Consider the following 68,817-nt stretch of genomic DNA (forward strand, 5'->3'; position numbering starts at 1 on the left):
TCCCAGACTTGGGGATGTTTAATGGGCTGGGAGATACTTCTGAAAAACAAAGCAGCAGCCTCATAAAGAAAAACCTCCTATAGAGGCATTTCAGTGAAGATTTCCCCATCCCTGGGCAGGGAGACAATGGTGGGAAGGAAGTCGGAGTCATTATCGTCATTGTTTCAAGGTTTAATCAGGCACTTGGGGATTAGCACCTCAGCACTGAGGGCACAGCTGGGTGGGAAAGGGCTTGGCTTTCTCCACCGCAGTAGAGAAAGGCTGTTTTGCTCACTGCTGAGCTGCTGTTTGAAGTGTTTTGCACTCTCCTTGTTGGGTCCTGCGGCAGGAGGCGTACTGGCAACTCCAGGCTCTGGGCAGCAAAGAAAGGCTGAGACTCGATGGGGAGGCTCCGCACCACAGATGGGGGTAGCCGAAGGGGCGGCGGGGGAGCCCATCAGCCAGGGCCCCTCCACCTCCCACTCCTGCCTACGTCAGAAGGAATCGGCAAGAGGGTGTATTTCCGGAGAACCTGTTTTCCAGATCTCCTGGCATCCTTCCACCGCTCTCAGTGCATGCGTCATCATTTTATGAGGCTGCATCGTTCCCCGGGAGCCCCCTTCCTCTCCCCTTTCTCTCTCGCACACAGAGATTTTATTTATTTGTTTATAACACTTCGCCTATCCCCAGGATGCCTTTCATCTGCAAGCACTTAACCGTTTCGGTGACAGAAGGGAGGACAGCAGCTCAGGGAGGCAGGGCAGAGCCGTCACCCCTTTGTTTCAGGCAGGATGGACCTGGGCAGTGCTGCTGGTCCCAGAGGTCACCCCGCTTCCCCAGCCCTGCTGCCTTTCTCCTCTCCGCTGCAGAAGCAGGCTCCTTGCACTTGGCTGGCCCCCAGAGAGCTGGAGGGCAGTTGGCGTGACTTCAAGTGCATCTCCTGTGTCCAACAGGACTCAGTTGTGCAGACGCGTGGCTGAGAAACAGACCTTTCCCAGTGAAGCACATCCCTTGGGGCCTACCCTGGAGGCCTGATCTCCCCTCCTGGGACTGGCCTCGCCATCAGCGGGGGGACAATGTCTCTGAAGGAGACAATGAGTCCAACCCAAGCAGCAGCTTGGCCACCCTCATGCTGTGGGTGTTGCCTCCAGACACCAACTGCTACCCTTGGCTCCTCTTTAAAGGGCTCTGAAAGACTTTTTGTTCACAGATTGAGTGCAGGGCTGTGAACTGATGCGACTAGCTCCTTCCACACTTGATGCTTTGAAAGGTGACTTAACTCTTCTGCCCTTTTGCCTCAGCTGTGCCCGTTTCCTTCCCCTGGCATCAGCCCACTGCATCCCAGTCCTACCGCAGCGCTTTCCCATCCACTCTGTCACCACCATCCCTTCTGCCACGATGCCTCATCCCCAGATGACGTTTCTGACTGCAGGAGAGACACACAGTCCAAACCAGGGCTGAGCTGTGCATGCAGACCCCAAACACAGGGAGCTCTGTGGGAGCAGGCTGGATGGAGATGTTTGAAAACACTCTCATATCCAAAGCAGAACATCGTTCCTGGGCATACGCAGGACAGGGAAAAACCTGTGTCTCGCCGTGTGCAACCTGAGGTGCAGTCAGTCTCAGGGAAGCACGAGCAGAGGTTCTGTGTGTGCCAGGAAGTTGTGGTATACACTGAACAGGAGCCACGGGGAAGTGTGGGCACATCCACAGGCCAAACACCAGGCTGTGGAAGACCAAGGGAAGTACCAGCCTCTCCTCCAGATACATACCCACACACCTCCAGGTGCAGCGTCCAGCCCCTGGTGCAGCTGGGTGTCTCTGCCCACAGGACATGGCAGGGAGCACCGTGTTGCTGACCAGGGAAAGCTGAGCCTGGAAGATGCATAGATGGGGAAAAGCCCAGCTAAAACTGCCACGTGCTTTGGAGAGGGGCAGAGGAGACCAGGTCCAGCTCTTGTCCAAGAGATGTGAGTGGGTGAGGGCAGGGTCAGACTTTGCACTCAGTATTGCCACTTCCAGGGGAGTTTTCAGCACCCAACATGTGTGTGTTGGAGGGGGGGAGCTAAATATCCCAGCCTGGCAAGTGTCAACAGCAATTAGTGTTTCACACTCGGCCTGAGAGGGGGATAAACATTCACGAGTAACCAAGCAGTGCTGGGCTGCCTGGGAAAGAGTGCCAGACAGGGAGGAGGGGAGGAAGCAGAACAATGCCTTCTAATGCCATTGCTTTGTTGAGAGAAGTTTGCAGCTTGGTGGGAAAGATGCTCCATCCCACACATTTTCTTGTCTCCCCCTTGTTGCTTTGCAGTTATTGATTGGGGAGGCCCCAGGCATTAGTGCTTAGCTCCATGCAAAGCTGCATCACTTCAGAGGGAAGCCGATCTGCATCAGCTGAGCTTAGCTAAACCGGTGCAAAAGTCTGTGGGAGCACTCTTACAGACGCACGAACCCTGCTGCTGCTGAGCAGGAATCAGGTAAGGCAGAACTGAGATGAGGCTATCTTGAATGGCGCTTTGCATCAGGTGCAAAAAACAGCCTCCCTTTTCTGTCCTGGGAGTGTGGCGCAGGTACAATTCCACCAGCATGGGAGGAGGTATATATGCAAGGGCAAACGCACATTGTCAGTAAGCCAATTTGCTGTCCTCCTTCTGGGTGAACTGATGCAAATTTTGCTTTCAAAGCTCTCCTGTTGCTTCTGACAGTGTCCATGGACCGTGGCTGACTTGGTCCTGCTTTGCACTTGTGTGATGAAGAGAAGACTAGATGCTTAGCATTTAGAGAAGTGGGACGTCAGGGTTCCACAGAACTGGCATTTTGCTACTATATTGGCCAGCCTTTTTATCAGGAGCTGACAGGACTGAGGTCCAGTTCCCAATCACACCAGCTGGCAGGGTCTTTCACAGTCCTAACTGCAGTAGGGTGCGTGCAAGTGTGGGGTCTGCGAATGCTTTTGAAAGCATTTTGCAGGCCACGTGGTAAAGCCCTATGGACCAGGTGTGGAGCAACGCAGGCCTAGGTGGTGGGGTTAGAAGGCAGCTCCCCAGTACTAAGGAGCTGCCACCATTCCCGGTCTGGAAATAAATATCTCTTCCTTCCAGCCTCCCCACTGCCACTGTTGCTGAGGTATTGCTCGCATTTCCTCCTGGCACTGGTGGATAAAAGCCCTGCTGTGCCAGATGCTGTCCAAGCACTGCTACAGGGGCAAGCCCCTGCCATCCATTTGGACAAATTGGGCAACAAAATGAATATTTATCCTTGTTTTAGCAGTGAGGAGCAGAGGCCCAGAGAAACTGAAGCTGAAATATGAGTGTCAGTGGCTAAGTGGCCAGATCTTACAGGAGAAGAGGGTCTGACTGACTCCATCCCCTAGTCCTGCCTAGGGTAGCTCCCAAAATCCCTAGGGGAGACTGAACCAGCATGTCTTCCTTCTTGGTGAATGGCAGAGGCTGACTGGCTCCATCTGCAAGAGCAGCACATCTGCTCCTGGACCAGGCTGTCTCTCTCAGGAGAGCGAAGGATCTCAGCGCTGAGAGGAGAGAGGCTGTAGGTATTGTAGCTGCTGGGGTCGGGCTGTGCTGTGCCAACACCGGCTCAGGTAAATGTCTCTCCTGAAAATCATCCCTGCCAAAGCTCCTGAAGCCCGTGGAAGGACAGTCCCTCTTTTCCTCCAGCCTTGAGCTGCACGGGGCAGCACCTGGCTCCACGCAGCGTCGCACAAAGGCACTTTGTGAACACGATTAAAAGGCAGACGTTCTCTTTCTGGAGCCTGGCAGCAGCAAGTCCTGTCTGCCCTCCTCCGGGCACCCTCCTCCCCCGGCTCCCCACCCGCGTCGCCAGCCTCCGTGATTAGAAGAGCTGCAATGCGTGCTCTCTCCTCCTCACGTGTGCACACACGCGCACAGGCGCACTGCAAAAGGGAGCTTCAAAAGAAGGATGCGTTCCTGGCTCTGAACCACAGCAGCTCCTCAGGGAGCCGCTAATCCCACCCAGGGCAAGCAGAGAGCACGACAGCTCCCGGTGACGCACCTTCTCCAGGGGAGCCGCGCAGAGGGACGTTAATGAGCTGCCTGCCTCCGGAGGCATTACCGCTGGCTCTGCGTGTCTGGCACTTGCAGCTGCGGCCTCCCGGGAGTTACAAACTGCAGGCAGGCTCCCTGACAGTTGTGCTCCTATCGGCAAAGGAGCTCTTCCTCCAGAGAAATAGTGGAGTCACATGGATCCCATTAGCCCTTTGCTTAACATGAAGCAGAACCAGAAACAACCACCAGCGCCACCCCCGACCCTGGCTCTGCCAGAGACACTGCACAGCAAAAATCTCCTTATGAAATCAGGCCGAAGCACCGCCGTGCCTGTCTCCAGAGCCCTGTGATCAAGGAGGGAAGGCAGGGGCCAGGAGAAAAATGTTGCTTGGGAAGGGGGAATCCACCTGGGGCAACTTGCTGCCATCAAGTGCTTGCTTTTTACTTTATGGATGGGAACTACCTGTAGTCCATGTTTCACAACGGCCAGTGCTGGGCTAGCCCCCTGGGTCCCTGGCAGGCAGTGCTCTCTGATGGCTTTGCTAATATCTGAGGAAGCTGAAAGAAAGCCACCAAGTGTTTTTTCTCCCCACCACACCCCCATTTGTGCAAATTCGCATGAGCACAAAAGCCTCCCAGCTTCTGTGTCTGGGGCTGAGAGCTGCAATGGGTGAGATTGCAAAATCTGGATGGTTGCACAGCCTGGCTAGCACGTGCCACGGTGAGCAGAGGCAGGCACAGGTTAGCATCCTTCAGTGGCGCCTCTTGACAGCCACGCTGCAGCCAGCACTGAGCCTTTGATACAGTGACCATGCAGGGTCTAACCAGGCCACCCCTTGGGAGGTGGCCCTGGCACAGCTCACGGTGCTCTGTGGCACGCTGAGCCCTGCGCGTGAACCAAAGCAGTTTGCCACTGTGGGCTCAGGGTGATTAACTGGAGTGTTAGGCAATTAACTTTTTCACACTTGCAGCCTCTAAACTCCCCCATAACTCAGAGGCGACAGACTCAGTGTTTATTTTCTGCTTAAAGAGAAGTCAGTTGAAGGTTCCAAAGGAAAACAACCATTCCCCAGATTTATAGGCAGACTTTAAGGCAGATAGTAGGACAAAGGAGCCAGTCAGCTTTAAAAGCTGAAGGCCAGGTCCTTGTCTGCAGAAGCTGGCATCAAGGAAGCAATTCTATCAGCACAGATCTGGTCCAGGCCTTGTATGAGTCATTTGCTTTCTTGAGTCACCATCTTTGTCCCTGCCTGGATGAAGCAGGAACTGCATGTAAAGGGCAGCGGTGCCAATTATAATGTGGCAGTCTCAGGGCATGGTTAAAACCAGGTTAGGTCTTGCTGTGTCCTGGAGCCCCATGAGCAAGGCACATCTGTCACAGATTGTCTTCTTACCTTTTTAAGTATTTGGGGGGCAGGGACCATAACTTGCAACGCGTCCAGTGGGAATCCTGCATCCATGCCCCCAGCTGGGAGAGGGCCTTTGATTTTGTCATTAGGCAGCACAGAGCCGGGAACTGCATGCGTCCTGCTGGAACGAGCCCTAGGACACCATCAGATCGCTCCATCTGCCTCTTGTTTGTAATGTAAACTCCTCTGCACCCCTTCCCTGCCGCAAGAGAATGCGCCAAAGCAGACGGATCAACATGGATCTGGACAGCAATGTTCCCAACGGGAAGAGAAAGCTCTGCTTCTGCTTCTGCCATGGGCCAGTGGCTACCCGGTGATGGGGACTGGGCAAGAAGGGAGGAGGGCTGAGGATGAATTTGCGTGCAGGTGTTACTCATCTTTGCAGCTATTTAATTTTTTTAGCAAGGAGATACTTTGTATGCTGCAACAGGCAGGTTTTTGCATAAAACTGGTGCTTGGTGACAGCCTGTATTTGCATTATGAGTGATGAGGGACACTGGGGACCAGCAAACTTGAACCAAAACCAGGGCTCTGGCTCACTACTAAGGGTCCTGATGCTAACAGATGATGAAAGGAATTTGCTCGGAACATTCATATTTTGGTTGGAACCAAGAGCATCTTCTCAATGTGCTGTAACAACCTCAGTTGCTACACAGTGGTTGTTTTTTATAGTAACATCTCCAAGGTCTCAGCCTCATTATCCCCATTTTAGAAATGAAGAAGTAAGCAAAGGGAGGTGCTGTTTTGAATAAGGTCTCCTGGGAGGCCAGCAGCACATCACAGCTTTCCTGAAGGTCCCAGCCCTGTGGCCTTCCCACCAGACACTGCTGGAATTGTCCTGTGAGCAACCCATCGCTCACAGGGCAGCTGACAGCTTCACAGCTCCACAGTAACTCCCTGACCCACAGCTGCTGCCTACAAGTTGACAGGAAAGCCCGTCTGCTATTAAGGTTAAAAATGTTGCCCACAGGGAGAGCAAAGTCTGACATTGCCTGCAGCATACTTCTCGCCTGGAGTTATTGCCTGTGGATTAGCAAAGGTCAGGGTTTAGTGCTCCAGCCCTTCCCAGTCTCTTCCTTTACTGCAGGTTAGGGCTACACTTGAAATTTTTGTTGATTTAGCCTGATTTGTAAGTGCATGGAAAAATCCCACCCAGTCTGGGGGAGCCATGGGAGCAGGATTCCTAGAGCAGATGTAATCATACTGGCAAATGGAAAATACCCCACCCCTTGGCCGCTCCAGCGTGTTAGGGAAATTCATAGGATCCCTATAGGCAAGAAAGCTCCTTATCAGCAAACACTGTGTTCTCCTGGTCCTGGCACCCTCTCTCTAGCAAAGCCTGATCCCAGCATACCCTCTACTCTTCCTCTTGCTTCCTTTAGTCTTTTCATCTCTTTTCTCACTCCCGCCCATTTTCATTTTGCCCTGACAACTTTTCTTTTTCCTTGCAGAATGTGGGAGGGATGAAAGCTGCAGATAATTAATAACCCCAGCACTTCTCAGCTCTGTCTTCCTGGGAGAACTCAGAGATTCCTACTCCCTCCACCTCTGCCTCCCACTGCAAATGCTCTCTCACTTCCAGTCATGTGCTGTCTGTTCCCATTGCCTGATAAATTGCAGCTGGCAGCTCTTGCTCCAAAAGACTTCACTTATTTTATGTGTGTCCTCGTGGGTAAGGATTCAGTTTAAACTAGGGATGGGGGATGGCGTAGCAGCTCTTCTGGAGATGGGCGTCCTTACAGTTTATCTGTAGGCAACCCCATTTGCAGAAGCAGGTTCTTGATGTGGGCCTCTGAGGGCTTTGCCGAGATCTTGGGTAAAGCCACGGTGAGGTAGTAGAGACTTGCCATCTCCCTAGTCCCGAGCCTGGCAGGAATTGCTTCTCCTTCTCCTGCCTCTTTCTCTCCCGTTCTGGTTTCCAGCAGCTCTGCGGGTCATTCAGGCTTAGGGCAAGGGCAACGGCTCTGCTTATTTGCTAGCTCCTGTTCTCTTTCTTGATTCCTCCTGTGCTCCCCTACTGTTGAGCTGGTTAGAAATAAGTACTTTGCCTTGAAAGAGAGATTACCTGGAAAGGCAAAAGGCAGGACCTAAAGAAAGAGGATGCTTAGGACAATGCCTCATAGGGGGAACAAATCATTGCTGCTGCAGAAACTACCTGAGCATACAGCAGGAAACACAAAAGAGAGAGCCCAAGGAGAAGCTGCTAACCTCTAATCACCTCCCAAGAGCTGCATGGTAACTTCAGTGCTGGATCCGTTTGTGTTCAAGAGGGAGCAGCCAGACTGGTGCCGAACTGCGCTTGCTCTGTCTCTGAAGCATGATTTCTCCTAACCATCAATTTTGCAGAAGCCTGGTGACCAGAAACCTTGCCTGTTTTGCAGAACCCTGGAGAATGCACTCAGGGACTGGGTCACTGCTCCTCCATGGTGTGGATGCCACTGCCTTCTGCAGCTGAGGCTGAGGCCATGGCTTTCATGCAACCATGCAGCTTCTCCTCCATGATTCCCTCCTGTGTAGCCAGATCAATTCGGCCATAGTGCAGAGTTTTGATGTTTTTAAGGTGAATGTTGCAGGGACGGAAAATGAGCCTCTGGCATTCCTGCGGGGTGGGGGATGCTGGGGAAGGTCCCTCCTTTGGTTCGGAAACATCCTGGGCCCACAAGGCTTGATCCACACAGCTGCAAGGCAAGCACCCTTTGCTCAGGGCCTGGGGGGAAGCTGTGTGTTCCCTGGGGCTGCGCTGGAGAGCAGGACTGCGAAGTTTCTGAGGGTGATGGTGTGAGCCTTTCAGGCTGCTGGACTGCTTGCTTTGCTACGTCCCCCCTCGCTAGGAGAGAGGCTGAGACCGGCTGGTTGCTCCCAGGAGGGGCACAGAGCTTGTGTGGTGCTGCCCGCCACTGCCCTCACTGGCCACAGCAGAATTAGGGCAGAAAGAGATGATCTGTCCCCCTTCCCATTGGTTCTGAAGCTCGGGATGGACATATCTCTACTCCAGATGTACGCGCTGTTTGTTTTATTTTGGGCGCTTCTCTCGCTCTCTGTCCCCTTTCCTCTTCCCATTCAAAGAACTCGGGGCCCTGTGGCTTTTTCCCATTTGTGGGCTTACTTTAATCTCTGTTACAGCGTTTTGTCTCCTTACCTCCTGCCTGGTGCCTGAGCCGTAAGACAAAGAGGTGTTTACACTCCTAGACTGCCCAGGCATTGAGGCCGGAGACAAGCAGCACAGCGGAGGGTGGATAGAATTGAACATTTCAACATTTTTTCCATCTGTCCCCAAAACCAATATTGACCCAAGACCCCTGTGTGGCTGCTTTAGTCAAAGTTTTACCAGACAAAGCAGCTCTTGGGAGCGCAGCCCCCGGAGCTCAGGTCTGAGGGGAGGTGAGGGCATGGCTGCTCCCCAGAGGGGACTGTCCCTTCAGACGGCGTGTCCCCTGCCCGGGCAGAGCCCATGGGGCACTTTGCCTCCCGGCATGAAGGAGCCGGTGCCACCAGGCCAGTGCTGAGCAGGGCCTCACGGGACGAGGGCTGGTGGCTTTTCTCCCCAGCCAGGGCCGATACGCCCTGCTTGCTGGAGATCCCCCTGCTCAGGGGCGCAAGGAGTTGAGGGGCTGGAGCCCTCCATACCGGGAGGCAGATTTTCAGCTCCAAATTACGTTCAGTTAAGGAGCGCTAATGGGGCTGGATTTGGCCTGAGCAATAAGGGAGCGGGGTCAGTACCGAACAATATCCTGTTGACATTGCTTCTGAGGAGCAATTCACTGTGCAAGAGGAGAAGGGGCCTTGCTGAGACGCTCCTCAGCACAAAAACCTCAAAGAAGGCTTTGGCCTCTCCTCCTGCCTCCCTGGGCTCCATTATCTGGCAGGGCAGCCATGAGGCGCGTCGGTAAGGAAGAGGTGGAGGGGAGCGAGAGGGGGAAGAGTGGCCATTTTCCCTCTGGCTTGTCTGCTGGTGATAGCACATCCTCTTGGGGAGGGGGGCTGGGGGGGCCTGGGGTTTGGATAACCTGCCTCATTAGTGGCTGTATGACATCATTATCTCACATTAGCGACACTCTTCCAGAGGTAATTGGGAAGCCTCTGGAATGGCCCCGTGACCTTTAATTAATGCAATGGGGCCTTTTCCTTGTGTGATTCCTCACTCTGCCTCAAGCAGCTGCTTCTTGTTAAGATGCCAGAACAGGGGAGCCCTGGTCCCATGCCGGGATTTTCTAAGCCTCTATCCCCCAGGGGAGAAATAAAAAGGTGTATGAACAGTCAGCTGCTGCCTGACTTGTTTCAGCCTCTGTTTTCACCAGCCCCTTGCCCGCCCTGGACTCTGGGCTGCTGCCTGGGCAATTACCTCCGGCTGCCCCACGCAGGGCCGATTAGCTCGGCCGAGGCTCCCTGTGGAGCAGGGCCCAAGGGGGCTCTTGCCCCACTAAAGGGTGGGGATGGGGGAGATGAGAGGCTGCGTGGCGCCGGCAGCGAGGCCCGATCCTTTTGCTTGCAAAGGGAAGAGGAAGAGCAGCTCTTTGCCTATCTCTGGGGAAAGGGCTTGGAGGAGGCTCGAGGCCTCCAGAGGCCCAAGAGCTGCGTGCAGTGGAGGGGGGGGCTGCTTTCAGGTCAGGTAATGGTCACAGCTGCGGACAGGACTAGCTTCAGATCGGGTGGATACAAGGTAGAAATGCCATATTTCTACAATCGTCCTGGCTATCAAAGCAAAAAGGAGTCCTACGCACTGCTGCAAGAGCGAAGGGGTAGACCCATGCTCCTCCCAAGCCTTTCATCTCACTCCAGCTGTAATTCTGGTGCCTGCTCCTGCCTTTGCAGTTGTTATTGTCTCTTCAGCTTGGTCTCAGCTGCTAAATCAATGGCCAGAGATTAGTCATTGGCAGCCCCAGGTAGCACAGAGATTTCCATTAGTGCTGTGCATCTGGGCTGTTATTATTATTAGCACTGTTATTACAACAGCGTCTGGAGGCTCTGGTCCAGAGAGGCACTTTGTTGTGCTTGGCACAGTGCAGAAAGGGAAAGGGTGCTGAACAGGCAAAGGAGCTATTGCATCCCTGTTTTACAGCCAGGGCACTGAAACACAAGTAGAGAGAGTGAGTCCCAAGCAAGGTCACGCAAAAAAAGCTGGGGTGACCTAAAATACACCCCAGACCTCATCTACTTTCTAGTGCATGGGTCCTGGAACTGTCTTCTCTGCCCTTGCCAGTAAAAAGCCTGACTGGAGCTGAAAAACATGGTCTTCCTTGTCACCCCAGGCAGGATTTGCTACCTTAAGTTCTTTTCAAAGAAGCACAAGAATTTTTGCAGCATGCAAAGGATCTCAATAGCTCAGAAACACCCAGTCCCCAGTCAGAACCCAAATAACTGGTATGCAAATACAAATGCAAGCTACACATCCACCCCACTCAGAAGGAATAGGGGGAAGAAATAGCTTGCCTTCAGTAAGAAGGGGAGGAAAAAATGTGCACTTCAAACAGGATTCCCAGATGTGGCATGGGGAGACAGGAAGATGAGAAGAAATCACTGCTGTGGAGGGGTTTTGCTGAAGCATTATTTCAAAGACTGGAACAATAACATTTCCTCAAAAGACAATAGCCTGATAGAGGGAGGTGGGTTTGTTTGGTTCTGCTCGGAGGCAGATTGATCCATGGCCAGCAAACTGTGTACAGTATGGGCGTACTTAGGGGCGGTAGTGGTCTTTGTGCTGGAAAACACGGAGCCCTGAACATGGGGGGGTGCAACCGGAGGTGAGTGCAGGAGTACATGCAGAGAAGCTCGTCCTAAGGAAGCTGCTCAGCGTTCATGAAGGCAGCACACTCATCCAGCAAAAGCTGCATGTGTGTGTAGGAGCTCCTAGACCTGGTTAAGGGGAGTAAGAGCATGTTAGGGTGGCCAGCACTGACCTGACTTGTGTTTGAACAGTCATAAGCAGGGAGCAAGTGAAGGTGAGAGCTGTGGGAAGACCTGTCCTCTCCGTAAGATGGTGCTGTGTTTGGATACGCTCGCTTGCATGTGCACAGCACAGTTAAATGGTCCCAAATAACTCCCTAATCACTGTTTATGCTTTGCAGCTAGGGCAGAGGAATCATGCCCAGATGTTTCTGTTCCCTGACTGCAGAACTACAATGGCATCCTACAGCTAAGATCAGAACTTGTGAAGGCCGGTTGAGCCGTCCCAGTCTAGTGGACAAGAGCAGCGTATTGGCCCCTGGAGCCAGCCAGGCTCTGATTTCTGATTTTGCCAGCAAAACTGGGACACCACTAATCGCTGGAACATCATGTCCCAGCCCTGTGCTTCTGCGTCTCGTGTCACCTCGTGCTTGGCTGTTCTCTCCATGTCCCGCACAACTTTTCTCCCTTGCACTGGGCTCCCCCGGCAGAATCAGCCCCCTTGCAGGCAGGCAGGAGCTCTAGGTGTTACCGGGATGTAAATAAAGCTCCTTCCTTTGTCCTGACTCAGGCTTTGCACTTGCTGCTCTGCCCTGGCTGCTGGGAGGCCTCCAAGCACACACACTGCCTTAGGCACTCAGATGGATAATCAAGAACTGTTGTGGTACTGGCCCAGCTCTAATCCTAATTTTGCTGCTGAAACCTCTTTAATAATCTTCAACCTGAGGAGATAAGGACCACTGGTTGTTATTCTCCTGGCTGTGATTCTCTGTGGGGCTTTTATATTCAAAATGTGGAAACAAATTAACTCCCTGGAAAGAGCTAATCAGAGGATTGGGGCTTTTAATTCACAAGCGACCGAAGGCAGCGTATTTCAAAAGCAGGTGAATGATGTAGTCGGGTCCTTGGGAGCCTTCAACTTGCAGAGAGCTTTAGCTTTTTTGACAGTGGCATTTGGACTCCTCAGGCTTTGGGGATCAGTCTGCACAGTGCAATGCTCTGCAGTGCTGCTTGTTGGCACAGCTCACTCCTCAACAGCTGGCACAAGTTCCACTGTCCCTTGCTGCAGTAAACAGTGCCGGCATGTCTGTGAGTGATTTGGAAGCTCTTGCCCGCGGACGGAGGGGAGTGCAGCTGTCCATAACAAACAAGTATTTTGGGATTCCCATTTTACAGCCCCAGCCTTCAGAGGGTTAATGTCATCAGTTCTCAAGGCTGATTTAATTCAAGCCAGACCGGAGTGCTGCACAAGGCAGCCTCCCCTGGAGCTGGAGCCTTTGCGCCAGGACTCTCCCGCCCGCCCTCGGGAGAGCGGGTGAGCAGAGCAGCCGTGTGCAAGGAGCTACCGGTGTCTGTTGTGCTTGCAACCTGACCTCTCCTTTGCTCTTTGAAGCTGCTGGCAGTGGGTGGGCTGAGATCAGTGGACTGGCCGATCTGCTGCGAGTTAGAATAACACAACCGCGATGCCCCGTTCAGCTGGGAATAGGATCTGTTTGGAAGGGGGTGGGCAGCGCAGGGGCGAAGAAACCGGGACCTTGAGGACTGACAGAGTCCTGCAGATGTGGAACAGCTTGCATTTGGGGCTGGGGTGGGAGGGGAGGCCCTTTCAACCCAAAACATAATTAATCAGCGACTTGGACAGAAAATGGAGCTGTGGCTGCAGGTCCAGCTACCGTTGCCCTTTCCAGGCCCACAGCCAGAATGGGGAGGCGAAAGCTTCGCCAAGTTGACACTTGATGAAAGTCTCAGGTCCTTCTCTCTTTCTGCCTCTCACTCAGGAGCTTGCTCCAGCGCCCAAGGGCCAGGGACAGCGTGCTGGCCAGCAGTGCCTTCCCCCCACTGTTCCAGCCCCAAGCAGCCTCTCCCCCTCATGTCATGATGTTGGGTGCAGGAGAAAAGAACACCAAAGAGGTGGCCCAAGACACCAGCTCATGCTGCTGTGAGTTTTGCTTCATGCCTTTACCACACGGGTCTGAGGACCGCCTCATCCTCAGCTGGGATTGCCCAAAATACCATTTTTTCACTAAGCACAGATACAATAGCTGGTTAAACCTTTAGCAGCAAGCTGAAAGTACCTGATACAATGGCATCTGTCTGGCAGAGAACCTGATCCCAGAAGTGAGAGGTGCAATCTCACCTTCTCCCATGCTGAGCTCGGGCAGCCCTCACTACTTTCAGTGCTACCTCCCCAGCAGGGGAGGGAGCTGAGGTGGAGCGTGCTGGGACAGGGGCAGCAGGAGCAGCAGGGTGGGGAAGGCACACAGAGGGGCCTTTGGTCCTTCCCTTGAGCCCCCGCAGCCTCCCAGAAGGCCAGGAGAGGAGCTGCCCCCCAGCTCAGCCTGCTGGTGGGACTGTGAAGGAGACGGGGCTGTGGGGAGGGGAGGCAGGTCCTGCTGTGGGTGGGGTAGGTGTAAGGGGTGGCTCAGCAATGCCCTGGGGTGCCTGCACCCCTCTCTTTTGCATATGAAGAAGAGCCCTGAAGGAAAGGTCTGAGCCAGCACTTGGGTGTGGTGCCAGCCTTGTGGGGTGAGGGAGGGCAGCCACTTCGGCGCTAGGATGGAGACGCAAATGGGTGTTTTTGCTGTCCAGAGGGCTCGGAGTGGCCCTGGCCCTGGGCCATGTTGTGACCCCAGGGTCAGGACACTACTGGTCTTACCCCAAAGCGCTTAGGACAGGTTGCTGACTGCAGAGATAGAGCTGCCTGCTGGCTTGGAGATTTGGACACCCACACGTGACAGCTGGTGACCTACCTGCGTGGATCACTGAACATCTAACCTTGCAGCACAAAGCAGGACAGGTTTGCTTTAAAGACTCCCAACATACACAAGTCAGCGTTAGCAAAGACTCTGCTCTTCCAAGCCTTACAGAATGCAGCTTTTTCCTTTCCCCTAGAGGCACCACACCAGCTGGATGGGATGCTCAGGACATCACCCCCCCTTTACAGCCTTCTATCCTGACTGCTCTAATACCATTACAGTCCTAATGTCCTGGACATCTAAACCCCCTTTTTAGGATTAGCATAGACCTGTGCGCATTGGGAGGAGGTTAAAAATCTAGGGAAAGTGCTAACTTTCTGGCTGTAAGTGACATCTAGTGGAAATGGCAGGAAAAATTAGTTCCACAGGTACAATCTTGATCTGTTGGATTCAGTGGTGAAACTGATTCCCGTGAGCTGGAACTTCAGCCCAGCAGCCTCTTTTCAGGACTTGTAAAAATATAGAATAGCTCTATCTGCCTGGGTATGACTTGCAGAGAGCTTGGCGTGCTTGATTTGTCTCACATCAGCGAGCAAGGTGAAAAGCGAGATGGCCGTGACATGCCAGTGGTCACCTGGCCTTACAGCTGCTGGTCCGGAGCCAGAAACACTACAGCCACAACAGACCGTGCCCTGGGCTGGTATTACTGTGCCGTACTTCACATTAAAGCAATGCAGTGGGTTAACTTTGGACTGCTAAGCTTCAGGGCGGTTCAGGTCTTTCCTTGCCCTCCAGCTGCCAGAAGCTGCTCCTGTGGCTCGCACGGCTCGTCCCGCCCGGCGCTCTGGCCACGCACCGCACTGGGGCAGGGCACGGTGGCCTCACAGCCCCTTGGCTATCCTGGCTGGCAGCACCCGGAGAGAGGCAAGGCTGGGGAGTTGCAGAACCTGCCCCTCAGGGACAGTGAGTCCAGGGTCATGGGTATTGCGCCCGTTTGTATCCTGTGGCTCTGAGGCAGCTGTGTGCCCTGTTTGCCCTGCCTCTTTCTTGGCATTGGAGGTGGCTGCCTGCTGCCACCCCTGTCCCGGCAGGCAGGGTCCAGCCAGCAGAATAGATGTGGCCTGAGGCTATTCTTGTGTAGAGCAAAGCCAAAGCTTGCAGGGAAACCTGAAACCCAGTGAGACTTGGATTAGCAACCCGAAACTCAGGCCAGGATACAAGCCTTTTGGAAGAGCTTGGCAGAGTTTCAAGCAAGTGTGGGCTTAGTTTCAAGTCAGCTAAGGCTGACCTTTGAGTGAGCCCGCTGCTGGCTGCTCGGGAAGCATGGGCCTGAATTTTAAGAGAGGCCGGGGAGTGAGTTTCAGGGGAAAAAAAAAAAACCAAAACCAAAACAGTTAAAGGGTTTAGGCAAAAACAATGCAGATCTTTTATGGTTTGGGGGTGATAATTCCTAGCCACTCACCTGCCCCCAAACCAGCAAAACCAGACTCGTGCAGCTCCACTGCATTCTGAGTTTCAATGCAGACTTAACCCCTTCCTCAGCACGGAGTAACCGTTACTTCCAGGCTTTCTCTGGGGTAGATCTAAGCTCCCTGATTGCTCTTTCCCTGTCACAAAGGAGGTCTCATGGCTGTTAATGGTGCAAGGTAGAAGCTGTACCTGAGCAGCTCAGCATTCCCTACTCCTGGACATGAAGGGCTGAGCTATCGATATGGCAGTTTGTACCTCCCAGGAATTTATGGAAGGGGAGAAAAGAATTAGACTTGGGAGAGATCACAATATGGAAAGGCTGGTGCTGTGAGAGAAGAAGACCAGAGTCCAGGGATCAGCCAGAGATGGGCAGACAAGGACATGCTATATCACTGACCGAGGCTGAAGGATGATGATCAAGCCAAAGTGGAAGAAGGCATGAGAAAATGGCCACAAATAGAGCTGTCTGTCCCAGGCAGTGGGAAGCAGCGAGGGCCAATGTAGTCTTGCTCCTGAAGCTGTGGACATATTTCCCTTCCCGTTACGTTCAGGTTTTTTCCCCATTGCTTTCCCTGCAAACTCATCACTCTCTTCGACCCCTAACACACAGCATGAGATGGGCCTAGATCAGGACAGGGAGGGCATGTTTGCAGTCAGACCCACATTTCTCTGCATTGTCTGTGTTGTCTCGGCAGTGAATTCAGCCAAACACACACCCCCCACCATGCTTGTGACGTTTTAGCGCAGATTGTAAAAGCTCTGTGAAGGTAGACTTTTCCCAGATGGATTTTCCTAATGGGAAACTGCTTATCTTAGAGTATTATTCTATACAGCTCTGATAGCTCCTTCCCCCCCGTCAGTCTGTTGAAGTCCTGTTAGACTGGGAATAATGAACACGGAGCCTGAAGCCACAGAAGGGGTCCGGTCTTTATGCCAAAGGAAGGGCCCTTCCATGGCACTCCCGGTTTTCTTGCCTAGCTCCCTTTTCCATGCCCTTGATTCTGGCTCTTTCTCCCACGCTGTGTCCTATGTCATCAGGCAGAGAGGGGCCTCATCCACTGCTTTATTTCAGGCCCTTCTCTAATTACACATTGACATTAGTTATTTATATAATGTCCTTAATACCAAAGCGTCAATACTGGAGGTGCTGGGAGGTGGTGGGGAGGCGTGTGCCTGCCTGCCCGCAGCTCGGCAGGTGGCGTCTGCCGGTCACGTTGGCCTGGAGGTGCTGGAGCAGCCCTTCAGCATCCCAGCATCTGCCATCAGCTCCTCTGAAGACGGATCCAGAGGGCCAGGTATCCCAGAGAGGCATAGGGTCACGCACCACACGCCAGAAGGAAATTGGAGACGATCTGTCCGCACTCCAACTGCTGGATGTCCTTCGCAGACGGCATAATGCCCCTTCTGCAGCCTGCGTGGCTCGGGGAAGCATGCCTTGCCCTTGAAGTCCATGCTGCACTTTTATGGGCCCCCCAGAGGAAGGCAGGGAAGCGCTAGCAGATGCGTAATTTCCCCAAGGACAGTGTGTGGGCTTTACCCTGGACAGCTAAATAAATACTTGGAGGTCTCCTGCTCCGAGACTTGTTTGTGTCTCTGAGGCCAGGGTGGAACATGTGGTGGGGTGTGTGCAGTTCCTGTTGGGTTTGGTGTGTGGCTGCTCCAGCATTGGTTTTAAATGTGACACTGATAACGCGGGCCGCCAGCCCGCTGCTGGCTTCCAGTTCCGTCTCGCTGCCTCTGTCTCTTTTATGTTCTCTGGTGCGGTTTGCAAGGCAGAGTTTAAAGGTTTCTCTGACTAACCCTGGCTGCTGGACTCAAAGGGAAGGAAGTCGACTGCAGCCAAGAAAAGGAAGCCTGTTGGTTTCCCTTCTGTGTCTGCGAGCGCGTGTGAGGGGGAGCGGGAGAAGGGTGTAGTCAGATCAGAAACGAGATAGGATGGAAAGATAGCAGACCTCTTTCCTTCCATATTTTCTCGGCTCGACAATCCCCTGTGTGCGTCAGCCCGGAGCATGAAGAAAGGAAGCATGTCCTGGTCAATATTTACCTGGAAGCGTGGGGCAATGTGCTTCAGCTCCAGCTGCTGGTGGGCTGCGTGCTTCTGGCTCGCTCCCTGGCAGTGCAGTGCGTGAAGGCAGCCACGACGGGGAGCTTCCTTCCCGCAGGATGGCCGGTGCTGGCAGGGCAGAGCAGGGCAGGGCAGGAGGCCCAGCTGCCCTCTCCCCTGTGGGGCAGGAGCTGGGTGCTAGCCCCAGCTCTCAGGAGCGTGCAGGGTGGCATGGCCATCACCCTGGCCCCACTGAGGACCCCCGAGGTGGATGCGGCACATGTGGGCCCCTCTTGGCTCCCACAGCATCTACATGGCTGGCCATCTCCAGTAGTTTGGGGTCTACAGCAGCCTGGAGACCAAAGGGGTGGCTGGAGCCTCAGGGCAGTGCTCGCCCCCCTCGGGGCAGCAGGGCCTGGAGCTGGGCTTGGGCTCACACTCGCAGGCTCCATGTTGCAGGCAGCTACTTCAGGGCATCTATTTCTGGCCCCTGGGACAGGGGAGGGCATGCAGTGGGAGGCAGGCTCCAGGACTCGCAGGAGCTGAGGGCTATTTCTAGCTCTGGTTGCTGACCCGCCAGGCCACCCTTGGCCAGCTGCTTCCCCTGTAACTCCCTCGTCCCAGGCTCCCTCTTCCACCCACACCAGACGCTCCTGGGCTGTGTGGGACAGCTGTTACGCACCATGCAAGGTTTATCACAAGACCATGACAGCAGCTGTGATCTTTTGATGTAAATCTGCAGTAGGCTGGCAATAAGTGCCCAGGGAGTGCTATCGATAGGCAAACGATGCCCCCGAGGCATGTTTTTGTCACCCTAGAAATGGCTAACCTACAGACTGAGCCGCAGAGGTAGGTATGTTGAAAAACCCGTCATTGCCATCCAGATGTCACGCTCCGCCTTGTGCTAAAGGCTGTGAGCCCTGTGGTATGGGCCTGGGCCCCTCCTCTGCTGGCCATCCCACGGAGCAATCCCAGGCAGAGGGAAGAAGTAAGCAGTGGCATCAGGAGTGGTCCCAGAGACCCCAGAGGCTGTGGGACTGAAACATTGGCTGGCACCCTCACATCTTCCCCACCAGCTTCTATATATGGACCTGCCCTCTCTGAACCCATCACACTCGGATCTCAAGTGACACACTGGGGCGGGAGGGGGGGTGTCTATTTTTAGCCCCTCAATGGATCAGTGCTGGAGCTGAGCTCTCTGCCCCCGTCAAGGGTACAGCATCATGTTGTGCTGGGAGGATTTTCCTGCGTGGCTCTTTGAATGGCTCCATCACCGGCTTAGGTTGTGGTACAGGTAGGATGCAGCTTTGTGATCTCTCTGCTTCTTCTCCTGCCGCTGGATCACCCCTGCTGGTTTTGGGCTCTGTTGCATCTCCCTCCCCAGAGCCACGGGTATGGAAGGGGCTGCTGTGGCTTGCTGAAGTGTCCTTGTTTGGACTGTGCTTCATGCTACCTTCATGCATGATGCCTTGGCAGCAGGAATGCTCGAGAGCGTACATGCTCCACTTTTTTGAATGGGTTATAGGCAAAAGGAGTAGGAAAGGGGGATGTGAGATGCGATGCTGCTGTGGAGAGACTCCCAAACCCTCTGTGCTGCTGTGCTCGGGGAGCAGAGGCAGAAGGGACCTGAGGGGGGTAGTAGCGGTCTCTCTCACTGCTGGCTGGGTTATGCTCTAGCACAGCGATACCTGTCCTGCTGAATCTGCCAGGGGCTGCTCTTGCCTCCCACCGATTTCAGCTGGAAACAAGTGAGGATGAGTGAATGCGGATGGCAGGGAAGCAGGGCAGGAACCCGGGGTGAAAGGGCTAGGGGCACACACCTCGGCTATGTCTGCTGATGCTGGTGCCCCCTCCTCATGCCCTGCTCTCTCCGGTCCCCTCCCCTTGCTTTGCTGCTGCAGACATGGATAACTTCGAGTACAGCATCCAGCTGAACGACAGGGACTGGGCTGAGTTCTTCTTGGCGTCGGAGGAATGCAACCTAGCGCCTGTCGCCCTGGCCACGGCCGAGGAGCAGTGCCTCAGTGACATTGAACAAGGGGACGGCGTGCCGGGGAGGGACTGCCGCGCCAGCACAAACGGGCAGATCGCAGCGAGGGTGGGCAGCAGGCCAGGGCCTGGCACTGGAAGCTCTGCCCCACGTGGGGTGCCTGGAGACGCCTCCCTGCGCTGGCCCGCCGGTGGGTACCTCGCCCTGCCGGAGCTTCTCTCGGGCAGCGAGGACGAAGCGGACCTGGGCTCGGTCGGCAGGTTTCTGTGCGAGAGCGACAAGCCCGGCTGCCCTTCCTACGCTCCAATGCCCAGCACGCAGGGGAGGCAGCCCCCCTGTCCCCCTGCAGCCCCCCTTGCCGGCCCGGCTGGTGGCACAGCCGAAAGCAGCCCAGCGCAGGACACAGCATGTGAAGCAGCACCACCGCAGCCAGCGTTGGCATCAGCATCGGAGAAAGGAGCGGCCAGCAGCAGTCAGGCCATGGAGCCTCCCAGGCACCCAGCTGGAACAAGCACCCCTGAAAAGGGAGGGGATGCAGGAGGGGAACAGCCCCGTGGCAGCCTGGTGGCGGCACAGCCGGGGGCTCCGGTGCAGGGCAGCTTGCCGGTACTGGCTACCTCCCCAGAGGGTTTGCCGAGGAAAAGTCCTAGCAGCGCTTCCCGCTTAGAGCCTGGGCTACGGGGACCCCTGCGCGACCACCCCCCGAGCCCAGCCCTGGAGTCTGCACCCAAAGCACCCGTCTGCCCGGCGCGAGAGGAGATGAGCGGGGAGAGAGCGGGTGCCGAGCCGAGCTCCCCAGCTGGATCCCCAGACGTCGTGAGGCCCAAGGTGCCAGGACAGATGAGAAAGAGCCGCAAGCAACGTGGAGCCAGTGCCACTGAGGGGGTCCAGGGGGACAGGGAGCCTGCGGGGGCTGTGGCACAGGGGACTGGCATACCCGCAAAGGCACCTTTAAGCTCGCCACTGTCCTCACGAAAGAGCAAAGTGAAGGAGAAGGCAGCCAAGCCAGCTCCTGGGAGGCTGGGGAGTGAGGAAGCAGGGGACGGCAAACGGCCGGTGCCTGGCCCTGGCGCAGACGAGGGTGACCCAGCCGTGAGCGCTCCCCTGAAGCAGAAGGTGAAGGAGCCGGGGGCACAGCCTCTGGGGAAGGTGAAGGCCATCAAGCATTCAAAGCCAGGGCAGGCTGGTGGCTTGGGCATATGTGACAATGTGCCGGCAATCTCTGCCATGGCTCCTTCGGGGGAGGCATGCCAGGAGACGCCGGGGAAGCCTCTCCATCCCAAGAGCATGGCAGCTTTTGGAGGGGATGATGCTGGGGGAGCTTGTGGGGAGCCTGTAGTTGAGACCCCCGTGGAGCTGAGTCCCCCTTGCTTCACAGCCGGGGCCTCTGCAAGGGCAGACACCCTGGATGTGACCTGGCCTGAGATGTACGACTATTTTTTCTGTGATTCCCAAGGGGAAGAAGAAGGAACGGGGAACTTGGTAGAAGGGGAGAGAACACCCTTAGAAAGGGAAATATCCTTGCCTGAACTGTATGAATATTTTTTTGATGAACCAGAAGAAAACAGGAAAAAAGTCAAGGGTAAAGACAGGAAGCGAAAGAAGTTCAGCAGCTTGGACCATGCTCAGCTGCAAAATGAGGATTCCAACCTGGTCCCAGTCAGAGACTCCCTGGTTATCTCGGGCCCTGAGGCATATGAATACTTCTTTCCAGATGGGCCTGGGGACAGGGTGGGCTGGAGAGGGATTTTCTCACTCACCCCAGCCTCCGAGGTGAAGAAAGCTGTGGGGACCTTGAAGTCCCTCCTGCAAAGGCCAATGCATCTCATCAGAGGCCAAGCCCCAGCCCCCCAGGCTCTTGTGCGGAGGCAATCTGGAGAGAAGCTCCCCGTTGTCCCACTGGCTCCGCTGGGAAGAGGCCAGGCGCGGCCGGAAGGTTTGGACATGGCCCTTGCGCTGACAGGTAAAGCACTGTTACCCCCTGCCCAACAGCCCTGGCTCGCTGCTGCACATAGAGATACGCCTCTGCCTTGGGTGGTCTCCCCTGCTCCCACTGCCCCTTGGGAAGCCTGGCAGCCAGCTCTGGCCCTGCTGCAGCCATCTCCCCTCCAGCTGCAGCAGCATTAAAGCCACTGTACAGGTGGGACCATTCTGGTGGGCTCTGCCAGGTGTAGCTGATCTGAAATCACAGCCTTCGCATGTTGCCTTGTCACACAGCAGCCCTGGGCTTTAGCAGGGATCTTTAGAAGTGTGGCTAAAGCCACCACCGTGACATGCTGTGTCGCATTGGCTCTCTCTCGTGATGCTCAGGCTGTCCCTAAACCAAGTGAGTGCTGCTGGCCAGGCGCTGCAGGGTAGCTCCCAGTGCTGCAGGAGGCATGGACAGGGAATCTGGGTATATTCTGCGCATAACTTGCTTTGCTCCCCGCAAACTCCAGTCCTGGGGCAGAGGTGGTCATGACAGCATGCATGCAACAGGCTGAAACTCGGTCTGGCCCAAGGTCCCTGTCCAAGCTGGTTCAGTTGTCCCCCTGAATGGATATAACTTACTGTGGATCTAATCTATTCTTTTGCATTCCGGCCAAGAAAAACTTACTGAAGTGGATAGCTGCATTAAACATGGCTGGTGTTATTGCAAGGTCTGGTAGAGATAGAAATCCCCCATCCCAGTGCCATCCAACTGCCTGCAGAACCAGTTACCTGTATTTCTGATGAGGGAATGGGAGGCAAAGCAGCAAAATCCTTCTGCACCAAAGAACTAATGCCCCTGAGATAAAGCGTTGGCTGCTGTCTTGTTATGGCTGGGCTGCTAAACGATCTAATATTGGTGGGGGAAAAGGTGTGCACGGAGTGGAACTTGTCGAAGGCTTCCAGCTGAAAGAAGGGAGGGGGGCTTTAAAACACACACTGATTTGATAAACACCCTCCAGAGACCTCAGAGGTTACCTGAACTTTGTTACTGGAGACAGGTAAGAGAAACCGGAATAAAGAGAGAGCAAGTCTGACCTACTAGGACAGCCCATGTATTAATCTTAAAGCTTGTATGATGCTTACAGCCACAGTTAATATTAAAACCAAACAATGAATGAGTCATCCCAAAGGGTGCCTCAAAATAGAGCTTCCAGTCTGTTTGCACAGAGGAAAAAACCCTTTGCCATGGTCATAATTAATCAATAAGCCCGCTTTAATTAAAATCCTGAGCAAATAAACATAGGAGCAAAAATAGCCTGCTCTTGCAACATGCCTTCAAGTTGTGCTAGACTGGAACTCCGGCAGAGAAAGAAATGCAGAGCACGCAGGGCTGTCCCCCGCCTTGGTCCTAGCAGGCAGCAGGAGTGAGTCGGGATCCACGGAGAGATGCTGAGCCCTTGTGCTTCTCGGGGCACTTTGTGTTGGACCAGAGCTGCATGCATCCTGGGGCACCGTCTTGCAGGAAGGGGACCCTGCCCAGAGGGGCCTGCCTGCAGCCCCAGCGCGTCGGCAGCCAGCCCGGGAGTTGCTCTCCCCTAAACCTACTCCCCGCTTCCAGCCACCCCATAGGAGTGCGCTGGGAAGAAATGCAGGGAGGTGGTGAGGCAGAGGCCCTGGAGGCTGCATGTCCGCTGGCTGTACCTCCCAGGCCCATGGGTAGCATTAACATATATTTGCCTCAGGCTCTTAACAAAGTGTAAAGCTGTGAGGGGTGAAAACTGTGCCCCTCTCCTTAGGAAATGTACCTGAGTCCTAAATAGACATGTTTGACTTGACTAATGGTGAAAAAAGGTCTTCTGGGAGGGAAAATGGGTGACAAAGATGTATTTCTCTGGGAGCGCAAGGGACTCACTGTGCCAGAGGGGCTGGAGCCTGCTGTGACAGAGGAGGCGTCGCAAAACCCCAAGCCTCGTGCTCTTCTTCTCGCAGGGAGGCCCGAGGCTCCGCTAGCACTGACCCACAAAGACATGTGTCTCGTCTTCTGTGCCTTTGCGTCCTGGGCAGTGAAGACCTCCGACCTGCAGGCTCCGGATGCCTGGAAGACCAGTACGTACGGTGCCCAGCCTGGCGGGAAAGGGGTGGGAAGGAGCTCATGGAAGACAGCAGGGAGAAAGGCAGGGATGCTAACATACCTAACACTGTGGGACAATGCAGTCATCTTCCTGCTTTTCCAAAGTGTCCTGTTACTTTCTTATACCTTCTCTCTCCTGTAGAAATGACAGTCCTGACAACTCACTCAGGTTGTCCTTCCCCCATACAAAGTCCCTGCTGACTTGAGCTGAGCCAGAGGACAAGTCTGTATTCCTAGCTTTGGCCTGGCTCCATCCAGCCTCTGACAGGGACCAGTACCAGGGTGTCAGGGGAAGAGAGGCTTCTTTAGGCTCTGTGCTGGCTAGAAGCTGAATCAGGACCTCGAGCATGCAGGTGTATACTCCTTCATGTCAGCTGGAACAAATGCACGTATTTTTCTAACGTGCTGTAAACGTATAATAATTTTTCTAAATACAGCTTAACTGAAGTATTATCCTGGTGCACTGAGTCGTGCGAATAAACGGAGCTCTGTCAGTTCCTCTCCTCTCCAACCACAGCATTTGAATAGCGGGTGGGGAGAGAGGAAGCTCGGGCAGCATGAATTAGCTGAGCTGTGGTCCGAGGGGTGCAGGTCGCTGGATGAGCAGGGCATGAGACGGCAAGCGCAGCAGCCCTGCCCTGGCTGCAGCAGCTGCACATGGGGTCTGGCCCGTGGGCACAGGAGAGCCCCCGCCGCGGGGTGAGACACCGGGGCCAGGGCTTCCTGCTGCTCGTCCGGGGGAGGAATGTTCCCCGCTAAGGTCACACAGGAAGCTGACACCTCAGGCTGAGAATAGCTCATTAGCTAAAGTTGCTCAGTGCAATCATCACAAGGAGCTTTTGGCCTGCTTCTCCTTGCCTTCTTAGTATTAGATGGTAGCTGTGGCCTCAGAGAGGGTGCAAAAAGCGGGATGTGGGCCTCGTGCCCTCAGGATTGCATAACCCAGTGTGCAATAAGCACCCCGCAAGGAGGAGACGCAATAGATAGTTTGACATCCTGGGCTAGTGACTCTCTTTTGGCATTTTAGGGTCTAACAAGTTGAATTTCACTGTCTAAGTCCCAGGCTCTAACACATAAATCAAAATCAAGTCTGAATTTAAACTAGGAAGTTCAAAGGCATGGCTTGAGTTCCCAGCTCCCTTACAAGCCAAGATAAAACCATGTATAATCTCCATTAGTTATTTTTTGTATCTCTACATTTTCTGATTCTGGGTTTTGGGTTTTTTCTGCTTTTGGCTGGCATCAAAGTATCCACCGATAACCCACAAAATTATATTTTTCTTGGTATCTTCCTGATCCAAACAGAAGTAGAAAATGAAGGGACTGTCCTGAAGTCCTGGTGAGATTTCCTGCTGTGGCATTCTCATCCGAGATTAGACCCATTAGATCTCTACATAAACCTGTATATCTAACCACCATCCGTCTCTACCACAGGCATGAAATCTATGTTGTGTTTCCCTTAAAATAGACATTTCTTGTGAAATGGTGGTGTGATCTGTGTGCCCAAAATACAGGACTAGATGTGGTCGGCCAGGCTGTGGGCAGCTCGGGACTGAACACACTGGGAACAAGCACAGTGTGGTGGGGACGAAGACCAAAGGCAGGAGGGGTCTGAGAAAGGGAGGGGAGCGACCCCCCTAGGTCCCATGGACCAGAGTGAGCCAAGTAGCTTGTGATCTTCAAGTCTGAAAGAAGATCTTCAGGTTTGGAAGAAGCACCCAGACTCACTCTGGAAATGTGTTGGGCTCTTTTCCAGTGTTCCTGGCAAGTTTTGGCACGCTTTCTGCCATCCGCTACTTCCGAAGGCAGGTCAGAGAAGGACACCACCGGACCTAGGCTCAGCACACACCAGAGGTGCTTCCCGAGGACAGGCAAGGGCGGCGGAGGCAGAGGCCGGGGACTTTGTTCTTGGGCAGTGTGAGAAGCCTGGATTCCAGCACCGAGACTTCCCTGGACCCATCCCTAAACAGGACAGGATGTCGCAGGAAGCAGGATCCTTCCGGTGACAGTCATTTACAATACGGTAGGCAGTTTGTACCTGTACTGGACAGAAGAGGAGCCCGGCGTGGGCTGGCTCTGTTCTTTCTTTGCACACTTCTTGCATACTTGTGCTATCTCCTAGGAGTAGTCACAGTGTCTGTTCCAGGGCGCTGCTTGTCTGTCCTCCCTGGTGAAGTCAGCTGGTGACAAAGGAAGGCACTGAGGTAGTAGAGGGAGGAGAGAGCAAAAGAAACCAGGAAAGTGCTTCGTTCCTATGAAAGGGTTGAGGTATCTGTGAAGGAAGAGAGGAGAGAGCTTTAGGGAAGAGCTGTCTCTGTCCAAACATGGTGCTTTGCTAAGCGTGTACTGGCTGCGTGCAGCCAGCTGGGCAGCAGCTAAAGCGGGATGGAGGGGCCGCTCACTTGGCACGGCCCTGGTCTCCCATGACCGGTTTGGCTCACCGCAGGAAGACTCATCCTCTTGGATTTCACTCCAAGAAGTCACGGCTCAGTCTAACAGTCCAGGAGGCTGAGGTAGGGTTTCTGTTGCACGTGGCTGCCTCAGCCCTGCTGAGCCAGAGCCGCCGATGTGGTGTCTGTCCCTGCAGGCGAGGAGCACCCGCTGCAAGGACACACCTCACTCCCGTCGGCAGAGGATGGGCAGGTGTCACGCAGCCAGAGCCAGGGGAAGGGGCAGCCGTGAAGGGCCCGGCAGGAGGCTGCGCAGGACAGAGAGGGGCTGCAGGGGCAGCAGGGAAAGGGGCTGAGCTGAGGGAAGCCTCAGGAAAGAGCCCTGACAAAGACAGGAGCATGTTGGAGAGGAGGAAAAGGCACATGTACATGTTTGGCTCTGACAATCACCAGATGAAGGGTCTAGGCGTATCACTTGGGCCCTCCGCTGCCTCCCATCCTAGAGACAGAGTTGCCTGGGAGGAGATGGCGAGCGAGGAGGTGCCGTGGCTGAGTGTGTAACCTTGTGGGGCTGGAGAGGGCTGGAGGGGACCCAGAATGGAAGATGGGGTAAAAAATGAAAAGGAAGTGGTTCAGGTTCTTCCCTGTCTCTAGTGCCTTCCTGATCACTCAAGGGCATTATTTATGAGGGTTTTTCTTCACTCCCAACTCTGATAACAGCATGAATGTGAGATTTGTTAAGCACTTAGGGACCGATCCACAAAGGTACCGGGGGAAATCTGCCCAGAATACCTGTGTGGATCTGCCTATGAGCTTTATAGGAACAGTCTGTGGCAATGTTTGTCTTACGAAATGAGAGAGAAGAGGATTAGCTCTTTCCTTGTAATGCAGAGTGCCATGTAATTTTAATGTGTGTGCGGGGTTGTACTTAAGACCATGTATTATTGCTGATAAGAGAGCACACTGTACAATTGTACAGTGAGATATGTAGCAGTAAATAGCAAGAGAGAGAGATGTACAGGCTCTATATGGACTATAGTAGCTGTATATCCAGTAAGAGGAGTTTTGTGGAGGAGAACAGATAAAATATGCTGGAAGCTTCTAATAAAGATCTATCTCATTTAATACTTTTGTGTACATTCCTGTGTCTGCATTGTTTGTGTGTGGAACTGTTGAATCAGCACTGAGCTTTAAAGAATGAGAAATCAAACCATTATGTGTCTGTTGATACAAAAATGTAGGAGTTGATGTGCTGGATGAGAAGCCCTGGAGGACAGAATGTGCAGGGAGATGGGCTGCTGCTTCTCTTCTTTGGCTCAGTCCCCATGCCTACCCCTCTGAGACACATCTTGGCTGTCACATGTCGCTAACAGCCTGATCCAGAGAGCCCTGCCTTCTCTCCTGACTCAAAAGCACTCAGGACTCGAGCAGAGTCCCACTCGTGCCAGCCCTCCAGGCAGCTCCTCCCGGGGTGCCGCCGAACAGATATCAGTGAGCACAAGTCAATACACAGCGGCAGCTCCTGGGTTCGGTCCATCGATCCTCATCACCTCTGCCCTCCCCAGCCCCTCTCCACGCAGCCAGGCTCCCCAGTCTGAGCTGCATCCAGGAATGCCTAGCACTGCAGCCTCAGACCCTGAAAGATTCGCCCAACAGACCTCCCTCCCCGCAGTGAGCAGGAGCACGGCAGGCACAGGGGAGGCTGAAGTGTTCACATATGCTCAGTTTTACTGTTTATCCAGCCATAATCCATTAAGCACTCTCGGCGTTCTCGGTGGCAGGTGGAAATACAGCAGCCTTGGCATGGCGGGTGGGAAATGGGGGAACAGCTGGAGGAATCAGGCAATTTCGTTATGCGGGGTTTTCCTGGGAGACTGTCACACGGAGCTCAGCAAAGCAGAAGGTCAGAGGAGGGCAGCAGACAGGTTTGCTGAGAAGAAGGAGTCTCTGGGCCTGCCAGCTCGTGTCTCAGGGGGCTCTGGCTCTTCCTGTCTAGTTCTTCACGCAGAGTGAAGTCCCCAGGGTAAGGGACGTGGCTAAATCCTGAACGGTCACTGCTGACTTCTTGCTTGGTTTAAATTTTTCAGATTTTGTCTTTTCTAGCCTTGTCACACAAATCTGGAGGAAATAATGTTTTCCCTTCACTTTTCAGGTGCAGGAACAGTTAATTTCCCTCCCGGCCATGCACAGTGCTCCCAGGTGCAATGCTGGCAGTTAGTAAATAATTGTGCTAAAAGTCACTGAATTTAATTCTGGGCAAAATGCTTGGGAAAGCTGTTCTGGTTTGTCTCAATATCCCAGGAATTACAAAGTTGGCCTGAAGATCTCACTGGAACTGGGAGGGTTTCTGGCCAGAAGCTGTAACATTGGAGACACTTTTGGTGACATTAGCCCCTCCAGGGAGGTTTGGATGGGACAGGGCTCTGTGCTGGGATGTGGGGAGTATGCGTGTACCTATGTCGGCCGGATCTTTTCTAAGCAATGCCCTTACTTTGGGGACCTCATCTTCCCTGGGGAAGTGGTTTTGTTCTCAGCCGCTGCCTGCAAGCCAAAGCAGCAGACGTTTGCTGCAGCGGCAGTGCTGCCAGTTCAGCTCACTGCTTGGGCACCTTGAGAGGAATGAGGCAGCTCAGTGAGTTCAGGCTGGGCTGGAGAGCTTCACCATGAATGTATAGCTGCTAAATCGCTGCTGGAGAGAGACTTACGTGTTCTCTCCTGCTGCCATTGCTTGAAGGGTCTGTGCATGGTTTTTGCAGGGAGCCACTTGTTCTGCTGCTTGTGGACGGTCAGGCTACAGTCGGAGACTACCGTCAGTTTTCCTGAGCTGCACAGGGCAGGCACGGCACTGACGGGAGGCTGCAGGGAAGCTGCTGGGCAGGCAACTAGTTTAGGAGTGTTTTGGGTGCAAGTAATAATACTAGATACGATCCAGAAAGGAAACAGACCTAGAAGTTGCAAGAAGCAGGAATGGTAGGTGAAGCTCTGCACTCCCAGAGCCCTGGTCCGTAGATGAGCCATGTGCGGCTAAAGCACTGCGCTCGGGGTGGGACGAGTAGCCTCCCGGCTGTCCCTGACCCGCTCGAGCTGGGAAAGGCACGGTGGCACCGAGTGCCTGTTTCCCCACTCCGAAGGACGCGGGGTGTATCTCACTCTCTCATTGCCTCTGTCCTAGTGCTCAAAAACTCGTGCTAAGTTTCCTCCCACGAGAGTTCGGTACTCGTGTTATCCCGTAGGTAACGTGAGCTGCCTGTCACCTCTACCAGCGAGTGCCCTTTGCCTATCTGTGATAATTGGCGTCTGACCCTTTAGAGCTTGGGCTTGGAGACATAAATGTGACTTGGCACCTCCCCCTGCTCAAAGTTACCAAAGGTGCCAGGTGATCCATCAGGTTACAGGTGCATTTCATGTGCCTTTTGATCTCTACTGGAAGAAGTGGATGAGATAAATATTTCAGAAGAAAGATGTTTTCAGCCCACTGCAGAAGCAAAATAAAATATTGAAATATCTTGTTGGCATCAGGAGATCAGCTCTGCGAGTGTCTACTGCGCTCAGTCAAGCAGTAGTGTCCTTCAAAGAAACCAGCCTGGACTTGCCTGCAATTTTAATGCTTGGTTTATCCTCCGACCTTTTAAGCTCTCTCCTCTCCCTCCGTGGCGAGGTCATCTTGCCTGTATCTCAACCCGGAGGGAGGAGCCAGGAGCTCATCATCTTTTGCAATAGCAGCAGCCACCACAACAGAAACGACCTTTTCAGTGCATCCTTGCTGGCGTGAGACTGTTTTCCCTTCACCAAAGAGAGTGTCAGCGCTGGAGGTGGGAGCTGTGCCATCCCACCCCATTTCCTTGCCTTGCACGTAGCTCCCACATCTGACACCTTGTCTTGCCAAGCAGATGAAAAAGTCAGGCAGGTGCACCCTCAAGAACTGCCTCCGTATTTCATCTGGCCTTGATACATCATGTGCCACCCGACTGCCGGAGTCCCGGCCTGGAAGAGGGCTGCGTCTCTCCCCGCTCTTCTGCAGCAATCAGTTTTGTCAGAGCAAGATCCTTCGCTCTTATTTTTGCTTCATCTCTCTGTAATATAACCAGAGGAAAGTGTCCCGTGGACATTTCTGCCAGGGCATTTCTGAGTCATGACTGTCTTCTCCCCGCACGTCAGAGGGCTCGTGGTGCTTTGCCAGAGCCGGGGGTGCCAGCACAGGGAGGCAGCGGCAGAGCGGGGGGAGCAGTGACCTCCCTCTTATCTAGGACAGACAGAAAGGCCAGTTGCTTACGTCGGCCGCCCGGCTGTGAGAGCACGACATATTTTGGTGGATTCCCCCACCCACAGGGCAGTGAGGGAGTTGCTCATCAGAGACTGGAGCAAATCCTGCACATCCTCAGCTCCTCAGGGGACTAAGGGCTCTGCAAGGGAGGTGCTGGGTTTTCCGAGCAGGAACAGGGAGCAGGTTTGCTCAGCAGGTTCTTCTCCGACCTCAGCCGTGGTTTCGGGCAGCCACTCACAGGCAGCCGACAGAAGGAGACATGTTCATATAAAGTGCTCACCAAGGAATTCCCAACCCTCAAGTGTCTTTGTAAACAGAATAAAAAGACTGGCAAGTCCACCAACAGCGGTGGAGCAGGAGCTGGCCGGGTGGGCTGCTCTGCTGCAGCTCCACCGTGCCTTCACTTATAGGGGCTTTTTCTCCAAACTCCTGAAGCCGAATGAGCAGGTGACAGGCTCCACTTTCTTTTTAAAAAAAACACCTCTCTGCTGTTTATTTTTTGAGCAGAAGAAGTTTGAAATTGTGGCTCAGAAATCAGAAAGCAAAGAGAAATACAGCAGCCCAGTGTTTCAATAACTGCTCTGGTTTTCCAGCTACGGTTCCAGAAGGGGAGGACCTGATTCAGGACTTTTAGCACTTGGAGGGAGTGAGGGGGTGGAGAGATCATTTGTCAGAGAGTGAATTGTTGGCAGCTAGTATCATCTCATGCCTTTCATCTGCTTCTGTGAATAAAGACACAGCTATCCTGTGACCCAGCCGAGTGGCAAGATGGGTGCAGAGTCGCCGGCAGCTCCAGAGCACTGGACCTGCAGTTTGTGGGTGACCTGGTTCAGACCATATTTCCACTGCAGCCAGGCTGTGAAGGGTTAATACATTTTTTCAGGAAATGAGAGGTATTTTGTGTGTTTACAGGTACTACTTCTGTTTTAATGCAACCCACACTGAGACGTCTAGTGCCACTCTAAGTAAACCCTCTGTTTTTAAATCTTGAGTCTGCTGAGAAATGTGTTGGAGGAAAAGCAAAAGAGTGTGGGTTTTCACAATCACAAGGCAGGTGTCTGTGAACAGAGCTGACAAACACAGCCCTGTTCCCACCTGCTGCGGAGCCGCCCGGGTCAGCATCTGCATAGGAAACCATCAGCGGGAAACCAATGGCCAGCAAAACCGATGACTCAACAGGGAAACCGGGCTGTGCTGAGGCGTTGGCTGTGGCTCTTGACCAATCTGATGCTTATGGGGGCTGGTTTGGAAACATTTTAGGGCTTGTACACATGCATAAATTGCTCTGCATTAAACATACCAGCCTAGCAAAGCTGTGCAACCTTCTAAAGCAGGGACACAGAGGGAGAGCAGGAAGAAGTGCTTCTATGGGAGCTAAACCCGTCTGGGAAAGGGCGTAAGTTAAACTCCTTTAGCTGCTTGTATGGTAGGGGCTGTGTAACCATTTCAGTGGTGGTTTGTTAGCTTAATTGCTACAGGGCAGCAATTAAGTGAAGAAACAGAGCGTGCCTTAGTGGTCAGCCGGACAGCAGCGTTCAGGGATGGGACACTCAGCTCCTGTGCACACCCACAGCCCTGCTCTCTCTTGGTGCAAGCCCCTGCCGGTGCCTGTTTGCTAAGGGCACGCTCACATTTCATCCCGAAACGCTATGTTCTGTGCCGGGCAGCAGCTGGAACTAGCTACGCTCTGCCCCAGAAGTACGGCAGGAACAAGGCAATAACTCAGGCACAGACGCACGAACACAGAGATGGAGTTCAGGACCCGAAATAAGAGCCAAACAGACCATGGCAGCTGCGCACAAAGGCGTGCTGGAAGCGTGAGAAATGAGCAGCCTGCGCGTTGAAAGGGCAGCATTTGAAAGAGTGACAAATTTAGCCCAGATGTAGCTGGGGAGGAAAGTTGCCACTCTGGGAGCAGGACTAAAATTTCTTTAGAAGCTGTGTCATGTCTCTGCAGCATTTTGAAACCAGGATCTTGCACCTTGCTACTGGTGGCCCTGTACACGTGTGCATCACCGCCACCGATCAACGTGATCGCACGTCGCAGCTTGGGAGAGCTGCTCACCAGGGGACAGAAACACCAGGCTTCTGCGGCCAACACATTTACCTCTTGCCCGGTTGGTTGGTTTCCTCGGCACCTCTGGCTGCAGTACAAACACCTGACACCTTTCCAAGCGTTAGCGCTTTCCAGCAGCCGCTGCTGAGGGTCTCGCACAGAGCAACGTGCCTGGGAGGGCAACCGCCTGCCCTGCTGCTCCCAGCGCTAACAGATTACTGAACTTTAAAATGAGGGCTGTATCCAGTTCCTTACAGGTCTTCTCTGCAGAATAACTCTGCAGAGGCAGCCAGGACACCTGGTTTTCTGCCCAGAGCAGCTGCAGGGGCAGAAGTGGCCTACAGGCACCTGGATGCAGTCCTGAGGACGGTATTCCCGTGCCAAGCAAGGCCCTGCTGTGGCCAGCTCCCCTCCCCAACTGGCTTTGTTAGAAAGCGGCTCCCACGAGGTGAGGTCAGACCGACAGAAGGGCAAAGGCAGAGCCAGACCCTGTGCCATCTGGCAGCCCACGGAGAGCCCAGCTCCGTATCTGACCCTAGCGCCGGGGCCGGCCAGCGCGTCCCACGCAGTTCACCCAGGTTTCCCCCAGGCTGGAGAGCAGACAGCGCAGACCATCTCGAGTCACAGCATGGCATTGGCACTCCCAGCTGCACAAGAACATGGAGCCACCGACTGATCTTTACAGAGCACGTTTCCAAGACCCCCAGAACACAGGGCTGAAGCAAAGTCTGATTAGCTTTGGCATTAAACCTCTAGGCAGGTCTTGTTGCCCGACAAACGCAGGGGAGACTTTGCTCTAGGCTTAGGTGTTTACAAGTGCCTGACCTGAACAAGAGACAGTCAGCACTCTGGAAATCCTCCTGGACCCAGGGACCCAAAGTCCTCAAGGGAGGAAGGGCTTTGGAAAGGACAGCAGCAATGGACAAAAATTCACCTCCATTAAACCAGATGATGGCAAAGAAAGAGAGAAGAACAGTATTCCAAAAGAATGTGTATTGCAATTGTCTGGTCTCACAGAAATCCACCAAGGAACTTTTATTGCAGTAGGGAGGGGCATTTCCCTTTTGATACATTGCAGACATCACCACTGAAACCCAATTAAAAAGATCACAGTGACCATCTTCAAAGTCAATGTGCTCATAGACGCTCAAGAGCATGGCTGCCTCCCAGGATACTATGTGCTTCTGATGTTCCCTAGTGCAATTTTCTTCTGAATAAATAGATCCTTTTGGGATTAAATTATTAGATACAAATCTTCCCAAAATGAAAGTAAACCTGAAACAAAACAATAACAGCTAGAAGACCCAAACCAACACACACACGAATGTGCAGACAGCTGCCCATTCTACAGTACTGAACGTCATCCGCAGCTAGAAAATTAAATAGATCTTCAACTTTGTCATATTTACATGTTAAATACATACAATCCACTCAAACCTTGCATGTAAACTTTGTTGGATACCTTTGGGGAGAAAAAAAAGTACAATACGTAGATATTCAAGTACAAAGAGCTCCTGGATTGTTTTGTGAGAGAATGAAAATAGAGATTTTGTTAATATGTTTGGTTTGCAGCCTCTTTAGGGAACAAAGGTTAAGAATTTAGAGCCTCAGGTAAAAACATTTAGATTTGCAGCTGACCTTGTATGTGCTAAAGGATCTGGCCTAAGAGGCTGGAAAATGATAGCACTGAGACTCTGTCCCCTGTTGTTTGTGTCCTGGGCTCGCTGCTGCTCTGGAGCGGGGACGAGAGCGGTTGCAGCCCGCACTGGCATTGCTCTGACCACTGGCGTGTTATGGCTGTACTGGAGTTTGGCTTGCAGTGAATTTTCTTCCTTCCCTCTCCGCCTACACATTCACAGGCAGCATTTAGTGCGAGTCCAGTAATGTGCAGAGGGGTGGGAGGAAAGGACCCAGTCCCGTGAGAGGAATCTCGGGCATCCTTTCCAGGGAAGACCTTGGTAAACACAAGCCACTTGGCATATTTGCTGGCAGCCCATTTCTTGATTCCATCTGCCAAGGTGTCAGGCTCATAACATTGCAGGTCACCACCATGGACTGGAGCCAGAGCTGGCAGGAGAGAATTTTTTGCATCAAGTGGAAAGAAGATCCCCTTCTGCCCAGAGCTGGATTTTTTGTCCATCTCTGTCAGATAACTCTGATCTTGGAGGAAGACAACCCTATGAGCACAGCTATTGCTACCAACCTTATGTACCACGATATGGCATGTCTCATGCATCTTTGCAGGCTTCAGAGCTCAACAGGGGAAGGTTCAGCTTAACAGCTACCCTCAGGGATCAGTAGATCCTTAAAGTGACCAGCCTGCGGGCTCTGGTAAAAAGGATCAAAGTAACCCAGCCAACAACCAGCCCTTTTCTTTGGCCTTTAAGTGACTCCTCCACCTGAACACCCCGTCCCTTTTATCTGCGGCATCCTGACCAGTTTTTTGTTCTTCCTTTTATTTTCAGGAGGGCAATGCTGTTCCCTAGCCAGGGCTCCCCAGGCCGGGGCAATCACAGACCACGCTCCTTAGCACAGCACACACGCTGCTCCTCCAGGTCTGCAGAGGCTGATGCTTTTGTGCTTTACCCCCATCCTCAGATTTACGGGAGAAGTTTGAACTCTGGACCCGCCAGGACATGGGAACCAGCCTGTCACAGAGTGGGGCCCTTCCCTTTTTTTTGTACGCCCCAGGCTCCTCTCCACGGGGGAAAGCCCAGTGAGAAAAGAGCCCAGGGGCTTTTCTGTGCCTGGCTGTGGAGACTGACCCTCAGGCCTGGTAAAACTGCTGGCTGGGAGCTGGGGAGGCGTGCGGGGTGTCCGGCTCCTTCGCCTCTGCTTCCCACAGGTTGTCATAGCTGAAGTCGCTGTGGAAGCTCTGGAGCTCGGCATAGTCATGGTAGGCTGCGGAGTCGCGGTGTGGGGAGCTGGCCTCTGGGTCATAAGTGCCAAGATTCCCACCTGCAGAAAAACAGAGCAAAGCGTTCAGAGAGCTCACGAGCAACCCAGTGGCTGCCTTCGCCAGCAGCGAGAATGCACGAGGGTCAGCAAAATCGCAGCCCAGAGGCAACTAGATCTGGGCAAAGCCACAGGACAAACCACAAGCTCCCATGTGTGGCGGGTGGCCAGAGCTCGTAGGCAGTGAGCGGAAGCCAAGGCAATGGCCTCCACCAGACAGACGCAGGCAAGGGGCAGGGTGACAGACTCGGTCCCACCATGGGGAACCAGGTGAGTCCCCACGCTGCCTCTCAGCCCTGCTTTGAATGACGCTTATGGAGACACGCACCGGCGAGGTGGCGTGGGCTGCACCACCCAAGCAGCCTCCCAGGAGTCTCACCTGGTGGCTGCAATGAAGGGTTCAGATGTTCCTCTTGCAGAGAAGAGACCTGAAAAGAGAGAGACGCACTGATGAGGATGACTTAGCACTGCAGTCCTGGGATATGGCACACCGGGAATCAGCCTTCTGCCGGTTCCCCACAATGCACCCCATCACAGAGCAAAGGGCTTCTTCCAGCCCGGAGAAAGGCAAGCTGGGACTCCTGCACCACTGCGCCCTGCAGCCTGCACAGTGTGGGACACTAGGACTGCATTTGTAAACTCACGTCTTCAAGATAAGAAGCATCAGCAGGAGGCCGCAGCTGGAGATGGCACAAAGTGCCGGGCGTGCTGTAACTCGGAGCCACGGGCACCTCTCTGCAGTGGCTGCTGGGCAGGGGCTGGCAGTTCCTCTTCTGCAGAGAGGGATGCTGGGGTACCGGGACGGCTGGGCATCCGTTCACCTGTGCTGAACCCGTCCGTCCGTGGCACTGCAGGAACTTAACCAAAACAAACTCCGGGTTTGATACCTGCTATGGAGAGTCGGGGAACACTGACCTGCTGGTTCCCACCTGTAAGCCAGCCCTGCTGTTAACAGACTTAGGCAAACTGAGGTTTTCTGCCTACGTTGCGAATTTTACCACGTTCCAATCCTGAAGGCCTTAGATGGGAAAGGAAGAATGGCTGTGGGTCCCTCGCAATGACCCACAGAGGTAGTGGAAGTTGGCCAGATGTGAAGGTAGTAGGATGAAAACTGGCAGCTCAGGGGATGAGGAAGGACGGAGGGCAGTCAGGAAGAACCCTCCGAGGGACAGGAGGACTTCAGCAGTATGGGGGATGCCAGCCGCAGACTCAGAAAGAGTCTATTCCCAAGAGATGCGCAAAACTAGAAACAGGCACTCAGTTATCACAGCTGGAATTTTTGGGGGTGGGTGAAGGGGTTTCTGTGTCTGACTCATCTCTAGTTTCTGTAGACTGGATCACATCTCAGTCTCTGCTCTTGTTCTGCGGTTTCTGGCTCTTCCTGGGATTGTTGTGACATTGGCATCCCATGATAAGACAGGGAAAACCTGTAACCCTCTGAGTCTGTCCTGGCTTGAAAAAACAGAGAACTATGCCATACCCTGCCCCACCCCAAAACGCAGCCCTCCTGTTTCCACATCCCGCTCGGGCAGACAGCAGGAAAAGAAATGGCCCGAGGCACAATTTCTGGAGCCAAAAGCCTGTGTGCTGAGTCAGGGCCGTAACCAGCAGCGAATGAACCGGGTACCTCTTCCGGGAAGCCGGAGCCCGCCACGCTGCGAGCGCTGGGGGAGCTGGGCGTATAGGGCTCAGTGTACAGGGGGGAGTGGGGCATGGCCGGCTTCTCCAGGGAGCTGGAAGCTGTTGAGGACTGACTTCCCAAGGTCCATCTGTTCCGCTGAAAGGCAGAATTGAAAGAGGACATGACAAGCTGTTCCCTACTTGCAGTTCATCCCCAGGAGGGATCGGAGTGGGGAATCTCCCTGCAATTCGAGTTCCAAGGGAGGGATGGTGGGGCTGACTCCCGACGGGAGCCATCTGTGCTAATAAGGAGACTTCCCTGGGCGTAAGGCAGATGCACACTCATTGAGGCTGAGGGGAGGGACACGTGGCATCACACACTAAACCACTGATGGACGCACGCTGGGAAGCCCTCAGAAGAAGAGGCTGTGTCCTATGAAGTAATAACACTCCTTGCAGAGCACGGGTGCTTGTGTTGCGTCAGGAATTAGAGCCCAGCATCTCAGGGCTCCAGGAGACGTTGCTCTGTTTGCTGTGGTTAACCTCACATCCCATGACCCATTTTCAAATGGAAACAGGTTTCGTGCCTGCCCTAGAGCACCTGCCAGGACAGCTATTCCTGCAAGTAGGGCTGTAAGGACAATGCAAACCGTGCACCAGCCCCACCGCGTCCCAGCCCCCTTACATTGCTCAGGTCCTGGTGTGGCGGGGGAGCTGCAGCGTGATGCTGTGAGCTGTGTGCGGAGTACGGCTCGTTGTACACTGAGGACAAGAGCTCCCCGTTGGAGTTTTTGGGAGTGAGGCTGCAGATGGTCCTCTCTGGGTCCTGGCTGGGCAGCTGCTGGCCACAAGGCCCACATTTGCTCTTGGATTTTCTGGCACTGCCCCCCCTCCGCAGGTCCTGTGTGGGCAGCCCCGTGCTTGGCCAGTTGGCCTGTGCCAGGCACTGAAACAAGAAGACAGACCCTGAAGCTGGATCTCCTCAGGTGAGCCCCAGGTACACAGACCCACCTGCAGCCAATGCAAGGCACCCTCCCCACTCGCTAGGGCTGCGGCTGCGGGCATCGCGCCGCGCTCGCGCACCGCCGTGGTCCCGCGGCCAGGCCTGTGCCCCACGCGCTCCTCCCCACGCACACCCCTGGACGTGCGAATGCTGCACAGGGGCAGAGCAAGGCCTGCCTAGCCCATCACCTCCACCCACCTGTGGGCTCTTACTCTGGCATCTCCTGACCTTTGACCATCCCATTTGCCCTTTTGCAATCTGTACGGACAATCCTTATGCAGAGTGGAGTACTGGGATGGGACCCTTCAGCAGACTCTTTATCAGCAATGACAAAGCTGAGCCAGGACAAATACAGGCTCCAGGCATGGATTTGCTATCCTGCATAGCAAACACTGACCACCCAAGCTCAGCCCAGCCGGGCACCTGGATGCACCACTCTGTTCAAAGGCAGCGTCTGTCCCCACATGCATCCCAGGCCTCTGGGGGGTCACTTACATGGAGAGGCTGGGAATAGCCAGGGGAGACGGGTTCTTCGAGCACCCTGCTCTCAGGCATCAGCACCAAGGACTGTCCATCAGGGAGAGAGCCGCTGTTCTGGGAGAGGTGTGTGAAGGTGGCCACTCTCCCTCCCGACGCCCAGGAGTTTGTACGGCCATCAGAAGTCAGCGAGCCTCTCCCGCTGCCAGCAAACTAGACAGAGGAGAACAGCACGTAGGAACAGCCCTCTGGATAGCTGCAGGCACATCCCTCCCCAGCCCCATCTCCCACCTGAGTGTTGCTGGGCCAGCCCTCCGTGCCCACACGCTGGGCTCAGACCTGGGCTTGGGCTCAGACCTGGGCCTGGGCTGTGCCCACATGGCGAGCAGCTGCCCGGTGCGGCCGTGCCCGGTGCGCCGGGGTGTGCTGCCCTCTAGGGCTGAGTGGGTGGCTGAGTCCGGCTTCCAGGGGCAACGGGGGCGAATGATGAGGGCTTGGAGCGGGGTGAAGGGGGCTCAGGCACCCTGGCCCCATCCTGGCTGCAGTGCTGGCAGGGTGGGTCTCCCTTTCCTCGCAAGACCCTGTTAATGTCCTTGCGCCAAGGCCTCGCTGCACAACGCTGTCACAGTCTGTGGCCAGGGGTCTGCTTTTGAAGGAATTTAATATAATATAGGCCTATATAATGTAATATAGGGCTTCAAAATAATTTGCAGGGAGCAGCAACTTCATGACAGCCTTCGAGCAGGGGACTTAAAGCAAAGTCTGTTGTGTCTCAAGAGTACTCACACGTGGCCAGAGATAGGACAGATGGGAGTCCTGGGAGACACCTATTGATGACCATGCAAGCCCACAACATCTGTTACCTGGCTGGGGTGTGGCAGCTTTGATCCCGAAAAACTCTCTGATCCAGAGAGGGAGGAGTCGGCGTTTCGAAACTGGGCTGTTTTGAGACAGTAGAGCCACTCCTGGTAATCATCATAGCTGTGGCAGATCACCCGGATCGAATTGATTAGTCGGCCTGTAAAAACATCACTCACTGCTCTTACTGGCTTTGATCGACAGTCCGTGTTGCTTTCTTCAGAAACCTGCAGGAACCCCCTTGCTCCATCCCTCCCACATTCTCCTGGGGTCTGGAGATCCTGACACCAGTGCAGGGACAACGGGAACGCCCTGCCTTTGGTGCTGACCATTTGCGCCTGGCTGCATGTAGGACAGGGACAAACTGAGGCCAGATCTAGATGAGGGGGAGCCTGTGCAGCCGCACTGTGACAAGCACACCCCGGGTGCAAGCGCTGCCGCTGGCTCACAGCCTCTCTCTGCCAGCAAAGCCAGGCCCTGCAGCACAGCCAGGGCACAGGTGGTCCGAGATTTCTAAGCGGTTCAATTCACAGAGCTTGGGTGCCGATGTAAGGAGCACAGCTAGGAAGATGGTCACAGCAGCTTAGCAAAACCGGCCCGACCCCAGAGACCTCCGTGGCTGCTGCCAGCACAACTCTCGGCATGCCGGACACGAACCTTCTATTAAAAAGGAGGTTTTCTCGTTCTCTTCAAAAAGCACTTGGATGGCGTTGAGTGGCAGCTCGCCCTGTCGGAGAGAGAAGCAGGCTTAGGACTGCGCAGCTGAGCGCAGCTCACAGCCCGTGCCATACGGCAGGAAGGCAGAGCGGCGAGGACGACCAGGTTGCCCCTGCCTGCTTGAGAGCTGGAGCTCTGCAGGCATCTGGCTGGCTAAACCCTGCTTCCACTGGGGCTTTCCCCCGTCAGGGAAGCCAAGAGGCTCTAGGAGCCTGCTGCAAAGTTTTGCCAGCTTAGCTGGGAGCGTGAGGAGGGGAGCCCCCAGCACGGGGCCGGCGGTGAGGGCAGGGCAAGGCTGGCAGCAGCCTGGCTCATCTCCATGCGGCATGGGGAGAAGGTGCAGCTCGGCCCCGCTGGCAATCTCCACAGGGTTCTCTGCAGGGAAGGGGAGGAGGAAGGGGAAGCTCAGTGCCTAAATCCCCTAGGCTATGTCTGCAGGAGATGAGAGGCACCCAAGCTGCTGCTGATTTGGGTGAGGACTTGGCTACCTCAACACTCTTACAGGTGTGGGACGCAGGCACATTGGACAGCTCTGCCTCCAGCGGATCGACTCAGCCTTGTCCCAGTAAACTCACCCATCCCGCTCACAGCTCTCACCACCAGCCTTATTGCAGGAATGAAGCCTCTGAAGCCAGTGTGACTGCACGAGCCATTTCTGTAAGCTTTGCTCTTACAACATCCCTCCTGAGACCTGAGCTTGGAAAAGCACTCCTTCACTTCTAGTTCTGTTTTCAAGAATTTCCCACAGTTTAAGGGCTGACTTCTCCATAAAATTTTGCAAACATGGTCCTGAAACAAGTTTTTAGTTGTTGGATTGGGACTGCCAGCCTTGCAAACAGGAATCCCCACAATCCATACCCTGCAAAGTCTTACAAAGACAGAGTTGAGCCCTGTAAATGCCAGCTGGTGAAACATGAGCTCATGTGCTATACAGCACAGTTGGGAACGCCACTCCTGTCATCACATTGGGGTTTGCCCCTGGCAGGCACTGCGTATATGCTCCTATTAGCAGGGAGCTGAGGCAGAGAAGCTAAAGCAGCCTGTCCCCAGCCCCTGCAAAAACTGGGGGGAGAAGATACCATGTACTATTGCTCCTAAGTGCCTTTGCATGCACATCCACCACTGTCCTCTCTGCCGTAACCCGGTGTCCCTTGGCCATCCCCGCATCTGCCAGAGGCCTTGGTCTGTGCCAGGGCCAGCTCTCCCGTGAGCCCCGTGGGACAGGCAGGAACAGGCAGTACCCGGACCTCCTCTGCTCCTGCAGCTGTGCCCCATCCTCAGCCCAGCATCAGAGCCCCGCTCCGCTGCCTGCTGCCAGATGTCCTTTAAGAGTCATCGCTGACAGTTTAATTCTCTGTGATGGGCAACGTGGCAGAAGGGTCGAGGGTTTGTCAACACTGAATTAGGATCTAGGTCTCCTCTTTCTCTGGGGCTCCCCAAGCTGAATTTTCCTTACATAAATGGAACAAGAACAGTCATGGGAGAGCAGCTGAAGCAGATTTTGCACTGGAACCATCTCACAGATGAGCTCATTACTTTACTTCTCATCTCTTTCTCTGAGCAGGGGGAAACCGAGTGACACATAGTTTTGTTGTTCCTTAAGGTCCTGTTCACCTCACCTGGATGTCACCCTAAGCCTGTCTGTGGGCAGGGAGCACTAGGCCGGGGCAGCTGGTGGCGATGGCCCTGGGAGCAGCTCCTGGCCAGGATGGCAAACACAGGGTCTGGGGAGCACTCAGAAAACAAAGTTCCAACCTCGTGCTGCTCTCGCCCATGCCCGGCAGTGGAGGAAGTGCAGAATGTAGGAGCAAAGCCTTGTCCTTTAGCTGAGGGTCATCTCAAAAGGAGCAATCAGTTAGGATTCATTTACCTAAATGTATGGGCTGCAAAATATGGTGCCTGGCAGAAACCCCTCACTGCAAAGCTGTCCCAGCTGCATAGGCTCTGGGGAATGTGGCCAACGTGAAGCCTTGCCACAAGGGAAACGCGGAGCTCAGCCGGGCGTCCGTGGTTTGTGCTGGCCAGCTGCCTCTCTGCGATAGCCTGTGGGCACAGGCAGGCTTCTATGCTGTTTCTCCTGCGCAGTGATTTATGGGCCGAGCAGTGCAGGAAGGCTGACCTTGGGAGGCAAAGCCCATGCAATGCTCTGTGACTTGTTTTTCCCCTGCTGCTGTAAGAAATGGACTTTGATGCTTCGGCTGGCACAGGTGCTACAAGGCTGCGTGTGGAGAGGGCCGATGCCGCCTGCTCCTGCTGCTCCTCAGCTCTCTGGCACATTCAAGCAAGCCCTCCTGCCACCGAGGATGACTGTGCAGGGCTTCCCCCAGGCGCCCAGTGCTTCTTCCTCCCTAAGGCAACAGCCCCCTGTCCGTGGAAGGGGGCTGAAACACCCGGGGGGGCTAAAGTCCCACCCAGGGAAGTGCAGCAGCATCCTGCAAATAATGTGCACGTCTGCTGCAGAGAGCCCCTCTGTCCTCTGCCAGGCATCATCTGAACCTGCCCCCCCACCAGGAGCTCCCCCCTTGCTGATTTACGCCTCGCCCAGGGCCTTTTCCCACCAGTGGTGAGCCAGAGCCTGCTGCTTTGGGTGAGCCCCATCCCGGCAGGCTCAGCCCCTGCCTTCCCCTTCCCTGTCCCACACACAAACTTGGCAGCAGCAGCTCCTGTGGTTTGTATGAAACTGAAGAACAAAAGGGCCAGGCTATTCCTTCACACACAAATTGTAGGGCTCAGCGTCTGCTCGCAGGGAAGGGAAGTTAATTTGCAGGAGCCCTGGGAGAAGGCTCCTGTGCCCTGACATGCCTGTGGAAAATCAGGTTCCCACTGCAGTGTCACAGGCTGGTGAATCACCTCCTGCCTGCACTCGGCTGCGCGGAGCCCTGCCATTACCCCAGCGAGTGAGACGCCCGGGGACCAACGCTCAGGCACCGTGGGAAGGGAACATTGCATGGACAGGGCAGACAAATCTGGTTTAAGGTTTCAAAAGAGATGAGTTAATCTGAAAGCCCAGCCCAAGGCCCCCTTACGTGGTGCCCCATTCCCAGGAACTGCAAACAACATGTTCCCGAAAACAAGCTCAGTCTGAGGTGTGTCACACAAGCCACCAGCAGCTGGAAACACCCTCTGCTGTTGCACTAGGGACAGAGGAGAGCTCTCGCTGGCATACATCCCTCCTCACACCCCTTCCCGTTGCAAGCATAGCCATCTCCTCCAGCCAGGGAGATGCTCTATAGCAGGTATTCCCAGGATAGCCCTTGAATTAAAAGCAGCCTGCATGGCTCAGGGCCTGAGGTGGACATGGTGAAATCACGTGAAGAAGGACCCCAGTGAGTTCACACTGAATTTCACAAGCCCTCAATCTCTGTGGGGTTTCCTTGTCACTGGCTCCTCTCTCAGTGACTAAGAAGGATGCTGCTCCTCTGGAGGAGCAGCTCAGCCCTGCTCCACCATGTGCCGGTGGTGCTGCACCTGCAGGTTCAGAGACAGTTCAGCGCTCCCTTTGGCACATTTGTTCTAGCACGGAAAAACAGTCCCAGAAAGCACAGGGCTGTTTAACAGCCGTTGCAATGTCTAAGATGGATGCTGGCAATCAAGTTTAAGGGCCATTCAGACTGCAAGCAATGCGAATGCAGCTCCCAAGGCCCACAGTGCCACTGCCCATCTGTGCTGAGGCTCCCAGCATTGCTCCTACAGGCAAAGACACACCAGTGGACTAGAGGAGCTCTTCTCACATCTCCTGGGGCACTCGGGTCTCCACGTCCTTGTTGGCCCTTCCACTGGCATGCCCAGACATTGCTCAGGGCCCTTGCTCCACAGAGAGAAAGAGCAGCAAATGCGGCGCACCAGCAGCAGCCTCTCCTCTCTGCCCGCCAGCCAACTAACTGCCTTTGCCCTTCCCCACGAGCATCAGATGTGCTGCCTGGATGCCACCTGCTTTCAAGTGGTCCCACAGAGCAGGGCCTAGGAAGCCAAGCCCCCGTGGGGGCTCTCTCTGGGGCTGTTCCAGCTCCTGTCTCAAGCAAGCGAGGCAGGCTCTCTGCCAGCATAACTACACAGAAATATGTCAGCATCCCTCCTCCCAGAGACCCAGATTACTTGGCAGCCAGCTCCTTTCCCCCGGGGCTTTTGTAGGAAAGCAAGGTGTTTCTCATGGGAAGATAGCTTGCAACATCCCTCTGCCTGCTCACCTGCCAGCTGGCAAGGGAGCAGCGTGGAGGGGAAGCCCTTGCCAACACGAGGAGCACAAGGGAACCCAGGTGGAGGGGAGCAACAAGCCAAAGAAGTGCTGAAATAGCCGCTGTGGATGAGTGAGAGAGAGCAGGACGGTGCTCCAAAATGAACGTACCTTAAAACAGAGGCTGTTGCGCTCTTCAGATACTATCACCAGCGTGGATGGGTAAAGCACCAACAGCCGGTCGTGCTGCTCCTTGGAAAGTAAAGAGGAAGAGGGTTCCCTGTGAACAGCCAGGCAGGGCTCAGATCCGGAGAGCCCTTTACTTGGTCTCTCTGACAGCAGCCTGAGGCAAGGGCTCTGGAAACAGCTGAGCTGCTTCCCTGCAACTGGGCTCCACAGGCGATTCCTGCCAGCTCCAGCTGCCAGCCCTCTCCTGCAAATGCTTATGCACGTGCTGTCCCCAAGCACCACTGCTGGGCCACAGAGGCAGTAACAAACCTTTTCCCATTTACCAGGATGTGGGTAAAAGAACCCTCAGGGACCTGCTGGATTAGCGGCAGCAGGTAGGCAGGAGTCTGTGCTAGTCACTCCATCTATTGCCTTTTCTGAGCCAGGCTGGCAGGAGGTTGCTCCCCAGAGATGTGTCCTACCTGGAAAGGCAGATGCTGAAGCTTCACTTTGGAAACACAGAGGACATCACCTAGGGATTCCCGCTGGGTCCCTCTCCACTCCTGGACGGGCATGTTCTGCACGGACCACCGCAGCTCCTCCTTCCCCATGGAGCTCTGCTTCCAGTCATTCTAGGGACAGGAGCAGAACTGAGCAGCAGGGTAGACATGTCCTCCCCTAAGAGTCTGGCTAGCGCATGGCCCATCTCTGGCCTCTTTTCAAGTGTGGCAGAAGCAGGAAAGAGCACATAAATCTGTGCGGGAGCCAGTTTTCCAGCTGGGACTGAATAATTATATTTGGTACCTAGCATCATCTGTACATTGCCTTTCAAAAGGGAATACCTCTGTTTTACAAACAGGGAGATGGAGACAGGGAGGGAAGTAAAACACCCCGCAGAGACTGGAAGAGAAGACAGGTTTCTTGAATCTGGTCCTGTTTCCTAGGCCCCGGTGCCAGTCTCCTCCTCCAAATGGTTTGTAAACTCCGGATAATTGCACAAGCAGTCAATTGTGTGAGAACTTCTCTGAACCAGACCCAAACCTCTGACCCTTCAGAAGCTGTGGTGGTGGCACCTCCAGGTCACAGGTCTCCCTTCCAGCACACACTCCCTGCCAGGCCCCTTTGCAAAGCCTTTCTTTTTGCACCCTTCCCTCGTAGGAGACTGCAGAAAAGGCAAGCTCCAAAATTAGAAGCTGTGTGCACACACACGCAGCAGAAATGCAGCGCGCTGATGTCAGGTCTCAGCAGTACAGAGCACCTTTGGGGTTACCATTCAGACTGAAATCCCACACTCACTCCGGCGCTGGTTGCACAGCCTAAGACCCTAAGACCCGAAGGCCATCTGAACACAAATACACACTTCTCCACAGGCAGAGGAGTTCCCAAGCAAGAACGTGTCTGTCAAGTGTGAGTAATTAGCATGTCTGTCCATGGTTATTTTAGGGGTGGTGGAATAACTGAAGGAAGCGAGAGCTGTGAGGCGCGTTGCCCAGGGCCAGCTCTAGGCGCTGGCAAGCAGGCAGGTGCCTTGGGCAGCAAGCAGCCGGGCCACACAGAGGCCCTTGCCACGCTGGTGCCCTGGCCCAGGCCGGCGCTCTGGCAAGGCTGGTATGTGCTGCTGGCAGAGGGGTCAACTGGCACATGCCAGACGGGCTGAATTACAGACCGTGCACAGCCCCGGCGGCTGCTGGAAGCGGTGCGAGTGGCACCAAAACCCCTGTGCACCACGCCAGAGGGGCAGATCCCCGACTGATATAGCGAAGCACTCAAGCAGCTGTCCTGGAAAAAGGCGATTAGGCCAGGAGTGAACCCCACACCTCCTTCCAACATTTTGAAAGAGTAGCAAGCAAAGCAAGGAACATTTGGAATTGGACCCAGAGCCCCTCTCCCTTTCTATCCTTAGCCCTCTGCTCAAGGTCTCCAGCCCAGAGGAGATGCCCAGAGATTCTAGAAGAAGCAAGTGTTAGGTGGGTGCCTAGAAGCATGGTGAAAACGGCTGAGAGAGGCTGGCTGCAGACGTTATCCCTCCCACTGAACGCAGCAGGACCAGTGCAGCATCCACCCAGCTTCCCCAGTTGCTCAGTCCTGAGCTCACAGCACGGGGAATGGCTGTGCACCTCACCTTCCCAAGACACTAACCTGAGAGAGGAAGGGCAAGCCAAGGCTTCCTCCATTTAGCTGGATCTGTTTCTCCAGGTGATAAAGCCACTGCTTCAGCTCTGACTCAGTAGGACAGAACACGATAAGGGGATTCAGCAGAGGACCTAGGTATGCGAGATACAAGATGAGCTGAGCAGATAAGGGCACCAATTGCAGCATCAGTAAGTAATCAGCTGGCCAGAGCTGTTATGCTCAGCACACCACACCACGTCAACGCCTGTGAGTGCTTTGCTCTGTTGATATCATGCTCTTGTCTTTCCTGCCACTACCTCGAGCTTGTTGCCCCACATCGGGCTGCTGGGCAGCTCCCCGGCACGGACTGCCCCAGCGCCTTCTCGCCGCCTGCTCATGTAGCCACATCTAGCTCTGACCACCAGCCACTTTTCAGTCCCAAACCAGGCCAAGAACAAAAATCAAAGACAGTACAAAAGCCAAGCTTGAAATCAACAGACAGATGAGACAGATTTCAGCTTTAAAAGTCGCCAACAGCGTGTGACAAGCATCTCTGTGGGCAGAGACTATCACAATGTGCTGCTGCAGACAGCCTAACTCAACGCAAAGGTTTCACTTTGGCACTCAATATGTAGAACATCAGTAGCTTTATGACACTATTTATTTATTGCTTCACCAAATATAGTCTGTGCAAGACAAGCTGAAGCTGCTCTCAGACATACTCTTGAAGGGAGGAACAGCCCTATACCTTATTGATTTTAATGTTTTCCAGCTACCATTTCCTTAGTAGCATGAGCAAAAAAGCCTCACCCTCTGCTAGACATAACCTACTGATGTTAATAATAATTTCTGGCAGGCTGCAGAATGTATATTATGATTAATAATTTACCAGTGATCTCATATTAAACCATCCTTGGTGCATGCTCAGTATGATCTGGCTTTGCGGGACTTGGAAGTATTCAGATAAGCAAGTATACTGGATAAGCATGGTACTTTGCCCTTCTGTGGAGTCTTTCATCCTGTAATTCCCGCATTATTTATGAGCAACAGTTAATTAAGACTTAAGAACACCTCTGTCTGTCAGGAAATACATTAATACAGACACAGCAGAGGTGGGGAAACTGAGGCAGGGACTCCCTGAGTGGCTTCCCATAAGTCACTCCATTCAGACCCATTACAGTAATTATGTGTCAAGCATTACTGGGCAACCAAGTGGCTATGTACCGTTGCGGATCTGGAGCTCTCTCGTCTCCTCTTTTCTTGGTTTCCCTGTCTTTGCAATGGAGATAAAGCGATTCCCTACTTTATAGCGTTGCTAGGAGGGTATAAAGGTGCTAATGTTATCCAGGTGTTCTGGCCGCTCTGCATACTGCTCTGGGCATCCAGGCCCCTATACAACAGCAGGAATCTTTCTGGTAGGCCATGACCCTTAACGTGGCACTGCTTGCCGTGCCACCTCCTCTAAGGCCAGCCTTTCAGACGTATCCTGAGGGCTGTTCGCGTTGCCACATCTAAACAGGGCCCAAAGGAGGAGAAAATGAGAAGAGAAACTCCTGCCTAAGCCTGAAGCCTGAGACATGCCTGTAGCTCGTGCAAGGAGCTGCTGGGGAGGCTGCGAAGCAGGGCCTGAAAGGCTGCTGCTAATTGTTGCTGCCATTTCCCTCAGCCCCAAGGGCACGTTTGCGGCAGGGCCGTGACACAGCCATGCTGAGCAACCTGTGCCAGCCCTCGTGCTCTTTTCTTCTGCCCTGTCCTTCCCCTTTCCTTGCAAATGCTTCCAGAGGAACACTGGAAGCAAGAAAGCCCCTTCCTGGAGCAGCAGCAGTTTATTCCCACCCAAATCTGTCTGGAGACACTAAAAAGCTGCAACGTTTGCAAGTGAGGCAGAGGTAACTCAAGGCGCTCAGCAACTTCATCAGCATCAGAGGCTGTGCAAGAGATGGGCCACAAATCCAAGGTGACGGGCCGCCGGTGGCCACTTCTCCGTGCCAGTGCACTGAGGGACTGCTCTGCACACTGCCGGGCTTTGTCCTCACTCTGCACCTCCACACTTCCACAATCATGCCGGCATCTTCTGATGTACTGAACTACCCTAGAAAGTGCAGTTCATGAGGAACTACCGACGTCACGGGATTTCACAAGAGAATGGATGTGTGTCTGTTATGTCTCACAGTCATGAGACAAAGGACTTCCACCCTGATCCCGTGTGCGGCCACGGACAAGGCTTTATCCCCTCCATGCCTTGATTTCTCCCCCTCTAGCTGAAAAACAAAACTGTTCCACTGATCTCCCAGCAATCCTAAATATCGCTGCCTCCCTGGTTTCTCCATGTCACTGCTTACTGATCTATACAGCACGCTCTGTCAGAAAGGCTTTGGTTTGTTCTTTCCCTAGGCAGGACACAAACCCAACAAAGCCTGAGGCAATTTTCCACCCAGCCACACTCCTGCGTGTTTTAATACAAGCAGAACAAGTCCGCCCACCCGGGTGCAGACTCTCCTGACAGGTTACGCCTGGGAGAAGTTTTTCTTCATTTCACAGGCTCCCCGAAAGGGTTGGAGAGCCCTGCCTAGTACAGTGCAACAAGACCACAACTCGGCAGGCTTAAAATGGTGGGTCATTTGTACCAGTTCCTTTTTATAATTTATATAGTTGGGTTTTTTTTGTTTGAGTGGCCATTGTGTAACCTTCCCTCTAACAGAGGACACCAGAGAGCATAGACAGTGGGCCTAGGACACAGAATCTTTCTTGGCTCTGTATCGCTACTGAGTTATTTACTTACTTCTGTTTATTTCATGCTTTAACTACCACTCTTGGGGGCTTGCAGCTGCTGTAATTCAGCAATGACTAAGCCCAAAGAAGCTTCTAGCCAAGCCGGAAAGCTGTTATAAAGCAAGATCGCTCAGAGAAAAGTTTACAAATCTTGTGGAGGCAGAAGTGCCGGTGAGGGAAGAGCTGGTGAAGTGCCATTGGGTCCTGATAGCACCAGCCTGGCATTGTTGGTAGAGGCAACTCACCTCTCAGCACCGTTGGCCATCCTGGGTACTGGAGCAGTGCCATACATCAGCACACAGGGGAGCCTGCTTGGAGTCACTCCCTGGCCTCGGGGTTTATATGGCAAAGAGAGGTGGGAGAAGGCGTTTTATTTCACTCCTTCATTCGAATGTGGTGCACAAAGAGCAAATGACTGGGCAGAGGTGGGAACTGTCACCACGTGTTACCCTGAGTACTAACCAGGTGGGGCACAGGACCATCCTTCTCTGCGCTCCCTATCCAGCCCCCTCCCTGCCTGCAGCCCTGGCATCACTGTCCAGGCATTCAGGAGCAGGGAAGCCTGGGACGGAAAGATGCAAATGCTGGGAGGAAGAGCTTCAGCTCTCTGCAACCTCCTTCCAAAATGTGGTTCTTCTCTGGGACTAGCTCAGAGCGGGACAAAGAGCAGAGACAGTCATGATTCATACACCCTCTGTTCTCTGTTCAAAGCCAAAGAAGATGCACCAACCTGCAACACGAAAAGCGTGATCCTCCTGCCTGGTGCCCTTCCCGTTCTCAATTTCACACACATTCAGCTCTTTCAAAGGCAGCAGTCCCTGCGTAAGAAGAACACACCATTATTTTGGGGGGCAGCCCACAGGCAGGCTCTGCGATTAATGCCCCTTTGCCGTAGGAGACTGGTAGTCCAGACTTGGCACTGCAGGTTGCTGTGGCTCACGATGTTAGACTGCAGATTGCTGTGAGGGGAAACATTTGGGACTTCGATCCAGCCCACTCCCCAGAGGAAGCAGGTTCAGCAGCTCCCTGGGCTCCGTGGGGCCACTACTGCAGTAGTCATCTGCCGTGCTGGCAAGAACACTACTTTCTTTACATTCCAAGTCTTTCAGTTTTAAGAGAAACCTCAAAAAAACATTGCTGATTTAATACAAGCAAGCCAGAAGATAGAAATGACCATAAAGCAAAATTGAGTTGTCCAGTTTCTATACTCCAGTTCGTCAGAGTCCCACTGTAACAGACCACAGGAAGAGATGACAAGTTTGTGCTCCCTGTGGCTTTCTAAACAAGGACTGTAAAAGATGCTAATTACTGTAATGTCTAGGGGTCAGTACTGGCACATTAATTCCTTTTTAATTCCTCTAGAATTATTAATCTAAGGAACTGTTTATAAAGTAGATGGGAGATTTTGTATACTGTTTCTATTCTGACATGTGTCTGTCTAGTTGAAGGCTGGCTTGCTGGATGCCTTGAGATTGTATCTGCATATTGCATTAACCTCAAGTCACCTAGAAGACAATAAATAATTTCTAAAAGGAACAATTTTTATGAACATCTACAGCACAGCCATGCTCAGTTTTAGTTATGCACTTACGTAGAGGGAGAGCACATTCAGGGCTTCATGTTTGTTCGGCTGTGATTTTTTTGGCTGCATGTGCAAAACAGCCTATTGTTTTCAATTCACCAGCATCATCAGGTTAAAAGATTGATGAACGGTTTGCCAGGATAGCTGCCCAAGGCTGCGCTCAGGTTTTCCTTTCCACCCTCTCCCACATGCCTCTTTCTCTGCCCTGCAGATGGAGAACTCCCCCTTGGTTCGGACGCCAAGGCCAAGTCCACCGTTGGGATTTTGAGCGATAGGAGCTCTGACCCTCACCAAGGCACAGCTCTCTGTGCTTGATGCCCTGCAGAAAGATAAGTCCAGGTAGCCTAAACACCTCCCATCCCTGGTCCTGCCTGCCAGCCCTGCACAAGCCCCTGTCCCACCTCTATGGGGTCCTTTCTATCTCCCAACAGAGAAGGCCAAGGACCCTGCCTGGGTACAGTCCTTATGAAGGAATGGTCTCTTCCCCCAGGAGCTTGACATCCACGGGAAGAGACTTAATGAGATCACCTAGGGGAGGCCAGGGGCAGCCCCAAGAGCAGAGTCCCCTGCCCTGTCCTGTCCCATCTGCCCAGTGCCCCCAGCTTGGCCGCACTGCCTGACTCCCCAGTGCTCACCCCAGTGTGTCCGGGAGATGCCCTACCTGGTAGGTGAGTCCATTGGGGCCTGCAGACTGGAAGTACAGGTAAGACTGGAACAGCTCCAAGAAGCAGTCGTTCACCTCCTGCAAAGAAGACATGTTTTGGGGTTTATCTCAGGATGCCTTCCTCCTGCCAGCTTCCCTTTGCATCTCAGACTGATCTGTGCACAGAAAAGCCAGCTTCCCACCACTGCATCTCTGCTGGCAGATCTGCTGCCAGCCTGGCAGCTGAGCATGGAAGCATGGCCCAGGTCCCCTCTGGGATGGGAGCTGGTGGGCACCAGCTGGTACACGTGTGGCAGCAGAAGTCCCTGGGCCACACAGTAGCCCAAGGAACTCCCTGTGAATCACATTTCCCAGAATTACGCTTTACTTCCCAGTCCTGCAGGGCCACTCCATGCCCAGGAAGAGAAACACCCACAAACAGGTGACGCAGCTTACCTGGCAGTGCTGAAACTTAAACTTGACCTTGGAGTAATAGATAATTTTCTCCAGATTCCTGACAACCGTTTTTCTTCGTCCCTTCTTGAACAGGCTGGGGAACTTCTGGTCCAAGTTTTCTTTCTGGTTTTCCTGGTTCTGAATATTCTGTATCAAGGATTCAGGAAAAACAAATCAGAGCCAGGAGGAGGTGGGGGCCTGATGTCTGGAAGAGATGTTCCCAGAGCACTGTCCCAGAAGGGCTTCCTCGGACAGGTGCCCTGGGCAGGCGCCCGGGCCAGGCTGTTTGTTGTTGAGTCTCCATGTCAGCGTGGAGCTGGGGTTCAGTTACTGCTGGGAGGCTGTCCTCCCTATGCAGGGGGAGATACTGACCTAAAGGGAGGTTTTCTGGGTTGGGAAAGAGGGATTGCAGAAGCACATCCTCTATTTAGGGTCTCCCAACTTCATGGACAATTTCCTGCTATCCTAATCAAACTCACTGGAACAAGGACCGGTCATGGCAAACACAGCTTGACTTCTACTGGTGTTAGTGGAAAGGTTTTCTTTGCTCTAGTTTCACCTGGATTCCTCAGCTCTCCCATCTGCTCAGATCCCTTGGTTTCTCTAGGTGGAGTCTGTTGCCCAGACACTTCTGAGGCAGAGTCCCACAGCCATAAAAGCAGCTGCAAGGCACTCAGTCGTGAAGCTGCTCGTTGTCAGAGCAGAAAGCTAAGGGAAGGCAGCAAGCACTGGGGGAGAGCAAGGGCTGATGCGAGAGGGAGACAGGACTCAGGGCTGGGGGGTTTCCCTTATTTCCTGCATTCTGGTTATATGGAAATTCTTCCTTTTGTGCAGTGGCACAAACCCACACCCCCACTGCACTCCACTGCTCACAGCCCGGGGCTGCTGCTGCACTGTCTGGTTACTGCATAAATCCCGAGGGTGAAAAGCTCTCCCTGCAGTTTCTCTGAAAAGAACGTTTTTATTTCTGTGGGTTGGTTGATTTCCTTGGGGAGAAGGGAAGGGCTGTATCCCAGCGAGGCCACAGACACCACCGATTCCCCCCAGGTCTACACCCCACTTGCATATCTGAGTCTTAAATGTCAGCTTTGTTAGACACGTCACAGACTCTGGGATATTCATGCCCAAGCAAAAGAGAAAGGTCGGTGGGAGATGCAAGGTTTGCCCTTGCTGCTCCGTCACCAGGCTGTGAGGCCACCTTGGTGGGACCCCACTAGCAGCTGGCATTTCCTGGGGATACTTCCAGCAAGGGCACGGCCGTGCTGGAGCTGGGCGGCAGCAGGGTGTAGTGGTGGCATGTGGCTCCCTGGGGGGGTTCATATGCTTCTGCCCGAACAGCACTTCCAGGAATGAGCGGGGAGCAGGCTGCCGGGGCTCAGCAGGGATCGGATCGAGTGACAGCTGGGCACGCAGCACTGCCAGGGGCTTCCAGCGGCCAGCGCTTCCCCGCCGCCCAACCTGTCTGGCCCGCGTGTGCCTGCTCCCAGCGCGCTGTGCCAAGGAGACAGCTGCGTAAGCCCCATGATAAATGAAGAGCCAGGAGAGCTAAGCAGATCTGTCTTGCTGGGGCCTCCATGACTCACCCCTCTGGCATGAGATTAACCCCTCTCGTAACCATGCCAGGGACACCGGGGAGCTGGTGAACCAGTAACAGGAACCTAATGCTGCTGGGACCCTTTCACCTGAAAAGGTTGGGGTTCCTTCCGAGGCCTCACTGAATTTAGATAACTTTTTTTAGGACACAGGTTAACCCCTTCTCTGCTCCAAGTCTCCCAGCTTTTCCAGGCAGTACCCATGAACACGTACCCAGGCCCTCCCCGGAGGTGGGAACCTGCTGGCTGCCAGCTAATGGTCTGAGAGGCAATTAAGCGTAGGAAAAGATTACATTTGTGCTACAAGCCGCTGTCAGAACAAAGACCAACTGATCACCTGACAGCTGTGGCAGCAAAAACAAAACACTGCCTGGATAAGGGCAGCAACCAGCAACAGGGAGGGGGGAGAGGATAAAGTAATGAAATTACAGGCGCAGCGATAAGCAGCAACACCGGCTACCAGCTGCCTGGGCGATGCTGCTGCTGCCTGGAACGTGACAGCCAAATTCCCCAGTAATAAGTAAGGCCCCAAGAAGCAAAAGCAACCTGGGAGCTGGGAATCCAGCAGTAGTTTTGGCAAAGAGTTTAACCTACCCGCCAGCTTCACAGGGATGCTCCAGAGGGAAAGGGAGAACTTCCACTGCCACTGTTCCCGTGGCAAGCAACAAACAGAATACCTCCCTCTCCTGAACAAGCATCTAGCAACCCCAGGTTGCAAGGGTTTGCAGCAAGGCTGAGAAGGCAGCTGGATTTAGTCGCAAAGCATGGAGGCACCTCCAAGACCGTGGTCAAAATAGGATCACGTCACTGAAATCTCCTGCCACCCTTTCAGCTGCAGGCTCCCACGCAGCAGGCCCCATCCACCCATGCCACACCAGCCATTTAAGCCCCAGCAGTCTTGTCACTCATGAGCAGGTATTGTGGTTGCACAGGAAGAAGTGGGACTGTTCAGGTCTTTTGGGGTTTTGTTTTTCTTTTCTTTTTACCAGTCAGATCTGTCCTGTTTTTTTTCTAGCAATTTTATGTCCTTCACTGAGGCGCCACTGTTAAACCCAACATGAATACATTTGCGTATGTGCAAGGAGAATTGCCCTCACAGCTTTCCACAGGTTCCTGCCCGCATCTCAGGAGAGCAGCAGCAGGAAGCCGAACATCATTAAATCCGACAGCTAGCACAGGTCCTCGGTCAAAGCAAGCACAGCCTGTCTGTGCTGCACTGGGGCAGCACTGGCGCCCGCCTCCTACCTGCTGCTTTCCACTCTAACACTGTCCCAGAGAGTCACAACCACGATCCCCATTTTTCCTTCTGAGGACCTGAAGTTCCGGGAAGAGCTGTGACTTGGCCTGCCCGCGGGCTGGGGTCAGACCCCAGTTCCCAGGCAGCGTGCAGGCAATGGCACGGCCGAGTGGGCTGGCAGGTGCCGTGGGCAGGCAAAGCGGCCACAGCTGGCACCTCCAACTCTGTGGTTTCCTCTGCGAGGCCAGTGATGCTGGGTGGCACGGCGGTGGCATCAGACACCATCCTGCCCTGGCCACAGAGGGAGCCTGAGGGACTGGGCGTAGCTCATCTCTTTTGTCCATCCGCAATTTCTCTGGTTTCTTTGTCCCCCACTTGGAGAAGCAGGCTGACCAGGACCGGCTCAGGCTTTCTCACTCAGAACAAAACCCTTTGTAAGGTTAATAGTGCTTCCCATAAACGCCTGATCATCTGCCTAGGTACAACAGCAATTTCCCAGGATGTGGAGGACTTGCCTAAACCCAAGCTCTGGAGAAACCAGCTCCTACTGAATCCCAAATACGTCTCTGGGCTCAGACCCACAAGTGCATCGCTGCCCTCTCTGAGACAGGTCTGCATCTGGGCATGCCCCAAAAAGCAGCACTGGGAACCCCGTGATGTCCTGCGAGGGTCAGGGAACAGGGCCGTCACAGGCGCCTCCACAAGCATCACTTATCTCCCTGGCCCATGCACCCCCTGAAACCATGGGGATACCTCAGTGTGGAGCCAAAACGAAGGGGAACTAGCATTTGTCATCCCTCTGAAATCCTCCCCAGCCAGCTGTTTGTTCCGCTGGCTGGGTTGTGCTGGCGACAAGCGCTCTCCTCCCCCAGCCCCATCCTGATCAGCACCGTTTCCGTTAGCTCGGCCATCCCCCTGGCTTTGAGGCAGCGCAGATCATTGCAAACCTGGTTTCTCTCAGGGTTTGGCAAAGCAATGAGTCTGTAGCAGTGCAAGTGCCCTGACATGTTCTCTCGCTCTCTCCCTCTGTCTCAGATGCCTCATCCTACAGGTAGAGCAAGTTAATAATTAACCTCCCTCAGCCCCTGCAGACCCCAGTGACTCCCAGCTGAATCACTAACCCTCGCAGCAGGAAGAGCTCAGCCTTGCAAGGCTGGTGCCCTGGGGCTCCGAAAGCTGCTGTTTAATGATAAAAGAAGCAAATGAGAAGGACGGCTCTTCTGGCACATCCTTCCCCCTCACTTTTGCTTAGGCTTTGCAGAAGCCGTAACTGGGAAGTGTGAGAAACAGGGCAGAAGGCAGGTGGGAGCAAAAGGTGCTGGCTTTGTGTGCCAGCTGCCCATGGCAGGGCCCCCTGGGGCCTGGTTTTCAGGGATGTCACTCGTCCCAGTCCCAAACCGCCTGCCATGCGCAGCGGTTTGGCGACACCATCTCCTCTGATATTGCATCAGAAGAGTCCCGTGCTGACAGCTCTTCTTTAACCTGGCTCCGCAGCACCTGGTCACCTCCCACTCTCAGAGGTGTTTCTCCTGAAAAGACGGGAGTGGGAAAGGGACTAAGCCAAGGCTTTCTCCAGGCCACACAAGAAGCTTGTGGCTGAGCAGGGATTTGAATCCCATCTGCCCCAGGCAAGGGTAACATCTAAACAACTGCTCCACCCTCCTTCCTTCCCTAAAGAGATCCCACACTCTCTTGTGCTCCCAAATGAATAATCTCTCGGTGACCTTTGTTCTGTCAGCTTGCAGGATTTGTTTTCCAGAATCCGCTAACATGACAGCTCTCCCTGCTTCCCCAGGGGAAGCGTCCAGGATCCGCCTGGAGCTTTGTCCCATCAAGTGCTGTCCAGCCCTTCTGGATGCCAGCTGAGTCCCTCAGGGAACCATGCCCTCGCCACATGCCCATTACCCTCATTTGCAAATACCGGGCAGGACTGCGAAACAGTCCCAGTTCTGCTGTGCTCCCCACCCGTACAGTTCAGGACGCGTTCCCCGAGAGAGGACGGCACTCACCCATGGCCGCCTCACAAGCCCGGAGTAGGATCCCAGTCCTGCTCCCTTCTCAGGCTCACGTGAGGGAAAGCAAAGATCCTTTGGGTTGGAAAGGGCCAACCTGGGAGCAGCTGAATGGAAAGGGACTGCAGGGTCCCTGCTTGTGGGGAGCAGACGTTTGAATTTCAGCAGCAACCCAAAGTACACGAGTCCTTGAGTACCAACCCAGTGAGTACTGAGCCCTTGACAAGCACCTCATCACCAGTGAAATACACCTAACCAGAAGCTTGAAACCCAAGAGGTAACATCCTGCTGCTGGCCGCCTCTGAAATTACCTCTGCGAGTCCCTGCCTCAGTTTCCCCTTCCCCCGTATCCATGTAGCCTATGTGCCATGCAGTGCCTGCACTGTACAGCCCAACAGGCCCCGGAGCTCGCCCAAAGGGGATGAGCAAACATACTGGGGTTCACCGTTTCACCTCTGCTTTCCCTGAGCAGTGCTGGGAAATGGGGCATATGGCCACAAGGCTGGTATGTGCCTGGGACAGACCTGCCCTTCCTGATTACCTTCCCAAGGCTTATTGCTAATATACTGCCTGCTCCGTCTCATTCCAGCGTGGGAATGAATCATCCTACCTTCGAATGCTTGCTCTAACTTTCCCTGCCTTCACAGGCTACCCAGAAACAAAAGAACCAACTGCAAAGGGGTGTGTGAGGTACTCCCACCATGCTGCCTGCTTTGCCCTCAGCACTACCCTCCCACCCCATCACACACGTTTTGGCTGATGGCAGGTTGCCTCCACACCAGCTCCGCTGCTGGGAAGGGCACAGGGCTCAGCCCTTCCTGTAGATGCGACCTCTGTCTCCTTGAGACAGTCCCGCTGCTACCCCCTGACCCAGACCCATCGTCCCTCTTACGCACCCTCCTTGGGGTGGGTGGGAATAACCTCTGGGAGCAGTGGGGAGGGGGTTGGATGCGTTTGTACTTGCCTTTCCTGGAATATACTGCAGGATTTTGTCTGTGGTCTTGTCTCTCTCCTGCCCTCCTTCTATCCCAAAAAAGCTGGGCAGTTTTTTCTTGCCATTTTCTCTACAGAGGGGAGAAAAAGAAAAACAAAACACACATGCAAACACAGATCTAGGCTGATGCATAGTGAATTCTGCCCAGAAATAAGGAAGCCAGAAAACTAAGTAAGCAATTTGTCTCAGGCTTTCTAATCATCCCAGCCCAGCAAAGGGCTGATAAACAGCCTGTGAGAATTGTAATGGGGTTTGTGCTGCACTTGTTGGTGTTTTTGGTTTTTTTACATGTCTTTGCATAACCAAACAATCAGCTAGGCTCATCTGTGTCTCCAGATCAGTGGAGGGACAGACGTTCCTTTGCAAAATACAGAGACCAAATCCAGTCCTGACAACTATTCCAAAGCCTCTGGAGTGGAGATGCCTATGTACACATACACCATCATATATTCAGATACAGGTTGTATTTCTATTTTTGTGGTTTTCCTCTCTTTCCTCTTCCACTCCCAGCAAGGCCCCCAGCTTCTGCTCGCATGGGCACCATTAACGAGCAGTTACTGATGCCATTTAAGAAGCTCTGGGACTGCTTTGTTGGGACTTGCTCTCTTTTTCAACCAGATTGCAGCGCTTAGTTCAGCAGAAACCAGGTTTATCTCCATGGAAAGCCATGAGCATGGGAAGCCGGGAGTCAGTGGGGACTGGAGGTGCTCTGGGGCTTGGCTGCTCCACTGCAGCTACCTGATGTCAGCCCTCCAGGGACCAAATTCCCCAACTGATCCCCTCTCTTTAACGCCACAGTAGCTCCACCGTCTCCTACAGGTTTGCTCGGAATTTATGGCAGCACAGCAGACCAAGGGGACCGTTTCGATGTCTCCTCTTGATTAGAAACCCCTCAGCCTAGCAGAGTTTATGGGGTTTGTCTCAAAGACCACCATGTACGCTGAACCCAACGTAGATGGGGCCAGCGTCTACATTTGTAGACCGTGAGGAATCACCCTGGTTCCCGACAGAGCTCCTCTGCAGCCCAGAGCGCTCGGGATGGGGAAGGCTCTGCTTCGTACGTGCTTAGGCAACGGCAGCAGCGCCGTCGCTGCGCTGATGGGAGCACGGGCAGCGGGACGGGCAGCGCGCAGCGACGCTTGCTCTGCGCTCCCGGGCAGGCTCTGTTTGGGACGGCCGCCCATCGCTGTGGTACCCGCACGCTGCCCCGGCCAGCCCAGCACTGCAGACCCCAAAAAAGGGTTTCACGGACTCCTCTTGTGTCTTCAGGGTTACAAAGCCAGGTCAAATCGTACGGGCAGTGCGTTGGGATCTGGGGCTTTCGCTCTAAAGCGAGAGGAGCGTGATTGTTGTTTTTTTCACAACACAGCACCGCAACTCCGGGTGTCGTGAATAATAATAAAAAAAAGGCAAGTGAAAACAAGGAGAGTCAGGCATCCGCACCTTGCCTTGCCTGTCCCATAGAGGGGAGATTTAATTTTCAAAGTGAAATGAAATAAATCGTGTTTCTCCTGGGGGCGGTGTCGCTGGGATACTCCGCCAGCAGAGCCCTAGAATTCTTTCCCAGGCACTTGGGGCGAGCTGATCGCGTTTGGCACTGGCCGGCACCCTGCGAAACCATGCAAAACCCGATTCTGCTGAGCGGGGAAATAACTCCTGGGTTTCCCGAGCGGGACTCAGCTGCTAGCCCAGTTCTGCCTGGTGCATCGCAGGGGAGAAGGTCAGCAGGGAAGACCAGCACCGCTTGAAAAGCAGTCCAAAGGAAAAGCAAGCGTACTTACTCTTTCTTCAGCGAAGGTTTCCTTCTGAAAGAGCTTCTGAGCCTCCCAGGTGCCTGAGGAACACAAGTTATGTTCCCCATGCCGGCAGCGGCTGGAAGCGCCCGGAGCAGCGGGGATCCGGGGAGGTGTGTGTGTATGTGTATGTATGTGTATGTGTGTGTGTGTGTGTGTGTGTCTGTCTGTCTCTCTGTGTCACGCAGACGCTCCCCTTCCGCCCGCGGTGACTCGTGTGGGTGTGGGCTGTGCCAGGCTCTGGGCCGGGGCTCCCCTGCCCCTGCCCCCGCCCCGCCGGGAGGGGCGAGCCAGGTGAGCCGCAGGGGAGGGCACGGAGGCGGGCAGGGCAGGCAGGGGAGGCAGGGGGGCAGGGGGGGCAGGCAGGGCAGGCAGGGGAGGCAGGGGGGCAGGGGGGGCAGGCAGGGGGGCAGGGGAGGCAGGGGAGGCAGGGGGGCAGGGGGGGCAGGCAGGGGAGGCAGGGGGGGCAGGCAGGGCACCAGGCAGGGGCAGGGCAGGCAGGGCACCAGGCAGGGGCAGGGCAGGCAGGGGAGGCAGGGGGGCAGGCAGGGCACCAGGCAGGGGCAGGGCAGGCAGGGGAGGCGGGGGGGCAGGCAAGGGAGGCAGCCGGGGCAGGGCAGGCAGGGGAGGCAGGCGGGGGAGGCAGGGCAGCAGGCAGGGGCAGGGGCAGGGGAGGGCACGGAGGCGGGCAGGGCAGGCAGGGCAGGGTAGGGCAGGGAGGGGAGGCAGGCGGGGCAGGCAGGGCAGCAGGCAGGGCAGGGGAGGCAGGCAGGCAGGCAGGCAGGGGTAGCAGGCAGAGGCAGGGCAGGCAGGGGAGGCAGGGACAGGGGAGACAGGCAGACAGGGGCAGGGGAGGCAGGCAGGGCAGGGGAGGCAGGCAGGCAGGGGAGACAGGCAGGCAGGGGCAGGGGAGGCAGGCAGGCGGGCAGGGGAGGCAGGCAGGCAGGGCTGCAGGCAGGGCAGGGGAGGCAGGCAGGCAGGCAGGGGTAGCAGGCAGAGGCAGGGCAGGCAGGGCAGGGGAGGCAGGGACAGGGGAGACAGGCAGACAGGGGCAGGGGAGGCAGGCAGGGCAGGGGAGGCAGGCAGGGCAGGGGAGGCAGGCAGGCAGGGGAGACAGGCAGGCAGGGGCAGGGGAGGCAGGCAGGCGGGCAGGGGAGGCAGGTAGGGGCAGGGGAGGCAGGCAGGGGCAGGGGAGGCAGGCAGGCAGGGCTGCAGGCAGGGCAGGGGAGGCAGGCAGGCAGGCAGGGGTAGCAGGCAGAGGCAGGGCAGGCAGGGCAGGGGAGGCAGGCAGGCAGGCAGGCAGGGGCAGGGGAGACAGGCAGGGGCAGGGGAGGCAGGCAGGGGAGGCAGGCAGGCAGGCAGGGGTAGCAGGCAGAGGCAGGGCAGGCAGGGCAGGGGAGGCAGGCAGGCAGGCAGACAGAGGCAGGGCAGGCAGGGGCAGGGGAGACAGGCAGACGGGGCAGGGGAGGCAGGCAGGGCAGGCAGCCTCTGCCCAGGGGATGCACTGGCATTCCCCACAGCAGGCGGGAGGGCTTCCCTGGCAAGCCTTGCTGCAGGCTACCAGCATCCCTGCCGCCTCCCCAAGAGCATCTCTCTTTGCCCTGTCCCATCTCTTCTTCTGAGGAGTGTTTCAAGCTTGGGGAATTTCTCGCTCAACAAAATGGTTCCCTCAAGGTGGGTGAATCTGGTCTTAGACCTCATTTTCCCTGTAAAGAGGAGTTAACCACAGAACTAAAAACCCAGCGGTGCTTGGATTGCAGTGAGCGACCGCAGCACACAAGCAGGAAGAAGCTGGAGCCCCTACTAAATGCATCTGGAGTGGTTTGTTTTCCAAAAGGAAATTGATAACTATTTGGTTCAGCCAGAAGAAAAAACAGGAGGCAGAAAGATAATATCAGTGATTATTGCTTAAGCATTCTCCAAGGTGTTCAAAAGGCTGCACTTGGAACAGTTGTATTACTCAAAAAGAACCAGCCCAGATTAGAGGCGAAGTAAAACAAAGAGTATAAAAATGTAACAAATAAACAAGAAAACTAGTGTATATTGAGATCTAGGAGTTACGGAAAATTTATAAAGGAAGCAAAGACCAAATGGGGATGTGTATGACCGGCGAAACTAAAGGGATATTTATAGAAGAAATGCTTTAAAGGGAGGCAAACCAAAGATTCCTGACCATAGTATGAGTCCCTTACTCACTTATGAGTCCCTTCCACACTTTCATGCGTGGAAATAGAAATAATAATAGTAAGTGGTTAACGACAATACAAAAGGTAGAAGCAGAATAAATATTTCTGCTCTATGGATTGAAAAACCCAGGCAGTATGGTCATAGGAAATGACAAACCCTTTTGTTCCATGGTGCTGCAGGTGGCTGTTAAAATGTAAACACAAAACTTAGATGCTCTGGATCGGAGGGTCCAGAGAATTCATATCGAAGAGTTTTACAAGACCTGAACAACAGAAGTCTTGGATTGCTGCCGTTCATTTGCAGTAAGCCTTGCAGGACCATGGAATTTGCAAAGAAATTGCATAAGTTAATGGGGATACCAATATTTCAGTGGGTAAAGATGACCATTCGGGTAATTATGGGTTTGTCAGTTAACACTGATTCCTAGGAAAATGATACAACAGTTGTTAGGGAGTTTGATTAAGAATCAAAGGAGGAGAACACAATTAATACAAATCAACTCGGGGTTCTGGAAATTAGATCTTGTCAAACTAATTTAATTGCTACCACATTTGAAAAAAATCAGATTTAGTTAATACAAATAATAGTGCTGATCTAAGAAATTATGATAAAGCACGTGATGTGACACATCTACGCAACATTCTAGTAAGACTCTGAAACACTACAAAGACTGTAAGAGCCACAAATCTATTTTAGAGTGGCCAGCCAGGGAGAGTCAGCAGCAACTTTGAACAGGGCCTGTTCTCTGGGAAGAGCGTTTCTGCCGGCTGCTCCAGGCAGCAGGTTTTGTCGCCAGACTGTTTCGAGTGACAGTCCAGCAGCTCCATCTTGCTACGGCAGCAGAGAGGCTACAGCGATGCAGCGAGGCTGGAAGCGCCTGCAGGGGGAACAGACCTGTGACAACCAGCTGGCAGAGGGATAACTAGAAGAGATGCAGAGAATGTGAAGCTGGAAAAGTGGAACCTAGGAACAAGGCATGTATTTTTAATGAGAAAGGTTATTTCTTACCAGAACAACTCCCAGAGGACTGTGATGGCTTTTTCAACAAGGGATTTTTTAAAACCAGGAGAGGATGTTTTCCTAGAAAATCTGTTTGAATTAAACTGTGATTTGCTCTGTGAGGTCTTATAGACATACTGGAGGTGTTAGACTCTCTCTGTTTCCATCTGCTTTGTCTTGGAACTGAAGTTACCCTTCAGTGACAAAATCAACATGTCCCCAAAGAGGTGGTTGTAGGACCAGGCAACACTTGCCCAGAGAGAGCTGCTGATAACGAACATGCCATAAAATTTCTCAAAGGCCTCCACATCTTTGACCTTTAAAAACAGCCTCTTTATCCCTCTCCCCTTTCTGTCATATAATCTATTAACCCTTCACGGCTGAGAAAAGAAACAGGACACCCCTCACAAACTCGAAAATTTTTATGGCAGGGTGCTTCTGCACAGCTCTGTTCTCTCTGCACAGCTGTGAGACAACTATCCAACAGCAAAGTCACGTCCCAGCACCTCCTGGCAGAGACCAAAAATTACAGCGAACAGCAACAACTGTGTTTTATTCAGGAAAAGTATGATTCCTCCTAAGATCCATGACTAACACGGTCAGCACTGTGACCGGGAATGTGCTGTTCCTCCAACATGTTTGTTCTAAATAAAAACCTTTCAGCTCAAAATAGTGATATAACTGCCTCTCTCCTGCAGTTATTGCAGGTCCTGCAAATAATGCATCACCTTTCTCACTGGGGCACCAGTGACACCCCGGTGGCTGGCAGGGCCGGGTGGGACCGGCCGCCGAGGGCTGGGCACACTGGTTTGCAGGGCAAACCACTCTCCCAGACCTCCGGTGCACGGCTTCCAGGAGGGCCCGAACTGGGTGGGGAAGCCGTTAGGCTCCAGGCTTTGGAAAGACTTTTACAGCACAGTAGTTATTTATAGAAGCCTGAAACAGAAGTAAGAGCCTAGAGAGCAGCAAGGAGGAGGACACGGCCGGGCTGTAGCCAAGTCTGGCATGCCTACTGTACAGCATCGCGGCTTAACTGCAGGGCTTGCGATACACACACATGGGAAAGTTCCCTTTCAGGCCCCACGGGATGTTGCCATGCAGCTTCTCGTTGCTCTTTTCACCCCCTGCACTCCCACCACTGTGAAATGGGCTTAGTATTTCCCCCCCAGGCAGCAGAGACTGGCAGAAGCCAGTGAGGGCAGCTCTGATCCGCTGCAGAGCCTCCCTCCCTGCTGCTGAATGGGGCCAACCAGCTACGCCTGCCCCCAGGCAACACCTGCCCCCAGGCAACATGCATGTGGCAGCTGGAGGTCAAGGAGAATGCTTCTCATCTGGTTTTCATTTCCACTGCAGGGGAAAGCTGTCAACAGCACTGGAGACTGGGAGTCCCAGGGAGACCAAACCAGAATTTAACGGCAGGGAAAGGTATAAATCAGTCTGCTTCTAAAGCCCCTACGCCTTGCCCGGCTGTTTCCAACACCGTCAGCGTCTTTGCCCTGCGCTTTCTCTGGGGTAGGGTGAAGGTGCACAGAGCAGTGGACAGCCCCAGCACAGCACCCTCTCTGGGAATACGGAGCACCTTCTCCACGGGACAGCAACCTCCCCGGCCAGGCACCCAGAACCAGCCAGCTGAGTGCAGGGCCGGGACCTGGGCTAAAAGCCACCCCTTTTAGCTCACCTGTGGTGCAGCGCTTCCTTCAAAGCTGCTTTGGCTCCTCTGGCCTCCTCTACTAACATCCACAACAGCAGGGTGGTCCGAAACGGCCTCCAGATGGACGCCTGTCCCTGCTCCGTGCAGGTGCCTCGAAGCGTGGAGTGGCTGCACGCAGGTGGTGCTCAGCGGTGGCTGCTCAGGCACAGACGCACTGCAGCCTGCCATGTGCACCCTCTGCCTGGCGCTCCTTCCCCACCGCTGCACAGGGCGATGCAGAGAGCAGCTCCCTGCCTCCACAGGCGTGGGGCCAGAGCAGTGAAAAGGAAGGATGCAAAAGGCAGGATCCGGTATTCATGAAAACATCTTTATTGTACATGTTGGCTTCTATTGCTTGTATCCCCTTCCCAATCCCAGGTAGTGCAAAAAATTTAGAGTAACAGAGTTCCACATAAATAAGTCAGATAACTTACAGAGAAATCAAAGTGACGATGGTTTGACATGGAGTAGACGGGGTCTGCCTACCAGTAAGGCCAAGCGAACCTCTGCCCCCACGTCGGGGCAAGCGCTCCTGCCTAGCCTTGCTGTCTCACTGCAGACCGACACCGGGGTCCCTGGGCGAAACACATCAACACACACAGCCTGGAGCCACCCGCTCAGGGATGCTCCTCTGCTGGGGAAAGCTCACATGGGAAAAATCACACAAATAACATTTTGGGTGAGACACCACTAACTAAAACTGGCAGAAAAGCCACACACAGTTGACAGTTCTCCTCCCCTCAGATAGGGTACTATGCACAGACAGACAGACACAGACGCACATCCCCGCCGAGGCCTCCAGCTCCGCGAGGGATGTGCAGCACCAGAAGCAATTCCACCCTGGGATCTCCCAGGGCAGATGCTGACACCTCGTGTCCACACAGTGTGGGTCAGGGTGCTCCGGACCCCCGCAAGCTGCCGGGGAACTATTTTGCCCTTTCCTTCCTTCTTTCTCCTATAGAGGAAAGCAGTGAGCACCTGCATAGTTAGTACATCAGAGACACAAAAGGCTCCCTCCTCCCCGGGTTTCTGCAGAACAGGCTCAGTGGTGATATTGCTCAGGACCCAACCGGCTGGCGACAGGAGTCACACTGCCTGTTTCCCTGATCCTCGGGAGGCAGGACAACATTGCATGCTATTTGTAGTGTAAATTGCTAAAGATTACAACTGGGGCCAAGGGCGCGTGGCACAAAAACTCTTCTCAGCCTGCTACATTGCTCGCTTCCCACCCGGGTTTGCTTGCCTGCCGCCCCTCAAGGCAACCGCCCCCTTTCACGCTACCGCGGCCACAGTTGGACCAAAAGTCCAACTTCTGCTACTACAGCAACTACTGCGGTAACCACTCGTTCCTTGTTTGAAACCAGCCCCGTTTCTCCCTTCAGCAGTTCCCCTCTGGCCCTGCACTGCCCCCTCCCTGCCCCTTCGGCAGCCTGGCTGGGCTCCGCTGTCCTTACGCCATTCCTCGCAGAGAGGCTTCGGCAGGACCTCGGCACCTCAGGCCACGGCCCAGCACCGGGACCTTTCACTTCTGACATGGCTGCGGGGCTTTCAGGCTGATCCTCCTTCGGAGAGGACCCTAGAGCCAGGGGCACCTTGAATGCACTGGTTGATGAGTCCAGCAGAAGACTAAAATCCTGGTGTTGCTTACAGGAATGGGAAGAAAAGGATGGAGACCTCGCTCATGCGTAGGCACACGCATGCACCCAACAGAGCAGACTTCACCGATTTCATCGTTACTTGGAACAAAGCAGATTCATGCGACCTGCTTAGGGCGGCCCTACCGCCACGTTGACCAAGAGACAACCTGCAGGAGCAGAGCCTGGACATTTGCAGGGTCCTCTGCGATACCGAGGAACGGGAGAGCTGCTGAGCTCTGACAGGCTGGGGCAGAGGCTTGACAAGCGAGAGGGGAATGAGAAGCAGGTTTAGAGTCTGTTCGAAAAGCCAACAAGGCCTCCTCAGCCTGAGAAGCGCAGACTGTCCTTGGGGAGGGGCCGGGGGGAGAAGCAGCCCAGATTTTCAGAAGCTGCTGGTAATTTCAGGTGTCCAACGTTAGGCACTGTAAGTGGGCTTGTAAAACATGCAGGCACCTGTCCAGGAGACATCACATTGCCATAAAAATTGTCTTAAGCTGGGGAGTCCCTGTCTCGTCTCCAACTCTCCTTTCACCCCAAAGAAAAGAAGAAATCCCTACCCGCTTGAAAATTTAGGCCAACACATACCATCAGAAGTGAAATCTGAACTCTGTAAATGAGAAATGAGAAGGAGCGAGGGGAAAAAGGATAAAGGAATTAGTTCAAAACAAACAGACCGTATTTCCAATGCTACATTTGAACACTATTGAGGTACCAGTGGTTGAGTCGTTCCTCTATAATGTGGAGAACACCTGATAATATGTCTCAGTTCAAGGCTCATACACACACCCTACAGCAAACATATTGAAAACACCACCCAAGAGGTTCCATGGCACAGGTGGGTCTAGGACAGGCCTGTGACTTACAGTACTAATTTATTCAACCTTTAGTTAATTAAAGTGGTTGCTTAATTGCCAGAGAGTTACTAATTGCAAATGGTCCCTTCCGTGCTTTTTCACTGTACATACGGTATCTCACACATGCACACACACCCACACATCTATAGAGAACATCTTCCAGGACACAGTCATCATCTCATCAGCAAATGAGAAAAGTAATTGCATCCCTTCTGCTGCCTTAAAAGCAGATGGGATGGGGAAAACCAGGAGAGTGTAAAAAACTAAAGGGATATGAAGTCATTAGAATTAAAATATTAGCATTCAAATAAAAAAGGCAAAAAATTAATACCCAAAAAAGTAATGCCAGGCAATCCTCCCATTTAGAAGGCTGGACTGTTCTTGTTTAAGAACTGATACCTTTCCATAAACCCAGAATCTGCTTTGCAGAGAGGGGAACAGCAAACAGGCCGATCCATTCCCAGCCAAACCGTGAACCAGGACCACGTGCAGAGAGCAGGCAGCCGCACAGTCACTTGAACCTGGGACAGCAATGGCATGGATGCAAACAAGGTCATTCGGCCCATCTGCCTGGCTGGGGACTCCCCAGAGCAACGGTCAGCTGGGATCTGAGTGAACGAGGTGAGGCCAGCTGAGTATGGAAACACTGGAGGGCTCAGGATGCTGCATCCAGTTTTGTCTCCAAACCTCACCTCCTCAAGTCCCTGTCCCTTAGCTGGGCTTCTTTTTTGTGTGTGTGTATTTTAAGGCATCAATTAGACACCATTGAGAACCATACAATGGCCTCAGAGTCTTTAACAGTGCACAACAGGCTTGGTAAAGAGTTTGGCTACAGTGACATTCAGAGGAACGGTTGCACATTCAGCCGCGTCCTTGGGAGGAGTGCTGTCCACTTCTGCCACCCCACAGGACTCCTGGAAGCCTCCAAGGCTGGCTGTGCTCGTATGTGTGGCACCGGCTGGATCACGTGAATCCAAGAAGCAGCAATGGTTTAAAGTTTCCCCTCCCCAAAGAAAATATACGCCCTTTGGGTGAGTGTCGAGATGAGTCTGAACGGAGCAGAGAGCACCCCCTCTTCTTGCCCTCTAGAAGGAGGATGCTCGCCCAGGAAGCACATTTCTAACTGCTGTGGTCGTGCTGATCCGATGTGTGCACCAAGAGTGGGGATGGCTCCGGGGGTTGACAGGAGTGCTGGGCCTGGAGTCAGCGGCCGGTACCTTGGCTCTCCTCCTACAGCGACCGGCTGCCCCGCGGGACGGGCCACGCTGGCCTAGTGCTCCGCCAGGCGCCCCTGTCCCCTTGAGGTAAGGCAGGTCCTGATTCTTTGTCAAAGGCTCGTCGAAGACACTGACAGGGTGGGCGAGGAGGGAGGCGGGAAGTTGAGGAGTTCCAGCACAGCCACCCCCACGCTGCTCCGGCGTGTGAACATGCACGAGGCTGCTACCCACTTGTTGGTACGGGGGTTGTACTTCTCGATGGAGTTTAGGCTGGAGCTCCCGTCATTGCCACCCACTGCATACAGCCACCCATCCATGGCCACCAGGTCGTGGGTGCTCCTGGAATGACCATGCAGAGACCACAGGGGTGTGAGGCTTGAACTGGGCATGTGTGGGGTGTAGGGGAGCTCAGCACCTCAGATAAACCAGCCAGAGCTCTGTCACCGCACAAAAGGGAGCGCCCAGCCTCACAAATACCTAGTGAAAATGAACTACTGGGGCTCAACAGTCGGTCAGTGGCAGAGTGCAGTATAGAGCCTCAGATCTTCCCCTTCACTCTGATACCCTCCTCCCACCAGGGAAGTGCCACGTCTAAATAACAGTCCCCAGGAGCCTAAAATCCTTGGACTTCCAAGCCTTAAATCCTCCTGCAGCCCAGCAACATCTCCTACGTGGCCTCAGCCAGATACACCACCTGGTTCTTTACGGCCACACAGACTGCCGAGCATAAATCCCTCTGCAGAAACGCCTGCTGCAGAGCATCCCTGCTCCGGCCTCCTGGCACAGGCACACACCAGTCCCCCCCAGTGCGGCAGGGAGCTGG

General features: G+C 54.1%; 3 protein-coding genes across 6 annotated transcripts in view; 1 reads left to right on the forward strand and 2 right to left on the reverse strand.

The window, feature by feature from the left end:
* Window positions 1–19,406: 19,406 nt before the first annotated feature.
* On the forward strand, window positions 19,407–27,064 carry PERM1 (PPARGC1 and ESRR induced regulator, muscle 1). Its single transcript, XM_064470291.1, has 3 exons — window positions 19,407–21,456; window positions 23,394–23,510; window positions 25,292–27,064. Exons 1-3 carry the CDS (start codon window positions 19,407–19,409, stop codon window positions 25,369–25,371), a joined length of 2,247 nt encoding a protein of 748 aa, XP_064326361.1. The 3' UTR covers window positions 25,372–27,064.
* Window positions 27,065–33,223: 6,159 nt separating this feature from the next.
* Window positions 33,224–59,637, reverse strand: PLEKHN1 (pleckstrin homology domain containing N1). Its single transcript, XM_064470192.1, has 16 exons — window positions 59,399–59,637; window positions 57,588–57,687; window positions 51,783–51,929; window positions 51,345–51,425; window positions 49,832–49,919; window positions 46,357–46,481; window positions 44,700–44,849; window positions 44,221–44,301; window positions 39,816–39,885; window positions 39,164–39,318; window positions 38,319–38,513; window positions 37,506–37,766; window positions 36,828–36,977; window positions 35,845–36,057; window positions 35,580–35,628; window positions 33,224–35,203 (listed from the first exon to the last, which is right to left on the reverse strand). Exons 1-16 carry the CDS (start codon window positions 59,476–59,478, stop codon window positions 35,013–35,015), a joined length of 2,136 nt encoding a protein of 711 aa, XP_064326262.1. The 5' UTR covers window positions 59,479–59,637; the 3' UTR covers window positions 33,224–35,012.
* A 4,956-nt stretch (window positions 59,638–64,593) lies between these two features.
* Window positions 64,594–68,817, reverse strand: part of KLHL17 (kelch like family member 17) — a 22,728-nt gene continuing 18,504 nt past the window's right edge. For all 4 annotated transcript variants that reach the window (XM_064470088.1, XM_064470087.1, XM_064470089.1 and 1 more), the window contains one exon: window positions 64,594–68,333. In XM_064470088.1, the coding sequence (XP_064326158.1) occupies window positions 68,105–68,333 (229 nt within the window). In that variant the 3' untranslated portion in view covers window positions 64,594–68,104. The remainder of the gene's footprint in view (window positions 68,334–68,817) is intronic.

Source organism: Phalacrocorax carbo, chromosome 20, assembly GCF_963921805.1.
Source record: "Phalacrocorax carbo chromosome 20, bPhaCar2.1, whole genome shotgun sequence".
In the NCBI taxonomy this organism is placed as follows: Eukaryota; Metazoa; Chordata; class Aves; order Suliformes; family Phalacrocoracidae; genus Phalacrocorax; species Phalacrocorax carbo.

Coding starts and splice junctions, on each gene's coding strand:
- PERM1 (XM_064470291.1), top strand. CDS start 19,407: ATGGATAACTTCGAGTACAGCATCCAGCTGAACGACAGGGACTGGGCT. Junction 21,457..23,393: donor CATGGCCCTTGCGCTGACAG/GTAAAGCACTGT, acceptor TTCTTCTCGCAG/GGAGGCCCGAGGCTCCGCTA. Junction 23,511..25,291: donor TCCGGATGCCTGGAAGACCA/GTACGTACGGTG, acceptor GCTCTTTTCCAG/TGTTCCTGGCAAGTTTTGGC.
- PLEKHN1 (XM_064470192.1), bottom strand. CDS start 59,478: ATGGGGAACATAACTTGTGTTCCTCAGGCACCTGGGAGGCTCAGAAGC. Junction 39,319..39,815: donor AACCTCCTTTTTAATAGAAG/GTTCGTGTCCGG, acceptor ATGTTTTTACAG/GCCGACTAATCAATTCGATC. Junction 35,629..35,844: donor ATGCTTCTTATCTTGAAGAC/GTGAGTTTACAA, acceptor CTCTCTTTTCAG/GTCTCTTCTCTGCAAGAGGA.